General features: G+C 45.2%; 1 protein-coding gene across 2 annotated transcripts; it reads left to right on the forward strand.

The window, feature by feature from the left end:
- The first annotated feature begins 10387 nt into the window (after nt 1–10387).
- Nucleotides 10388–49184, forward strand: SH3BP4 (SH3 domain binding protein 4). 2 transcript variants are annotated; one of them, XM_079977162.1, is made up of 5 exons: nt 10388–10510; nt 33498–33763; nt 38763–41116; nt 44734–44922; nt 45898–49184. In XM_079977162.1, exons 2-5 carry the CDS (start codon nt 33646–33648, stop codon nt 46120–46122), a joined length of 2886 nt encoding a protein of 961 aa, XP_079833288.1. In that variant the 5' UTR covers nt 10388–10510; nt 33498–33645; the 3' UTR covers nt 46123–49184. The 2 variants fall into 2 exon arrangements, with proteins under 2 accessions (XP_079833288.1, XP_079833289.1); XM_079977163.1 differs by lacking the exon at nt 10388–10510 and adding an exon at nt 14535–14775.
- Nucleotides 49185–67329: the final 18145 nt, after the last annotated feature.

Genomic DNA, 67329 nt, shown 5'->3' on the forward strand with positions numbered 1-67329 from the left:
CCTTTCATGATACCCCAAATAAGCTACCTGGAGCCCCACTCTGCCTCATGGGAGGGGGCTGGACCTGACACCTAACAGGTACCTAGTAGGAGATCCACCTATTCTTGGTTAAGCTGCAGGCAGGCAGGCAGGCAGGTTGTTGGTAAGCAAACCTGAGCAAAATCCCGTATCACTAACTAGAGTACCACCTTGGTCAGGGAGGTTAGGATAGGAGTTGGGAGCAACGGTAGGCAGGGGTAAGAGAGCCCAAAATCTATTGACAATCAACTGCAAACTATCAGTGGACACAACGGAGAAGTCCTGTGGAGGCCATTTGTATCCAGAATATAAATGTTCACCTTGTCTGTGTCCTGTAATTATTCTTGAGTCCTGTGTATGCCTACTCTACTCAGAAGCAACCCCCACTGAGTTCATTGGGACTGATTTCTGGGTAAGTGTGTCTAGAATCACAGCCAAAGTGTGCAGATGCCAAGTTCTGAATCAAGTTTATTGTTCAGACAGCTGTAATATCCTGTCTCCTACTTAGAGTTCTACAAAAGAGATGGGCAGGGTATAAACAATACAATTGTTGTTAATATTTCTGGGCAAATTTGTGGGGGCAGATCAATTGGTACTTGGTAACAATCACTATTGACTACGGAATAAATGTTACCACCCATTTGTGCTTCATATCCTTTTTGCTGACTCCATACAACAGGCGGGCCCTGAGTTTATTCTATTGAACCGACACAGGGATGCAACTCACAAAAGAGTGGGTGAGCAAGATAAAACTAATCTGTTCTGTTTCCCATGCCGGCAATCAGTACTGTGCTGAAAATAAGGCATGAGAGCAGGCACTGAGTATCTCCACATTTAGGAAGCACCAGCAAAGAACAAGGCAATGCAAAGAGCACTGTAGTGATTTACTAGCTGTCATAATACTTGTACCACCAGAGGCTACAAGTACATTGCATTTTAAAATGCAGCCTCATGTTAAATCTATTACAACAGCAAGCAACAGACACAGTACGATGGCAGCTACATTTATAGGCTCTGCTCTTCCCTACTTGACGCCTGCTAGTTCAGTCAGATACTGGCAAATGACTCAGTCCTGATCTGAAACTCTCATTTGCACCATTTCTGGTCAACTCTGAGGTCTGAGGAAAGACCACAGAGCAGTTGCTTTGATTACAGAATGTCCAGGCTCAGTCTCTGGAAGTTCCCCTTGAAAACCTTTTGATTGATTAAAAGGGCACAAGTAGACAATATTTTTAAACAAAATTTAAAGATTTTTAATACAACAGACCCTCCAAGTGTGCATGACACAAGCACACCCCATGGCATGCGTGAGTGATGCGAGCACTCCCTGTGGCATGCGCGCATGGCCACCACAGAATTAGGGGGCCCAGCCCCCTCCTTGAAAATGTTGGGGGTCCCTTGGCCCCACAACCCAAGATGGCGTCCCTGGTAGGACGTCTCTATTTTCGTCGGGAAAATGTTGAAATGTGTGGAGTTATGCGACCCCTGAGCCAAGGAGATAGGTAACTACACAACCTTTAGAAGACCTCTGAAGGCAGCCCTCTATAGGGAAGTTTTTTAATGTTTTATTATGTTTTTATATATGTTGGAAGCCACCCAGAGTGTCTGGAGGAACCCAGTCAGATGGGTGTGGGTTATTATTATTATTGTTATTATTATTATTTTCATTATTGAATAGGACATCCCTATTTTCATTGGAGAAATGTTGGTGATCATGATACAAATGCTAACAAAAATGCAGATGGTAAGCACTATTTTAAAATAAGCGCTCTAAACAACAATAACCTGTGGCTGAGGGAGAATGACTGGCCCAGGCTCACCCAGGTTGCTTCTTGGTTCAGTGTAGAACCTCAGCCTGCCTGGAAAAACTCTCTCTTTTACACTACAATGACTCACTAGCTCTCATTCTGCCTTTCTGTCTAGACAATATACCTGAGGGACAATCCTATTAAAATTTCATCCTAAATTAACCCCTGCTTAATTTAGGATGAAAAGAAAAACACCAACTTTTGCATATTAATTAGCAGTTTTAGGCACATGTTCAGGCTCTGCCCAATAATTCCACGCCCTGTTGCTCTCAGATGCACCTAAGCTGGCTATCTTTAGATGCACTAAAGATTGAGATCCTGCTATCTCCCAAACTAGTTAGGGAAGAGAGTCTGCATAACAGCACTTCCTGATGCTTAGTGCTAATTAGATAATCTATTGTTGACTCAATACTCAGACTTGATTGTAAATGTTATTTTTACAGGTGTGACTTTCTAAAAACTTCTTCAGGCCAATGAATCGAACCACATTGGATGGATGAGTGGCACAATGGTTCTTGCTAGGACTCAGGAACAGTAACTGGTGCAGGAGCCTCAACGTAGCCCTGGTGTAAGGACTTGGGCCAGGACAACACGCCAGTACAGTTGTTCCATTGTGCTGGGCCTAGGACTCTTATCCAGGATACCCTAAAGAGAGGTTAAATGGGCTGAACCAGTGCTTATGTTACCTAAAAAATGAGGTGCTGATGTTCATATACTGATAAAAGTGCCATGAGTACGGACACAAAATGACTGCCATGGGTAGCAACAAAAGAAGCACCAGTACTTCATACTGGTCAGTACTGCCATAAAAAAACCAAACACCCTGGGCAGAACTAGGTATGTTATGGCAACCCCAAGTGTTGGACCAGCAAGTTGCCGGGGAAAACTGGTGAGGGGATTTTTGAACCCACATTTGTAAATGTAATGTATCTTCACCCAGTTTTAACAGATGGATTACCTTGCATACTTTCTCTGGCTTGAGATGCCTGAACATGCATGTACCCGGTTTATGGCCACTGGTGCTGTCTGACAACAAAAGCATCCTTCTCTTACCACATCTAATTGCAGCTATAAATCAAGAATTGTTACAGATCTGGTGTAACAGACTTTGTGGGTGCCAAGGCACCCATATCTGCTAAAGACAGGGAACAATAACATTTTGAGTTTTGAAGGGAAGATGACACGAGGTAGATTTAAAATGCAGGCTAAACCAGGAAATCACAGTCTCAGTGCCTGGTACCCCCAGGAATCTTGCTTGGCAGAGAAAGGCGGAGGCACCCAACTTTTGCAACAATATCCCTTTCTTAGCTGGGCCAAATTTGCTACTAGTAGCCCCATCCTAGGGATTATTGGGCAAATATAGGGAGGAAGAAATAAGCCTTCCAGGAGTGTGAAAAAGCAGGGAGGGGAGAGGAAGAGAGATAATGAAGTGGGGTGCAATCCATTGCTAGAGAAAGCAGATGCATCTTCTCCCATGAAAGATAGAATGGGCAAAAAGGTACACAGAATACCAGAGAATTGCTTTGGGAACTGTGTCATTGTGTACTTTTATTTTTAAAGAGTGACAAGAGTGCTTGTCTGCTCAAAATAGTGGTCAGCTTTTATGATTTATTTATTTTTAATGATGATGAGCTTAATTGCAATCCATGGGTAATGCCCTAGGGTGGGTTGGGGATCCTGTCACGGAGAGTATAGGGGAGATTCTAACTGGGCCAGGAAAATTGCCTGCTGGATTTCTCTAGACAATGTCAAACTGTCCCCTTGATTTTTCTGGTCAATTTCACAAATAAAATTACCTTATATTGTTGTGGTCTTACCATTTTAAAAAAAAAAGTCAGAGGCAGCCTAGAGATTGAGGGCATTTTGTTTCAGGAGAGGAAGTAATTAATTAAGAGTTTGTGAGAGCTGAAGTGCTACAGGCAAAGTATTGCAAAACAGGCAAAAGTCTTTAAAGAAAGGACTTGTGGTGCAGGAAACAAAAGGAAATGCACAATGAGAAATCAAGAACGAAGACGCATCTCAGTACACCATCCAGCTTTCCCAGGGATCACCCCCCCACTCCCCCAACCTGGCCTCAGCTGTATACTTTTTGTTCACACCTGCAAACAGATTGTGTTGTTATTATGCTCTTTCTCTCCGTAACACATTTTTTTCAATAATCAAAAAGATGGGTGTAGCACTGGGGGGCGGTGTGTGTGTGTGTGTTGATGATCTAGTGCCTCATGGACCTCCTGCAAAATTAAACAAACCGTTACACAAAAAGCATCTCATCTGGAAACAGCTTGTTGAACTGGCCGCATGTGGCTCACAGGAGGAAGACGGCATTTCAGGAAATATTCCTTTGCTGGGCCACCTTAGGTGATACTGCAGCAGCAATGGGATGGTTAGATGTTTTAGCGGGGTAAGCTCCACTCACCACGCATATCAAACAAAGCCATGCTGAGAAAACTGAGCCTGTGCTGTGCAGTGAGAATCCAGCAGAGTGGCCAAGTGCTTTCTCAGATTCTGATTGTGTATTTTACTACATGTAACATCAGTGGCTGCTTGTAGCATCCTGTTCCGGATATACATGAGAAAAGTCTAGACAAGTTTGGAATCGAGACTTCAGGGCAGGGATAGGCGAAGGCAGCCTTACAAGGAAGCAACTCCTCAGGCAGAAGATTTTGGATGTCATTAAGCAAGACAGAGTAAGAACCAGCTTGACCTGACTTGTGGAACAAAATACTCCGAAATGAGCGGGAACACAGTATGCATTTTATGCAGCTTCTGCTCATTCAATAAAAATTATGCAGGGAAATCTCCTGGTGAGTTATGCTCTGTGTTAGGAGGATAAGTACCATGAAGATCCAGTATGAACATGTCTTGGGCTGGCCTTAGAGGTGGGGCGCCTGCAACCCTTGTTGACACTAAACAGACAAGACTGGCATCAATCACAACTTAGGGTGCTTCCAGCTGGGTGTTTATTGTGGGATGGGGTGGGTGATGATGATGATGATGATGATGATGATGACTGCAGCATACAGCACAAGATATTATGGGCTGTCCCGTGAATCCACTGGATGAAATAGCGGAAGAATGTTGCCTCAGGAGAGTGAGGAAAATTCTCAGGGATGATTCACACCCTGGCTGGCACTTTCTTGATCTCCTGCCCTCAGGCAGAAGATATAGAAGCAGGATTAGTTGCACCAACAGGGTAAAGAACAGCTACTATCTGTGGGCTGTTAGGCTGCTGAATGAAATGATAACAACAGGGCGACTTTCGGGTTTGGTGTGCGTGCGTCAGTAAATGAGGGGAATTAAGACTAAGAGAGCTGAGAGGAGGGTGCTCGTGTAATCTCACTGTATACAAGTTCTACAAGTGACAATAAAGTATTTCAATTTCAAGCATCCACACAACATTGTTAAACTCAAAATGCCAGTGTGTATTTCTCCCCACAGAAAATCAGATAAATTGTTTTTGTGATGTGGGGACTTGTATGCAGTACTAATATCCTGTCTGTTGCCATGCCTACTCATCAGAGTCTGGCTTGCATGCATGGTATTGCCTGAAAAGGAAAGAAATGCACTGTATGTTTGGGAGGATAGAAAGGAGAGCAACCGATTTAGGAAGCTGCCCAGAGTTGGATGAGGCAGCCCAGTCAGATGGACAGTTGTTGTTGTTGTTACTGTATAATAATAATAATAATAATAATAATAATAATATTATTATTATTATTATTATTATTACTACACCCACCTGTAAGTGACAGTGGGACTTCTGTGTGTAGAAAGAAAGGAGAGAGTTCTAATTTTAACAGGAAGGAGAACGACACTGAACTCATCCCCTACCTTAGGCTCATTTCCCTCCATCCTCCCTATTCTGCTTGGAAAGTGAAGGTGTGAGGAGACTCTGCACCCCTCCCCTTTTGGTTCTGTGACTCTTCTCTTTCACACTCCCTCAGCTCTGCTTTTTCAGTGGGACTTGGGCAGTTCTTTGTTTGAACACAGATCTACCAATCTCCTATCCGGTCTGCCTCTCAGCCTAAAATAAGAATGAGGGGTGGAGGAACCATTACTTGAGAGCTTTCTGCACCACTGAGTTTAACCAGTCTCATGTTGCTTCCTAATATCCTGTCAATGGGTACATTTCCAAATCATTCCAGCTGTTTAGGTTCACAGTGAACATACTTCCTACATATAAATATAATATATAAAAAAGAAAAAGTGAAGTGTAGCAAGCTTTCTACCAACAGCAGCAAAATGTGCCCTTCAGTGATTATTCTGAAAACAATAATTCTCTACACAAAGCAGTACAATAGCACACTATTAATGGAACATGCCTGCAATAAAGAATAGCCTATTTAAGGCCTTCAACAATAAAAGGGATCTTGTGTCATGGTTTTGTGTATCATCTAACGGGATACACTGTGTTCTCGATTATTTTGCAGGAAAGAAAACATCCTTTCAGTGTTATACACTGTATCTTTGAATCTCTCTTTAAGGTTTTGGTATCATTTCTGATTTTCAGCCGCAGATTCCTGCTTCATTTGACTCTAGACATTATTCTGCCAGAAAGAAGCACTATTATATGCTCACTGGGAAAGAGACAGAAGTGGGACTTACAAGGACTTCACTGGGCTAGATCATACATGCAGCGGGTCTTTTCTTTGGCATTCTTCCCTTCCTATTTTTAGCCTTTTAAGAGCTGCTTCTACTTCCTTCTTTTTAAGCAATCTGTTGAGAATGGGCTCAGGTGAACATCCATGTGGTGATGACTTCATCTCTGACTGCTCGCAGCTGCCTGCCTGCTTGGGAAAGGCCAGCGTAAACAAAATGAGCACATGCTGAAAACTCCCAGTGATGGAGCTATTATGTGAAAGAGGCAACAACAACATTGTTAATCATTAGCTGCATTGCATGAACTGATGGAGTGGATTACTGATACTTGCATTGTCAGGAGCATTTCATTCCACAAAACAGTTTTTCAGGGAAAGTTGAATGGAAAAAATAAAACCGATTCACTTGAAAATATTCTAGAACTGATGCTGAAAACCCACAAGGGCATTTGCCTGAAAGTGAGGTCCTGCCCCAGGGACCCAGCTAAGCTCCCTGCTTGCCTGCTTACTTGGAGCTGCACAGGGGCAAGTGGCTTCCCCTGGAGCTGTTTCTGTCCAGCTGATGGAGCCCAACTCTCCTCCAGCTTCCCAGTCCACTTTACAGACCAACCCAGTGTGGTTCAGTAGTCTCTCCCCACCCCTCAAGTGGGCAGCTCTATTCTCTTTTTAATTTTTCCCCCAAGTGGTGCCTGTACAAACACACTGTGAAACCCCCTCCCCACAGAAGGGCACCTGAGACACACATTTCAGCATCCTCCAAATTTTCTTGATTGTAATTTTTTAAGTGTTGTAAATACTGCCTTTAAATTTTTTTTGCAACCCACCTGGGACCTCATGCAGAAGGGCAGGCAATAAATCAGATCAATGGCTAGAGTTTAAAAACAGATCAATTTTAAAAATAGAATCATTTTTACAACAGAGGAGGAAGGGGAGAAATGCTTAGTGACCAGTTCCCAGCTCTGCAGTGGGAACTTTAGCTTCTCCTAAAAACATGAAGCATGTTTCTCCTGACCTAGACTCAAGAGAGAATACTATGTCTGACAAAAACATAGTGAATATACTTCCACACTGGAAACACTGATAAAATAGGGCTGCTCAGAAAAATGGCATCTGGGTGGATATTTGCTGAATTGGCCAAAAGCATGGACGTATGGCAAGTTAGGCTATTTTTATTATTAAAATCTGAAAAAAATAAAAGAAAAGCCCCAAAATGTGTTTTTTTTTGGGGGGGGGGGTGTTCTCAAGAAAGGCTCAGCAACTCTGTCTGGATTTTCACTTTTGGGAAAATGGCAATCCTAGCTAAAATTATGTTCACCCTCCCTACAACACTGGTATGTGGTAGCCTGGGGTGTGTGTGTGAAATTTCTCCATTTGTCCGTTTGCTGTACAAGAGCCTGTGCAGAAGTGTAATGTCTCCTCTGACCAGTTCTAGCAGGCCAGTTTGCCCCCTGCATGCCACCCCTGCTAAGAGCCATTCACTGATCACTGCATTCTTGGAATAGATGGTGATGTAAAGGCAAATGAGGAAACTGAAGCTCTTCCAAATACACGCAGAAGCTGATCAAAAGAAGAAGACAAATCATTTCCCCCCTCTCCTCCACTGTTTGATGGGGCAAGTAGCAGATTGCAGGAGATGGGACAAAAGCGCATCATGGCTCTTACGCTGTTTTGGGTTGGCAGATCCTGCTTGCATCACTCTGCAGTAGGTGATTGTTCTGGAGTTATCAAACCTGCAGTGCTGCAAAGGATGGATTCTATCAAGCATATAAAGATGAATTCATCACGCCTGCTTCTCTAAAATGTAGGGGGAAATTCACCAATAGCTCAGCTTCCTATTACCTGCACTCTCTGCTACTGTCACAAACTTGATTCCTGGCTAGCTAGTTACGGAAACATATATGAAGCTGCAATCCTATTCCCATACATGCGGAAGCACCGGTATATTGAACTCAATGAGTAACTTCTGAGGCTCCTTTGGGAAGATGGGCAGGATATAAACAGCCCTGAGATATTTGGGCAGTCTGCTTTGCTTCTCTGAAAGATGCCTGCTGCTTCTCAGTAGCTGCAGCAGAGGAGAATATATTAGCTGCCTGGACTGAATTCACAAAAGCCCCTGTGCAGATGGGACCGTGACAAGAGTCAGGAATAGAGGAGGGAGGGAAATGAGGCATTTAAGTAATTTCAAGACTCTGAACTTAAGGGATTTGGGGTTACCCTCTTGAGATAGTAATGTGTATTACTTAAAAACAGTAGTGTGCCAAAATCCCTCCTTCAATTTACTGAAAGTTTTCTTCATCTACAAAATAAACTTCCATTTTTCTGCCTCACTTGGAAGGTGTTCTGGAATTTTTCTATAATTTTGTTGCTGTGGCATTGTGCTTAGTCGCTTTATCAGCATGCTCCTACAGAAAAACGGACACGCTCTGACAACCCGGAAGGTATGGTAAGGGCCACGAATACATGGTTGCCACCTTTGTTCTAGCAAAATACAAGAGAGGATGGTGGCATGCAGGTAGGAGTGGTGGTGGAGGAGGGGGGCGGCAATTTTCTTTTCCACCTGGTGCTGAAATTACTTCAAAGCACTCCATTATGATCTACTGCAGCCCAGCCCTATGGCCCCTCTGGAATTTGTCACATGCAGAAACACACACAATTATTATTATTTTTGTAGATCTGTCTGTGCTTTGCAACCCAGAGCTGAAATTTACATGACTTTTCACAAACCCTTTCACACACTTGCAGGCCACAGCAAAATAAATAAATAACGGCGGGCATATTCTGATGAGGGGGAGAGCTTTGTTCCACATGTTAAATTTCTGAAAAAGAGAGAAAATATGACAGAGTGACAGGTTGGGGGGGGTGGGAGAGCCTTGTGGGGAGCTACGTCACTCCCACCCTCCTCTCTCAAATATAATGCAGATAAATAACTACTATGTGTTCAGAACTGGGGCTTCTGGGCTACACCAACACAAACTGCTTGTTTCTAGAGCCTCAGAACCTGTTTGCCTCTGAGGGGCCCAGTGATCCCAGGCTGCAACTCTGCAGGTGCCACCTTGACCCAGCCAAAGCTGCAGGGAACTGGAAGGGACAACATGAATGAAGCCTTGCCCTGGTTTGCTCCTCCTTGGGGTGGAATGAGGAGAGGGAGCAAGGAGAAAAAAAGGAAAGGAAAGATGGGAGAGAGTTTCTCCAGCCAAGCCGGCAAAGCCTTCCCTGCAAGAGCAGAGACAGGCAGTTGGAGAGGATCCTTAACTTGGCACACACGAGAAAGAGAGAGTACAGGAGCAGAGAAAAAATAGGAGAAATAAAGGGCAAACTGTCCTGTATTGAATCAATATAGGACACAACGTTTTACTTTGAAATAAGGGACAATCCTGTATTGAAGAGGACAGGTGGCAATCCTATACCCCACCTCTGAAAATTCCACCAACATTTCCTCTCCCCTCCCAGAATTCTCAGAAGGAATTTGTAAAATGTATATATTTAAGCAACTCTCCAGCTCCGTGGTGACCCTCTTCTTTATTCCCGAGTGGGGGTGACCTGACCTTCTGCCTCCAAGTCCTACCCGGGGGGGGGGATCAGACCCTCCTTCCACCATCGTTTCCGTGATCGCTCTTCTGAGCCCGGAGAAAGAGGCCGTGGCGCTTGGCCCTCCTTCCCCCCCCCCCGAAAGGCGGAGGGCGCCCCTTGCACAGCCCTCCGAAATCCAGGGGGGAAACGGCAACCAGGCTCCCGCTCGCTTGCTGCTTGTTTTTTTCAGTTCCCCTTAAATGCGAGGGAGCCCGGCGGAGGGGCGGGGGGGAGGGTTTCGGCGAGGCCGAGGGGGCGGGCGAGGGGCGCCGGGCGGCTCCCCGCCGGGTGCCTTCCTCCTCCTCCTCCTCCTCCTCCCCCTTCCACGCCCGGCCCCTCCAGTGACATCAGCGAGGAGGTCCCTGCGCGGACGTCCAGGGGACGCCCAGGCGCTCGCCCGCCCGCCCGCCTCGCCTCCTCTTGGGCTCCATTCCCGGCCGGACGAGGCGAGGGTCTGGGCGCCGGAGCGCTGCCCTCCTTGCTGGCCCTGGCGCGGCGGCTCGACGGCCAGCCGAGGAGGTAAGGGAGCCCCGCGCGGGCTGAGCCATCTCCCTCCAAGTCCGGGGGAGGGAGGGAGGGGGGTGTTTGTCGGCGGGCGAAGGGCAGCTTCTCGGCTGGAGGGACCCCGAGGGAGGCGGACAGCGAGGTGGGGCGGGGCGCGGACCCGGGGGCGGAAGGCTTGCTGGGGGGGGGGGCTTCTCCCTTGGACCATGCAATACCCGGCCGGGATGCTGGGAGCGGGGAGCGGGGGCAGAGAAGCCCCGTCGCCGGGCCCAAGCGCCGCGCCCCTGGAGGGAGCTCCCTTGCGCGCCGCTGCTCGCCTTTCTCTGGCCGAGGGGGCCTGGCCGCTCCCCGGCCCCCCGGGCTCTGGCGCCGCGCCCTCGGCCGCACCCGCTCCTGGCTCCGGCGTGCTGGTGGCTTCATCCGGCGGGGGGGGGGGGTGGTCTCCTTTCCTCGGAGAACGGGAAGAGCAGCTGTGGGGCGAGCGACCTGGATGGAGGCCGGGCAGGGGGGGGGGCTGCCCCGGCTTTGCTCGCAGCTGGATGCCAAGAAGGGAAATTCTGGCCCCGTGGGGTCGGCGGGTTCCCTTTGGGCCCCCGGACCGGCGCCTCCTCCCGGCGCCCCGTGTGGCTTTGCGGATCCAGAAGAAGAACCCGCCGCAGTTCCCCAAGGCTGTGATCGCGGGAGTGAGCCCTTCTGAAGTCGATCGAGTACACGTGGAGAAGGCTGATCTGATGTGTTGAAAACAATGGCTGTTCTTTTGCACCCCACGCTTAAGTCGAATTTTTACACCAAAAGTTTAACCAGGCTTTGTTCTGAGGATCTCCTGCATAGCACCGCAAAGGGGGAATGTTAGTAAAACCAGGAGGGGAGATGTGATCCAGATGATCCTGTTCCTTTGGGGAGGGGTAATTCTGTGTTGGCTGGTGGTCTGGCTTGTTTCTGTCCACGGCTGTATTTTGTATGGTTGATTATAGCTTATAGATGGGTGTGTGCTGTGGTTTTCATTGTGTTTGCTAAATAATTTAAATTACTAGGTTTTGTTGCTGTATTGAGTGAACTGCTCTCAATTATCTCTGAAGAGTGGGATATAAATAAAATTATCATTGTTTATTATCCTTATCCAAGCAGCCTATTATAAGTTGCACCCAAATCTTCTAATATAAACCAGCAGAAAAAATTGGCCATTCCTCCATGATATTTACAGGACATTATATTCTGCTGATGCTTTTGTTTATTTTTTTAAACTTTACTATAGCTAGTAGTAGCAAAAAAAGTGCTTACGGGCAAAAGGTTGTTCTTCAGTTGTGTAAATCATTGCAGCAACCTGAATAGCAGCGCAAACAGTTCCTGTGTTATGTGTTCTCCCTAACCCCCTTTACATCTACTGAGATGATACAAACGTTTAAGTATTTATAATGTACTATAAAACTAGAAACTCAGTCCAGATTAGAAAAACAATCTTTTTATGACATTTTAGTATTTGCATGGGGATAGCTAAACTTTCAAAGCTGTTGGCTAAGGCCTCTGGTGAGGAGTCAGAAAGTAGATATGACCTCTCTTATTGTACTGGGCAAATCAGTTCTTAGTGCTTTAGTTTGTTCTCCACACACCCTACTTATTCCCACAAAGCAGTGGGCAGCAGAACATTTACTTGGCATCACTCTGATCGGGCTATTTGCCTTCAAGTTCTGAGAGAACTTTGGTAGTATCCAATTCTAGACAGGTCCCATTCAAGACATTTTGCCTGTCCAAGAGGCTGCAGCAGACACAAATCCAGGACTCTTGGTACATCGGAAGATTTGGCTGTACAGTGACCAGTAATGCACTCTGATGTGTTACAGTGAGATGGGGAACCCTGCAGATGTTGCTGCACCACAGCTCCATCAGCCCTGACCTTTGTCCATGCTGACCGGGGGGGGGGGGGGGCGGGGGGGCGGGACTTTGAGTCACAACCTCTGGATGGCGGAAGATTCCCCACCCCTCTCTTAGACCCTAACCTCACTACATTTAAGGCAGCACCATAGCACTTTAGGGACGCAGGTGGCGCTGTGGGTTAAAGCCTCAGCGCCTAGGGCTTGCCGATCGAAAGGTCGGCGGTTCGAATCCCTGCGGCGGGGTGCGCTCCCGCTGCTCGGTCCCAGCGCCTGCCAACCTAGCAGTTCGAAAGCACCTCCGGGTGCAAGTAGATAAATAGGGACCGCTTACCAGCGGGAAGGTAAACGGCGTTTCCGTGTGCGGCTCTGGCTCGCCAGAGCAGCGATGTCACGCTGGCCACGTGACCCGGAAGTGTCTCCGGACAGCGCTGGCCCCTGGCCTCTTAAGTGAGATGGGCGCACAACCCCAGAGTCTGTCAAGACTGGCCCGTACGGGCAGGGCTACCTTTACCTTTACCTTTATAGCACTTTAAACAGTCCCTGAAAGAACCCTGTGAACTATAGTTTGTTAAGGGTGCTCAGCGTTGTTGGGAGACCCCGTTCCCCATCAAAGGGCTGCAATCTGCAGAGTTCCCTGGGAAGAGGGATTGGTTGTCAAGCCACTGTGTAGAAATTGTAGCTCTGGGGGGAATAGGGGTCTCATAACAACAATTCTCCTTGATTGTTTGGCGGAGCCCATGACTGCTTGAAGTGACGATGCTTTAAAAGTACAGGGCAGGCGAGGGGGTTCTGAGGGACAGCACTTGAGCTGCATGCCAACATGAGTGGCTGCCTGGCTCAGTCCTGATCCTGCAAACATAGGAGCCAACTCCAAGGGGCCAATGTCCCTTCGGCCCACCCAATAAAATATTTGAGGGGCTGTGCCCCCCCCCAAGTTGATGGGTGTTGCCTTTCAAATGGTGTGTATGTGTTAATTATGTGGGGTGGGGCTTACCTGCCCCCTCCCATATTTTACTCAAGTTGGCACCCTTGCTTGCAAATGATGGTCTTGGAAGAGAAGGTCCCTTAATATTTATGTGTGGTGACAGCATGGAAGAAACAAACCCTCGGCTCACTTGTTTTATTCCCTCTAACTGTGAGGCTTAGTCATGGCTCTGTTTGTGACAAGATAAGCAAACTGCCTGAAGTGATTTTGAGAATTCTGCCTTTCATGGACTGTGTGGATCAGACACAGCTGAGCCTGCAAACTCTGCCTAAGTAAACCTTGGATGACACTGCAGCTGCTTCTAGATGCAGTTTGAGTCTGCTTTGCTGCTTGAGAATCTCTGAGGTCTTTTTTAACTATATGGTGGGGCTCAGATATTTATTTATTTTCATTCATTAAACTTATATCCTGCCCTTCCAGCCAAAGGAGGCCAGGGCAGCAGGGGACACCAATACACCAAAACCAGCCCCTTAACCTTAGCCCAGTAGCTGATTGGCAGCCAGTGCAATTCTTTCAACAGTGGCGTGACCTGTTGGCAATATCCTGCCAGCTGCAGCTTCTGGTCCCACCTCAAGGGCAGCCCCACAAAGAGCGCATTGCAGTAATCCAGCCTGGATGTTACCAGCGCATGGATGACAGCTGTCAGGCTATACCAATCCAGAAACGCCCACATCTGTCCTGCTAGCTGAAGCTGGTAGTTGAAGCGCACCTAGCCACCAAGGTCACTTGGAACTCTAGCAACAAAGATGAGTCCATGAGCCACTACGAACTTGCTCTTTGGGGAAAGTACAGCCCCGTCCAAAGCAGGCAATTGACCAATTATCCAGGGTTGTGAACCACCCACTCACAGTGCCGCTGTCTCGCCAGGATTCAGTTTTTTGGCTCACCACAGAGTCTAGGCATCAGGACTTGCAAGGCCTCTCCTTTTTTGGATGTTACAGAGAGAGGTGTCCTCAGCATACAGGCATGCTTAAATATAAAAATCTGTCCTCAGTTCCAGCAGTTTTGAAAGCTAATGTTTATTGAGCTAATGTTTGTAATTAGGTCTTCTTCTTATTTTATTTATTTTTTATTTATTTATTAGATTTATATACTGCCCTTCATCGAAGGATCTCGGGGCAGTTCACAAGATAAATGCACAAATAAATAGTTAAAATAAAAACAACAAAATGATGACCATCACCCTACAAACACATTGAAAAGGCTGTAGAAAATTAATCCTCCAAAGGCCTGGTTGAAGAGGAACGCTTCCCCCTGGCATCTAAAGATACACCGTGAAGGTGCCAGATGAGCCTCCCTGGGGAGAGCATTCTACAGATGGGGAGCCACTGCAGAAAAGGCCCCGTTGTCTTATTGCCACTGTCTGGACCTCACATGGAGGGGGCACACAAATGAGGGCCTCCCTGGGTCCACCATCTATGGTGAGAGAATGACTTTAGGAGAAATCCTTTTGATTTGTTACCTATTTGATTTATTAATTATTATGTTTTGTCATTCATAAGTTATAATTACCTGGCAAGAAAAACCTATGTATCTTTGAGCCGGGGAGAAGACTGGTTATCTGTGGTTATCTGCTAGTGCAATATTTGTGGAGAAAGAAACCTGCAAGGGGCCGTAATTTGAAGAAGAGGAAAAGCAGGTGGTGGGAGGAATAGACAGGTATGTGTCACAGATACACACCCCTGTGGCATCTCAGCTCAGGGCCCCCTTTTTAAGATAAAAGGTGTTGGGGTTTTCTTACATACTACACATACTTTTGTAATGTGTAGTCTTCCTCTCCAAACCATGCTGGCTAGAACAACATCACTGCACACAAATATTGATTTTTATTTGTGCAGGGGTCTTAAATGTCTAGTCTTTTTATTTGTGGAGCCTGTTTTCCAGGATTTCCAGAAGCCTGTGGAGCATTTTTTGCACCCTGCCCCTTTCTAGCACATTAAAAAACCCAGTATTGCAAATTTGATTTTTTTCAGGCACCAGGGAGGTGTTTTTTTGGTTTTGTTTTGGTCAATAGGACAATGATGCTGTTTTCTTCCTGCGTGCAAGAATGTTATGGCCCAAATGTGGTGGCTTTCAAGAATATTTCTCAAGAGCATGCATCTGTGACCTGGAATGTTTGAGCTATGCAGACGCCATGTGGCTCCACCAGCTCTTGAGCGATGCCTATTCTACAGTGGTGCTCTTAGCCCCCAGGCTAACAATTTATTGGAATACATTTACTTATTAACATTTAACTTGGATTCCAGCAAGTAGTAGCCAGTGATTTAGCTGCAGTTTAGTGCTTTCTAATTTTAATATGCTTTCATTTCATCACATTCATGCTAATGCCTACCAGTCCTACCTCTCTGTGAAGTCCCTAGTGTGTTCAGCTTCCTAGCTGAGACAGAAGTTGTTCCTGGGCTTAGCACTCTTTCTCTCCTTCTCTGTTTCCTTTCTTTTTAGCATCCAGCCAGCATGTCTGATTTCTCGACTCTGGCTTGCACTGTGTCAATATGCCTGCTTCCCCACTGCTTTCAAGAGGAGGAGACTCCCAACTATAACTAGGGTGCATTTATATTTCCTTACTTTTTCCTTAGTCTGAGCTGAGGTCTGCCCTAGTTTTGCACCCATGAAGGAACCTATGTAATTGCTTCAGTTTCCATTTGTAGATGGGAACTAAAACACAGAGTTTTAGTTGCCGTCACAGGTAGTGAGTCCATCTGGAAAGATGGACTGCTGTTTACATAATTATTCTGAAGCTGAAAGTACAATGGGCAAAATGCATCCGTATTGTGAGGCCGGGAGTGGGGTTGGTATTAGTCTTAAATTTTGCTCCTGGTCATTATGCTGCTTGAAAAGTAAGTGCTATTTCACTGTTGCGGGACAAATGGGGGAGTTGCAAGGACAATGCACTCATGGTTTGGCATATGACCTGTGAACATGGCCCTGTAGGATAAAGGGTAATTGATTGTCAATCATATTGCATGTAACTAGTTTTCCTGCCCTCATACAGCAGTGTGACTGTTTGGACATCTTGGTCCTTTACAGCCATCACTGCTGTGAAGAGGAAACACAAGTGGCAAGAGGCCTGCAAGTCCCTCAGTCCTGGCGCTGTCCTTGCACAGCTCTTTCTTATTGCTCTGACATTCAGCTGCTACATCTGAAACAGGAAGCCGCCTGTACTTGTGGATGCTCCTCATCTTCCAGGCAGTGTTAGCCAGGTGCATTTTGCGACTGACGCTGGTTCAGTTGTGACCATGTGAAGATCCCTGGATGCTCGGTTGGCGACTGACATTTCCACCCAGAGCCCCCTCTAGCTTTCTTAAGCAGGTGAACAGAAGAGCTCGTTTATTGCATTCATGTCACACCTTTTTCTCCAGGGAATACATGGATCACCCACCTTCTCAGTTAATCCCTACAGCAACCCGGCAAGGTAGGCGAAGAGGCCATGACTGGCCCAAGGTCATTCAGTGAGATTCCTGGCTGAGTGGGGATTTGAACCCTGATTCCCCAGGGCCTAGTCTGACACTCTAATAATCACAACACCACACTGGCTCCCTGGAGTCCTGGTAAGGGGCAGCTCTATAAATTAAGTAGGTAAATAAATAAATACGGGAAAAGCAAAACGTCACTTAGAGAAAAATCTGAAATATTTTCCTTGAAGCTTGCCTTTGTTTTATTCCAGATTGTTTTATTTGATGTTTTAATGTGTCATAAACTGCTTTGAGATTATTCTTTAAAATATAAAGCTGTGTAGAAATGAAATGAAAAATATTTTTTGCAATAAATTTCCTTGCAAAAAATGACAACCGTAATCCAGGTTTAAGGTGCCATTTGGCAATTAGTTTATATATCTCATTTGCTAACACTGGTAGAAGTTAAAACTGCATATTTATCCCACGTCTGACTTTCAAATACAGGAAAGGCTGGTAGTAATGTCAACAGTGTTGCAAAATGGTGTCCCTATGCTATCTTTAAAATCCCTTCAGCATTTTGTGAAGCAGGAATTATGTATAATCCAGACATGAGATCTGCAATCACAAATGGTGACCTGAAGTTAATAGATTCCATTTGGTTTTTGTGTTGTACCCTAAATCCGAAAGCAACTAGAACGAAGTTTCAGAATAGCTCTTGGATCTTGGCTTGGCTTTCCGAGACTGGTCAATTGGGAGGCTGGAGGGGGTGGGAAGGGGGGAGGGGGAAGGGAGGCTTAGAGCCACAAGTTCCCCCATCCTCTGGACTCAGATCCTCATTTTTAAGTGGCTTTCCATAGCCTTAAGTGATCATCTATGTCAAGTCCTATAAGATAAAGTCAAGTATGCAACTACAACAGCAAATAGTATTAAGCCATCATGCTGAAAGGAAGTAGTAAGGAAAAGATAGCTGTCCATTCTGCTGGCAATCACAGTGTAAGTGTAGCTCATTTTGTTGGGCATAAAGTTTCAATCCCTGAATAAAAATATATTGCTTGATTCCATTCTTTCTCCAAACACAGGAGTCTTTTGCAGGATCTTAATTTTCTGCAGCACAAAATTATTATGCATAATTTAATCAGATTTCACCAATAGACAAGTTCTGCATTTTGGTCTTTTTGTCATATTAGAATCAATTTTTCCCTTCCCCTTTTCTCTCTCTTGGCTGCCATATGTCCTCTTTTTTTCCAGGACGTGTCCTCTTTCTCAGGGGTAAAATTTCTGTCTGGTTGGATTTTTTGAATTTTCTAAAATGTCCGGGAGTGGGCTACTTTATATGTTGCCTACGCGGTACTAAACAACCAAGTGCAAAACATATGCATGCTGTGTGAGTTTTGCATGATGCAGGAAAGGACCAGGTCCTTGTTTTTGTATATTTTGAGGGGGAATTGTAGAATGTGCCCACTCCCGCCCCCCCCCCCCCCAGCGCTGACAAATGTGTCCTCTTTTTCTCTCTTCAAAATATGGCAACCCTGCTCTTGGGGTGACACTAGTATTTGAGTGTGTGGCTGCGGCTGCTACACTGTAAAACTTTAGTCTGACTACCTATCTATAGCAGTGTTGGGAGATTAAAGGTGGTGGAGTTGGAACCAATCTGTCTCTGAGATCAGCCCTCCGTAATAATGCCACAGAAATCTAGAAACCGCTAATTCATATACGGATTGATTTCCCCCCCTAGATTAAATCCGTGCAGCTGAATTGAAACTAAATGTGTTCAAATACTCCAGTAATGTGTTTTGCACAGGATTAGAACATTGATTGGAAGTTAGTTTATATTTAAGAGGTTACCAACCATGTTTGGAATAGTAACTGCAGCACCTGAGCCTCCGAGAGCACACCTCTTTGCCACATAAAATGAGCAGGGAAGTGCCAGAAGCAGAACATTTTAAAGTAGCTTCTTCAGGCTTCTAGAATGGTGGCAGTTTTGGGGGGTGAATCCAGCGTTGCAGGCTGCCTTATCTGCTTCAGCTACCTTAACAGAAATGTAGGGAAACACAATATGTATACTACTGAGGTGATGAAAGAATCCATTTATTGCTTCTAACTTATTTTATTTGTTATAGTTCTTAAAAATGTCACACCATTAGAGTTGTATTTTCTGCCCTGGGCCACTTCCTGCACTTTGTGAAGTACATTGCCATCTGTGGAAATCATCAAAGTGTTCTACTGTGTGCTAGACACCTAAGCCATTTTGCAGGTGAAATACTCTAGGATAGGGATTTGTAACTAAATCCTGTGTAATCTAGTTAGCAGAGCTGCCCTCTAGTGCAGTGTAATCTCTTATTCTGCAAGTAGGAGGGGAAACATGATTTCTTCACTGCTTTCCAAATCTTCCCTGAGGAGAGAGAAGCATTTCCAAAAAGATAAGGACATAAATCAGTCAAAGTTAGCCATGACCAAGATCCACTGGTAGCAGTGAGAGTTACGTGGTCACAAGTCAATCAAATAATGCTGTTTCCAGTGAGGTTTAATCATGGGTAAAATTTGATGGGTGAGGGCCTGATATTTTGAGCATTTGTTCAAAAAAAAGTTCAAGGCTGTCGTCCTCTGTTCTTTCTTTTTTAAAATGGCTATTGCTGCTCTTCCTCCTCCACTCTTTGTGGTAGCAGGACATGCTCTCGATTCTCCCTTGTTGACCAAGTTCTGCTTGCACTTGATTTTTATTTTCACAAATTTGGGGCTGCTAGCAGATTTCATTAGATGCCTGAGGGGCTGCCCAGGTAGGCAATGTCTTGAGAGGAAGGGTTCAGGCAGGGTTTCCCAAACTTGGATCTTCAGCTGTTCTTGGACTACAACTCCTATTATCCCTAGCTAGCAGGACCAGTGGTCAGGGATGATGGGAACTGTAGTGTAAAAACAGCTAGAGACCCAAGGCTGGGAAACTCTGGGTTGAGGAACAGTGACAGCAAGCCTCTCTGTTTCATGTTTAGGAAGGCAGGGAGCCTTGAGGACTGTGGTTGGCCTGGGGGTATGCTGAGAGCGGTCAGCCTGTTTCTGTAGCCTGCTATGGGTAGGGAAAATGGTGACGCAGTGAGACTGTAGCAAGCCTCCGCCCTTGCAAAGACAACCAGGATAACAATTCATCCCTGCGGGATCAGAGCAAAGGTCTATCTCATCCAGGGTCTTCTTTCTTACAGTGACTGACTGCAGTCAGCCAGGTGTTCACAGAGGAGACGGTGGGGCAGCCAACCAACACTGGGCGAAGCAAACCATGGTTTCTTTGCTAATCTGCAAGACAGATTGTGTCCTGTTCAACAGTGTATAGGACAAGCTATAGCTGTGCCATCATGTCTGAGTGTGGCTCTGGTGTCCTTGCATAGCACGTTAAGGCTGGTACAGTGGAACCTCGGTTGTTGAACATAATCCATTCCAGAAGACCATTCAACTTCCGAAGCGTTCGACAACCGAGTTTCCACTGTATTGCTCCTTTGGTAGATGGTGCTGGAGACAGCTAAAATAAATGGATAAGCATTAGAGGACATTTCTATGTTTCATTCAGTGTGTGTTTCTTGGACAGTGTTAGGAAAACAGCAGTAGCTCTAGGCTTGAGAGTGTGTGAGGACAGCCTAAGTTTGCAGGGGGGACCTTTGTGTGCAAGCCGTAGCAAGATTCAAGAAGCAGCTGTGTTCCCTGCTGCCCCATGAGTGTGGTTGGCCCTCAGTGACCGCCGACCAAGCAAGCTGCTCATTTTCAGAAGTGCTTTTTCCATAGCAGCATAAAGGAAAGCTGGCTTGGCAAAGAACCAGATCATTCTTCTCATGTTTTGTCACTATCCCCTTGGGGACTATTCTTAGTTTTCTGTTACGTAACGCTCTTCGCTGTGCCATTCTTTAGCGATGAAAGAGAAAAGAATTTATATACAGTGGTATCCTGAAGAATTAAATATCTCTGCAGGATACTGTAAGCCAAACAACCTATTTTTGGTTGTTGTTTTTTATTTCAAAGGTATATTGTCAAGCATCTGGGTGAGGAGGGAAAGCCTGTGGATATCTCAATAAATATATATGGTCGAGATCTTTCCCCTCAGCAACAGTTTTCAAAGAATAAACATTTCTACAAATTTCCCCTTTTGATCCTCTTTTCATCTCTATTTGCTTTTTGTAGCTTCCAAACTCTTTGCACTGTTGTGAACTACAACTGTCAATCATCAACTGAGGGTGGGAGTTGGGAAGAAAGGGTGAGCTGCTCTTACTAACAGTTTGTCTTAACTCTGTCCGTACGATAGGCTTCTCTTAAGCCCTCCTTTAATTCAAAGTGTGTTTGACATACGGTGCCTATTATTTATTTATTTCATAAAATTCATAACCACTTGATTGGGGGAAAAAAACCTTTCAAAGTGGTTTTCAAAAGATGAAACAGTCAAATCAAGAAAAAAAATTATAACCTCACTTTAAAACATACAAAAGTGAAAATGCTAAAACAGATTTAAATTACATTCAGTTCCTAAGCATCTGAGTAGGCCTGTCTAAATAGGAATATTTTTAGTAGGTACCAAAAGGAGTGCAGTGAAGGCACCTGCTTAGTTTCAGTAGGCAGGGCGTTCCAAAGTGCAGGTGCTGCCACGCTAAACAGCCGAGCAGAACGGGTATTTTGTGGCACTTGCAGTAGTGCCAATTCTGTTGAAGTGGTCAAGAGGGCATGTGTAGGTGTCAGGGAACTGCCATCAGGGCCAGAGGGAGAGAGCGGGCTCCAGAGGGATTCCAGAGAGCGTCCCGGGATGGGGAGAGGCAGCCCATCTTCTGGGGAAGGGAATCAGCGTAGCACCAGTGGAGAAGGGGGGCAGATGGGGGAATCGGTGAGGCGGTCCCATGACTCCTCGCCGGGGACCAGTGGGGAGAGTAAGGGTCCTCCGCTGCCCACACCCTCCTTGCGCAGAAGGCTTCCGCGCAGGGAAGGTAGGCGGAGACTAGGCGTCAAAGAGCTTCTTTGCTGGAAGAAGTTCAAGAAACGCCCACTGACAGATTCTGCCAGTGATTGAGACATCCACGGGCGAGTGGCTGTCCGGACAGAAAAGGTTCACTCAGGCAACCCAGCCAGGTGTGGCGCCGGTTTACACATGAGCAACCCCTAGAACCATTACAGTAGCGTAAGGTGACCTTGTTAGGGGCTCTATATACTAAGAGTAACACTTTGAACCCAGTAGCAAATAAGCAACCAGTTCAGACCTCTGAGCCTCACTCCTGTCAGCAATTGTGCCGCAGCATTCTGCACTAACTGCAGCTTCCAGATCAAGCACAAGGGAAGCCCAACATAGAGCACATTGCAGTAATCCAACTGCAATGAACTACTGTGGTCCAGGAATGGCTGCAGCTGTCAAACCAGCCACAGCTTAGTTGGTTAGAGCATGGTGCAGATAACGCCAAGGTCATGGGTTTCATCTGCATATGGGTGCATATTCCTTCATCACAGGGCGTTGGACTAGATGGTCCAGGGACCCTTCCAACTTTATGATTCTATGATTAGGCCCACCTTTTAAATATATAGTTTATGGCTCTTCCTGTTCATTGTGCTGTTTTGGGATTGCTTGACTTCACAATAGTACAAATCTTGCCCAACATTCTGTTTTGTTCTGTTAAAGCCAGTCTTGGAAGAGGATAAGCAGCCCAGCTGCATCTGAGCAGCAATGCTTTTTAAAATATTCGTCATAATTTCCAAAATTCTAAGAAGTAAAACATAAATGCAAACGATTGTACACAGAGTATGCAAGAAAATGAGTGTTTCATTTGGCGGCATGATACAGACAAAGGTGGAACCATTTTTAGCTCCCACAGATTGAAATCAGGGGTTGAAGTTAGCTTGTTATGAAACTTGCCAGGGTTTGTTTTAAACCAGGACCTTGAGTTCGTATATTAACATTCTCTCTCTCCCTCTCTCTCTCTCTCTCTCTCTCTTTCTCTTTCTCTTTCTCTCTCTCTCTCTCTCTCTCTCATATACACACACACACTTTATTGCTTTCAAACAAAAACAAAAACAAAAAAAACATTACAGGCACTTGGCAGTGTAAAAACATTGCTGGGAATGAGCCCATTACATCATAAATTCATCTAGGATGTAAATCAGTGTCCAAGCTTGTCTCTCCATGTGTGGCCAGTGGTTGTTGCCTCTGTTTCAATGAATGGAATAAAAGGATACCAAATGATGGAAATAGTCTCTTTTGTGCTTTTCTAAGCTGACAAGTTTATTTTTCAGGTAAGCAAGAGCCCAGACTCGACCATGTGTTCAGGAAAAGTCCCTTCAATACGTCCCACTTCTAGGCGCAACACTTTTCCAATGTTAACATTAAGTAGCCAGGGGGATCCTTGAAAAGTGAAGCTAACTGCAAAAGTTGTTCTTTTAGCCACTGGTGGAGGAGGAAGGTGGAGTAAGATAGTCCAATGGCGCTTTGTTCAGGCACAGTTTAGCTTTGTGTGCAATCCTCTTTGCAATATTATCACCCATGTTATAAATAAGGTCTGGGTCTGATAGAGAGAGAGGTATGTCACCTAGTAGATGTATGGTTATAGTGAGGTTTGAACTAGTGGCGTTCTATTTCTTGGTTCACATTCTTAGCTGCTATAAAACATCTTTTATGTCTGTTGGTCTGAGACAGAACAAAGAACTTGAGCTTGCCAGTAATGCAACCCAAAACTGAGCAAAACATCACAAGGGCATCCAGTAGGATTTAAACAACAGCTTGCTCATGTGGTGAGATTAAATGTTAACAATTGTGAGTGGGAAAGCAGAACTAGGAAGAGGTGATGGGAGCACTGAAAGTTGTGCTCATCTCATGGCAGGCTGGCTGCAGACTTTGCTTCTGGTGGAACAGTGGCTTGGTAGGAAGAAAGTCTTCAAGGCTATGCAGTGTGTCACTTCTCTCCTTAGACAGAAATACCCATCTACTAGTTGGAGGAGCCAAAGCAGCAATTTCCAGGTCCAGCCTCTCTACGCTGTTGGCCTTCTCTTCCAATTTTGTGGTCACTTGGGAAAGGGGGGGAGTATATCTTTGAGGACTGGAAGAGCTTGTCATGTAGCCAGCACATTAATTCTGCAGGAAATAGCATGGTTAAATCAACACAAACCAGGCAGATTTCATGCTGTGTGTGTGTTTTATAATTATGGTCATGCAAACATGCATCCTCATAATTGCACAAAGGGACTTGGTGGATCCAGGCCTTTTATTGACTGTATGATTCTGCTAGATGAGTGAATAAGCAAATACTACCAACAATTAAACTTTCAACATTGATAAATGGATTTTGTTGCTCTGCTTCAATGGCTCTATCAGAAACAAGAGCTACGAGTATGATTGGCTTGCACAGATTGTGGATATGCAGCATTTATTCCATGAACTGCTAGGTTGTAAACAATACTCTCATCCCCCACCCGCCCTTCTTTTCTTCATTGACGTTCTCTGACCTGTATCAACTAGCAGAATACAGTGAATCAGGAATGGCAAAAGAGCTTTGATGAAGCTATGCTATCCTTGGGCCAGAGGTTTCTCTTGAAGAATCTGAAGGCATAAAACAAGCTTCTACGGTCCTAGCTTTACACCCTGCATGGCTTTCAGTCCCTGAGATATACCGTATTTTTCACCCTATAGGACGCACTTTTTCCCCTCCAAAAATGAAGGGGAAATGTGTGTGCGTCCTATGAGGCGAATGCAGGCTTTCGCTGAAGCCTGGAGAGCGAGAGGCGTCGGTGCGCACCAACCCCTTTCGCTCTCCAGGCTTCAGGAAGCTATCCGCAAGCCAGTGGGAGTTGCCGCCGGGCTCCCCAGGCTTGCGGATAGCAGCCTGTTCTGGGGGCTGGGGGGAGGGAAATAAATTTTTTTATTCATTCCCCCCTCCCCCCAAATGAGGTGCGTCCTATGGGCCGGTGCGCCCTATAGGGTATAGGGTAGCTAACTCCTTCTTCCTCATTCTGACTGCCTTGAGAAGTTCTGTAAGTGAAGAGGAGAGTTATCTTTCCCACAGGATCCTATCTATGGTAAATGCAGATCACTAATGAGCTATCTTGTCTAGATGTGTCTTGTGTCAAATCCAGTACAGTATGTTACAGCTAGATTTGTAGCCTGTTAAAGAAAGGTTGTAGTTGAGCAAAGACATTCTGGGAGGTTAAAGATTTTTCAGCAGAGCAAGTTTTTGTGTGTTTACCACTTCATTGCTTGATATCTGACAGGCTGCTGTTTTTTCTGCCGATTGAGACATTGGCATTGCAGCTCTGCATTGCCCATGGCTCTCCTTCACCAAGCAATGCTCCCTAGCAATCTTACAATGGCACTTTGTGCATGGAGCCAGCTGCACAGTTGAGCAGAGTACAGTTGCATAAGCCGTGTTGAGAAGCTTGTGAAAGAGCTCCCAGATGATATTGGGTCCAATGAGAAGGCTTCTCCACTTACTCCCATCTATCTGTGGAAGAAATGAATGACAGACTAAGAAATCCAGGGCAGTACATGAGAATAGAAAAAGTATTTTACTCAACAGAAAACTGCTTGGTCTGGAATTTTGTTCTCCACGGAGAGTGAAATGGGGTTAGCCAAAGATGTAACGTCTCTTATTTCTGGGAGCCTTGTGAACCTTCCCTAAATTTGCGGCAAAAAGTGAATGTAATTCTTCAGAGTAATTTGGCAACGAACAAATTAGCACAGAATCTCTATATATTGTGCGCTTAAAAGTCAGTTTCTAACGTGGCAGCATCAGCGGCATTGGTGGTTGGTTGCTAGTAGGCCTGAGTACTTGACTAATCCCGCCACAGAACTTGAAGTACGCCTGTAGCATCATTTCAACAGTTTCCGTGTGGCAACTGCACATGGAGTTATACAGAACTGTTAACTCTTGAGTCAAAGTGACAATAAAACATTTGGTAGCTGCAGTAGCTTGTCTCGCCATGTTGCAGGGATGATCAAAGTAGCAGCTGTGAAGGCAGAGGAACACCATTAATGACAAGACACTGACGACCCCTTTACTGTATTGCATAGTCCTGTTTACTGTTGCACTCCCCATGTGTAATTCTTAAAAGCCTGTGTGGTGTGTACTGTAGCTCATTCTCCTACTTGTCACTGGGATGAATGAGCAATATGCTATCTATTCTATGGTCTTCCTTGGTAGCAATTTTTGTGTATGTGTGCCTGTTCCACCAGGAACGGATCTGAACAAGCAGGATTTCAAACCAGTTCAACTCAGTTAAATTTCAGAGGAAAAGCAGTTTTACAGGGTTAGAACAGGGTGCTGATACAGGCCACCTTCATATTCCTGCATCGCAGGGGTCCAGCTAGATGACCCTCATGGTCCCTTCCAACTCTGATACTATGAAATGCAGTTTTAAAGGGACTAGATTGAAGCAGAAGGGGGGGGGATGAGTTAGATTTCTTGTTGGAGTATACTCCTCATGAAGAAAACGATAACACAATCATCACCATTCTATTATTTATTCAATTTGTATCCTGCTCCTGCTCCTGCTCCTAAAGGAGTCTGGGGTGTGGAGGACACACGGATCTGCATCTTCTCTGAAATACTGCATCATACCAAAGAGACCCAATTCACATTGCACAAGCTGCAGTCAGAATTGACTCAGCTTTTTCCAGGCAATGGTTAATGTTTTGCTAGTTAAAGGAAAACCATTTGTTACTGCAAGAATTTGAGATAATATGTAATGGCCTTTTCAACCATTGCTTAAAAGTATTGAAATCTGTATCCAAAGTTCCCAGTCTTGTGACCTGGCTTGCTGCCTCAGCTTGTCTGGAACACTGGAAACTTCCCAAAGACTCACAAATTTCCTTGGGAAACTTTACTGTTGCTCTGATTAACTGCACCTGAGAGACCTGCAGGACTGTAATGCATTCCTACATTGATGGAGTCCTAGACCTTCAACTAATTAAACGATCTATGGCCTTTAAAACTGTGGAGGTATTGTTTTTGTTTGTTATTATGACATGCATTTTGTGTTTTTATATTGAAAATCACCCTGTGATCTTCAGATGTATAGAAGTTTAATAAATAATAATGGTAATGTTCAAGGTTTCAGGTTCAATACTTGTCACCCCTAGTTAGAAAGTTCTCAAACACTGCCTGAGACTTTGGTGGGCCCAGTCCAGTCGGAGGGATGTCCTTGTTTAGATGGGCCAGTCCTAAGTCTGCTTCCTAAACAGAACCCTCTGCTTTTGCACTGAATGAAGGCCTTGTGCATTTCTGGAAGGGAAAAGGAGTCTCCTCTTCTTTATAGGACCAGGTTGTCACCTGACAATTGATAACTGCAAGCTCTACACAAGAGTAATGGCCACTTTATGACACCATGATGAACCATTTCTCTTTTTTCTTTTAATTCTGTGGTGTTCCTTTTCAGAGTAAGGGCTGCTTCTGAGTGCTTCCTTGCAAGAGTTTTATCTTTGTCTTGTGATGACATACATTTTATGTCAGCAGTGCTGGAAAGTAAATATTTTCTTCTCAAGCTCATTACCTCCAACATTTATTTAAAAAGATTGACTCCTTTTGATATTTATTTGATGTAAATGTTCTTCTAAATAAACTTTTCTTTTAGCCAATTAGCAGAAACAGTGATTTTTTAAAAAAGTGTCCATATGATGCTAAGAGATTTATTTCTGTTCCGAAAATGCACAATGTCCCATTTAACCAGGCTGCCCATATACTGTTTCCTACCCTAGTAGATTTGGTTTGGACAAGGGAGCTATCATTCTTTTATTTTATTTTATTGCATCCTGAGTGCAACTTGTTAGAGTAAGTCTGCAGTCTCTGCCATCTTAAGATGGTAATTAAATGCAGGCTTTGTGGTCTCAACATCAAGCCAGTTTTCACCCATCTTCTCCTTTCCCATTTTGCTTAACATCCAGCCTGATGAAGACTTGTGGAGAACTCAAAGGCTTACCGGTACTCATTTGTTTTGTGATATTTTGGCTGATCCTAATAGTGGAATTTCCAAATGATGGGCTTTTGGATTTTTCTGCACCCAGCTCTCTCTGTTTCTTCTATGCCACATCAATATGACTTGTTAGGCTTCAGACCACACTAGCCTGTTTGATGCTGTTGTCTGACCAGTTTGCTTGATGTTCTGCCGAAATGTAAGGAAAGGATTCTAATATGACTGGCAACTATCTCAATAAAAGGCATTGGTCTGGGATGCATGGGCCCAGGAGAGTTTGTTGCATTATGTTGTCCTGTCCTAAAAGACACAGAGTCATAGAATCGTAGAGTGGAAGGGACCACAGGGTCATCTAGTCCAACCCCTGCAATGCATGTTAACCCATCTATCTTTCTCAACAGAATGTTGTTTCTGAGGACAGTCACCCAATTTAAGATGAGAACTCTAACCCCTGCACCTCAGAGTATTCTAGTTATTGACATTCACCATTAATCTGTTGTAGTATAATGGATTATTAACTATGGCTCAGATCTCCCCTCTAGCCACAAACTCAGCAGGTGCCAAGTGGCCTTCAATCTGACACCTTACATGTCTGAATCTTATTTGCACATTTAATAATATCCCAGGCAAGATTTAATAACTGTAATTTAATTAACGCAGCTGATTAAGAACAGTACCTGACTAAAACGTTGATCTATTTTTCTTCACCCTGTGCTCTGTCATCCCTGTATTAGTTCATATCAGGCCATGGCCAAGAGCAAAATGTGTACAAGTGGTGCAAATTCTGTGTTGTTTCAATATATATCAACTGCTGTGGGGGGAGTTAGCTATGCAATTCGAGCGGTAAGAATGCCGTTTCCCTTCCTGCTGCAGCAGTACCTATTTATTGACTTGCACTGACATGCTTTCGAACTGCTAGGTTGGCAGAAGCTGGGACACAGCAACGGGAGCTCAGCCCGTCACACAGATTCGAACCTTACCTTTTACCTTTAGTAAATAGCTCTTTACAAAGACTAATCCATTCCCATTTCATATCCACCACAGTCAGCTGTGTCATTAATTGGAGTAATCCGTGTTTCGGTTTGTTCTGGCTTGGCTTTCTCTGTAGATGAGGCTTGGACTGCTCTTCGCAGCGAAACTGTTGAGCCTTCTTGTGCCAGTGCAGAGGCGAATAGCTGGCTCTGGCTCCCTGCTACCCACAGTTAAGAGATGGGGGGCCAAGGGCCACACTCTTGTTTCTCTGGTGCTGCCACAGTAACAGGCATCTCTGCCATGTGAATGAATTGGTGAAACGTGTAGAGTCAGCTTCCATTTGGGTGTTTGGGAAGCACCATTCAATCAACTTTGACAGGTGTCAGTCACCCGACATAATTGACACCAGATGATTGACAAATGTCTTGTCCCACCCACCTGTCAGAACTGATCTACAGGGTGCAATGAGATAAGGATATGTTTTTCCAAACCAACCAACCCCCCCCCCCCGCCGCACATGGGTTTTACTTCCTCCCCCTTCTTAGGTATTTGCTGAATAGGACTGGGGGGAGAGGAAACAGTTCAAAATGATAGTTTTAAACCGTCCTTGAGGAATCATGAAACAGTTTCTAGGCAACTATGGGGTTTAGGGGGTCTCTGCTTCCAGATCAAAGTCCCAACCCATCTCAGGCTATAAATGAAGTCTTGCTCACTTTTACAAATGGTCTTCGGGTTGATATGTTGTAGCTTAGCGCTACTGTTTAGCTCTGAAATCTTGTTTCTGTTCTACTGTTTTGGTAACAACCAGGTTCCTTTGAAGGCCTCTTGGTGGAGGGTTATTGGTGATGTGCTTCTTCTGCCCTGGACTTCTTGTCTGTCTCTCAAGCAGAGTACAGTGGTACCTCGGGTTAAGTACTTAATTCGTTCCAGAGGTCCGTTCTTAACCTGATACTGTTCTTAACCTGAAGCACCAATTTAGCTAATGGGGCCACCTGCTTTCACCACACGATTTCTGTTCTCATCCTGAAGCAAAGTTCTTAACCTGAGGTACTATTTCTGGGTTAGTGGAGTCTGTAACCTGAAGCGTCTGTAACCTGAGGTACCACTGTAACTCTGAAAGGAATGGAGAAGTCCCTGACATTTAGCAGACATAAATCTCTCTTAATTTTTTAACATAAAAATTGAATGATTATCAGTACGTTGAATATTAATGTGGAAGTCAAAGCTACTGGCTCTGCTGCATTAAAAGATCTAAATTGTTGCACATAAGATTGTGGTTCTGCAGCCTGAAACTTGTGGGGTGGGCTGCCAAATCTTAAATTTTTTTAATACACACTTGTACTGAGAGGAGAACACCGAGGAAAACTGGAAAATTTTGGGTGGGGAAAGTTTTTTCTAAATAGAAAAACTGGAAATTTGGGGGAAATACAAAACCAGAACCTCTTTATGTGGTACATGGTCTTTTAGAATGAGTGATTTATGTATTTTATTAAAGTAGTGGCTTAAAATAATCCTGCTACAAAACTTGAAAACATGGTTTCAGGTTTGCTTCTTTTGAACGCAGCTTGTCAATTCGGATGAAATAAACAGGCGGAAAACTCACATCTGAAATGGCAATGTCCAGAAACCAGCAGGAAAACATTTGAGCCTGCCAGGTCACTCTGAAAAAAGGAGTTTTGAAGGGAGACGCCAGCATGAAACTGCTGAATTGCCTTTTGAACAGAAACTCAATTCTAGCACCTGCAACTTGAAATGACAAGATTTTTTATTATCCTTCATGTGTTAATTAGCTTACCAATGCCAGGCTGTGTGTCTTAACACCAACGCAGCCTTGTTAATCATTGCTGTAACTTGCTTTTACATAATTATTATTTTCTGTCCTTTTTGTTTTCTTCTGACGTCAACTCCATTTCTTCCTTCCCCCATATTCATGCAAGCACTGTGTTTGCATCTATGCCTGCCAATTTATTGCAGTCTGCAGATGAGGACTAGGCCATGTGAAAAATAAATGTGAGATTTATTTGTATTATTTGCTTTGTATTTTTGCAGGGGTGAAACTGGGCTTTCTTTCACCCTGACACACACCTGTGCGGGCACACCCACCCCTCAACACATTTGTTCTTAAAGGTGCATATTGCATAAAAAGTAGGCAATATATTTTTTGACATCGTGTCTGTAATGGCATGGGCAGCTTCCAGAGGCTTCAGCTGAACTCAAGATATGCACTCTAAGGTTTAGAAATATTAAGAAAAACTTTTGCCATAAATTTTTGAAGCTTAAAAGTTCCCCCATGTTTAACTTGTCTTTAAAAGTAACATCCTGACCTCTGCAGCCTAAAACACGGCCAATTCTGAGAAAGGAGGAAAAAAAGGGTGTGCTAATGTTTGTTGTTTGAAAGAAGCTGGGGAAAAGTTAGTCTCTCCAAATAATAAAAAGTAAGTGTGTGTGTGTGTGCGCGCGCGCTCGCGCGCACGTAGATCTCCTCAGAGAGTAATAGCTCATTTGAGGAATCCTAAGAACTATTATGACTGTATGACCAAAGAGAAAATGACCATCCCTTCCAATAAAAGTAAATGGTTTGTCAAAAGTAGAGCTTCCTTGTACAGCAATTGTCTATCTGAGGTTGGGTTTTGACTTGGATTTATTTAGTCAAAGGATCATTAAAAGGCTGTATTTCCATCAGATCAACCAAGACCTTTTGGTTCCCATTTAAAATGTTTTGGTGTGTTTTTTTTTATATCTTTGAGGATTCCTTTTAATTTTATTTTTGTTTGATTAGTCATTTCAGGAGATGATGCTTTCCTACGTATTAAAAAATAAAGTTTTTTTTTTAAAAAAAATTTAAAGGAAGCCATCTCTCCCATTCTTATTTCAGACATCGTGATATATTGGTATATCACGATGTTTAGCTGGTGATATATTGCGGTGTTGAAAACCAGATATCGCCCAGCCCTAGTTGGCACTTTGCAAAATAAACTGGAAACATCAGCAAACTATTAATAAAACAAAGCCCTGGTCTTGGAACCGAGGGAGACCCCTTGCATGTGGGAGGCACCTTCACTCTCATGATAGTGTAAGGAGCTCCAACCTGAACCCAAAGATGTGCCCCAGTTACACAGAAGCTTCTGCAGGCAAAGGCAAGAGGACGACTGCTGTGGAATTTCCCTGCCCAATAGCAATAGTTTAACCATGCCAGCATGCCTTTAATAACGCTGACCAGTGCCTCTTCGCTTCTGCTTGCAATTCTTTGGATCCAACTCGTTACCTTTAGTCATTAATACGCATCTAATATCATTGTGGGGGACGCGGGTGGTGCTGTGGGTTAAACCACAGAGCCTAGGGCTTGCCGATCAGAAGGTCTGTGGTTAAAATCCCCGTGATGGGGTGAGCTCCCGTTGCTCAGTCCCTGCTCCTGCCAACCTAGCAGTTCGAAAGCATGTCAGAGTACAAGTAGATAAATAGGTACCGCTCCGGCGGGAAGGTAAACGGCGTTTCCGTGCGCTGCTCTGTTTCACCAGAAGTGGCTTAGTCATGCTGGCCACATGACCCAGAAGCTGCACGCCGGCTCCCTCGGCCAATAAAGCGAGATGAGCGCTGCAGCCCCAGAGTCGGTCATGACTGGACCTAATGGTCAGGGGTCCCTTTACCTTTACCTTTAATGTCATTGTTACTTAACTGAAACAGGAAATGAATGTTCCCATTCATAAACAAGGACTTAAGTGGAATAATTTTTGTTAAGATATTACATTGCTGATAGTGGTTAAAGGCTTTGACCAGGGGCATCATCACAGCAGTCACTAGGCATAAAAGTAATTGCTGCTACATTTTATGCACCTGTTGGTGCTAGGATACTAAATGTGGGAAACATTTATGGAGAGCAGTCAAGCACTCTGGCTGAGAAGCACTGGTAGAATAACTACTTTGGGAGTGGCTGTCCACTTGGCTACATAGCTGGTTAACTGTTCACATCCTGGACAAGTTGCTGGAAAATGTGACCATCTATATTTCCTTGTGTTTTCACCTGATGAATTGCATTTCTCTTTTGGACTTTATCTATGCTAAATCTGAGCAGTTGTCTAAATCAAATTGCTGGAAAGACTGATTCAGTAGTGTGAAAAGTATGTGTATTCGTGCGAATCTTGCGGAACACCCAAAAGAAATATATCCCATTGGTGGGCTGCTTATTTTGAACTAGGTCGAGTACAGAGAAGGTCCTCTCTAAGGAGGAGAACTCTGTGTCAACATAACTTAGATTCTTGTAGCCCAAACTTACTCTGCTTAGACGGTAGTTCAGTACAGTCTTGGCCATGTTGAGCACCAGCCAGCAGGATCAGTGGTCAAGGATGAGAGGTGTGGAAGGCCAGCAAGTTCTGGAGGGCTACAGGTTTATTGATTGTTCTACCCTGGCCAAAAGAAAACAGATTGAATAGGAACCATTATGTTGCTTTTGAAAGGTATACTGGTCAAAACCGAAGTCTGCCTCTGGTCGTACTGGATATATATGGGACAGAAAACCTTCTGTACTAGAGTGACTTGAGCAGGTGTTGTAAAGAAAGTTACCCCTCCTTCAACATATTTTAAAGTAAGCAATATGGTACTTTGCAGTGGGGAAACAGGATCCTATAGCCCCCCCCAGCTTTTGCCTGATGGCTACATGAATAGCCAAAAGTAGATTATTTGAGTTTCCCCCACCCTTTCTTTGATTATTTGTTGTAGTAAAATAATACACTCAGATGTGTTTTTCAGACTATAAACTTTAGAGTGAAATTGGAGAAGGAGAAGTTTTCTACAACAGACTCTCATGTCAAAGTTGGAAATGCTTAAGAGAAACCATGTTGTAACTCTTCCACTCTTTTTCTTTTCAGATTTGTCTCAAGTTGTAAAAAAAACAACCCCCAAAAAACAAATAGCGCCCTAAACGCACTGGTAGCTTAAAGCTTCTAAAGAAAAATGGCACAACTCTTGTAGAGAAGATGGCCCACTAGATTCTCAGGGAAGGGCACAAATCTCAAGATGGCAGCCCAGAGGATTCGTGCTGCCAATGCCAGCGGGCTCCCACGGTGCAGATCTGAGGGGACACTGATTGACCTGAGTGAAGAATTTTCTGAAACCAGCTTCAGTTCCGTCAAAGGTGAGAGGGTTTTTTGTATGTAAGTTGGAGCACCAAAACTGAAGTGCCTACAAGAGAAGGGAGTCTGTATGCACCATCACATCACTAACTCAGTAGTTACCAGTCTTTTCAGAGCAGTGGGCATATTTCAAATTGTGAGAGAGCACTGGCAGCACCAGTCACAAGCTAGCAGCTATGGGGCAGGGAGCATGTTATAATACAAAATGGCTACCATGGGGAGCCATTTGGCATAACACCAAATGAGAAAGACATCTAGCCTGGACAACCTTCTGCTTACCATGGGAAGTCAGCTACATCCTGCTGGTCCTGATTGTGGAGATCAGACAGTGTGGGTTTTGCGAACGCACACCCACCGATGCTGCTGCTGTGTAACGGCAACAGGGAGCATTCCACAGTACCTGGAAAAACATGCAAGGCAGCCACACCACATTGACTCTCATTTCATAGAAATTGCTTAGTAGGTTTCTGTGCATTTTGCCCCATAACTTTGTGGAAGGAGCAGACACTTCTTTTTTCTTCTTAAAAAACGAAAGCTTAAGAGTTTGGGACCCTTCCCAAGGAGCAGCAGTGGAAATCTCCAGCGGGGTTGGTGACCCCTCCCTTAGCTCATGCTTTTTGCTCTTGTAGCTTTGTCTTCCAGATGTGCAGCAGGCAAAGCATGGTGGGTGGGATAAGTGAAAAAGCCCTGTTCTGGTCACTACAAACCATTTAGCATAAGCTATGGTTGCAAACTCATAGTTTCTGACTCTGATTTCCCAGACTATTGGAAGCAATAGTTTGTCAATCACACACCACACCAAACCATAGTTACACTTCCTTGACTGTGATTTGATGCATTGCCTTAAAGTGTCACATGATCCTATTTCTTGATCATGCTACTTACATAATACTTCAAAATATTGTTTTGGAATGAAAAGACTTCTGCATAAATGCTCTTCTAAAATGTTTTCCAAGTTATTCTATGTTTAGAATAACTAAGTGTGGCATGGCTTGAAGGAGAAATTTCAGGAGCTGAATTTTTTAATTCCTCATAGGAAATGCTATGGCGGGCAGATTACGATGAAAGGATTGGATTGGATTGATCTTTATTACGGCCATTGGCCCGTTACACGACAGTTTCCCATACCAACATAATATACTTAAACCTCCAAATTTAAAATCGCCAAAACTTACAAAAGACAAACAGGAACCAAAGCAAAATAAAAACAAAGACCACCATCATACATTACAATAAATTTGTAACCTATACATCGCCCTCTGCTCATAAATTAATCAAGGATATCAATGGTGATATCACCTAAAACATAGATCATGGTTTAAAACAATGGTGATATCACCTAAAACATAGATCATGGTTTAAAGGGATTATCCGAGCCACACAGGAGTCCGTTTCTCTTCTTTAGGGATAGGACGCTGATCAAGAATCTGGCAACCATGAGTGATCTTAGGGGGTCATCATCAATTAGTAGATATCTCAGTTTGGCTTCAATTGTATCATCGGCAATTCCCTTAAGATATTGAGCAAGAAACTTGCTCCTGGCCGGTAAGTGAAAAGGACAGTCAAAAATTATGTGATGCAACGATTCCGGTGCCCCACAATTACAATCACATAAGAGCGATATCTGTCCATTGGAGAATCTATTTCTCAGCACGTTCGATGGGAAGGTGTTGAATCTTGCCTTTACAAAGGCATATCTATGAGCTGAGGAAGTTAAAGAATTCAAATAGTTTGGGAGCCTTAAGAGGGGTAATAAACCAAGATTTAGAGGTGAGCAGGTACCATTGCCCAAGACCATTTTCTGCTGCAAGTCCATCTCCTCTAGTTTACAGGTTACTGTTCTTTTAGCTGGGACTATGTCCTGCTCTAGTAATTTGGATGGGGAGATTCCCATTGCCGTAATTTTCAGCTGTAAATTTTTTACCCATGGGCTCTGGAAATCATCTCTCCACATACATTGTATCAAGTACGATGAAAGTATTGTGTATTGTTTCAGCAGCTATATTTGCTGCATGATTCTGCTTTGGAATTCAGTCAGTGGATACAAGATTGAGATTGACTTAATGGTTACTGAAACTAACCTTGATCCAGAGATGGAAAACTTTGGTTTAGTGAAGCGGCTTTCCTTAGCCACCTGTCCCTGGGGTGGGCTCTGCTACTGTGTTCGCTTTGTCTTCCCCTCTATCCACAAGAGTGGAAAGAGGATGAATAACTTCACATTACCAGGAGAAGAGATCGTCCTGGCCTCCTCCACTCAGCATGAAACACACCCGTTTGTATCCTGCTGTGTGCTTTAAATGTCTCCAACACAAAACACACTTTTTTAGCCCCTCCTGCATTTGCCCCATTAGTGATAAGGCTCCATCTGCAAAACCTGCTGCTTTGTGTATGTGCAGTCACCAAGACCTAATTCTCGCTGAGGCTGCGCCATTTTAGAGTACAGGGCAGGGCTTTCGTGATGACTGAATATTCTGCTGTACAAAAAACAAGCAGCAGACAGGCATCTCTTTGAGAGACCAGTTTCAGAGCCTGCATTAAAAGTCTTTGGTTAGTTGCTATCTGCCTGACTTCAGGGGCAGGGTGGCTGGAGAAGACAGCCTGGTGTCATAATATGGGAGAAAGGTGATCCTTCACTCATCCAGGTCACAAACCATTAGTGATTTATGAACACAATCTTTTGCATTATGCCTGAGAAAATACTGGCAATCAGTGTAGTTGTTCGCCTTTTTCACCAGCCAGGTTTTACTGATGGGGATTGGGTGGTAAACAGCTGTTTTGTCTATACTGTCAGTGATTATTAACCTACAGGAAGTAGTAATATGCTAAGATTTTTGCCTTAGAAAGAGGCATTTCCTTTTCATCTACCAATGCCTGAAGCACATTTGGTAGGAATGCGGAAGAGGGTCTTCTCAGTGGCTGCTCCAAACTCTGGAACCCCTTGCCCAGAGAAGCCTGGCTAGCTCCTTCTCTGATAATGTTCTGCTGACAACAGATGGGCATTTTTATTTAAACAGAGTGCAGGCCTCTTAACTGGTTTCGATTTTTACTGGTGCCCTGCAAGCTTTGTTTATTATTATTATTATTATTATTATTATTATTATTATTATTATTATTATTATTATTACCTTCTATACCACCCTTCACTCGAGGATTGCCAGGCAGTTTACAATATAAAAATACAAAAATGCATAACATAGTAATGAACAGAAAAAACAGTGCCCCCCCCCAATATATGCCCTCCCAATGTCTGAGTGGGTATCCAAATGAAGTTGGTGTTTATATGAAGTATGTTCAATTCCAGCAAGGGCATTAAGGTCTTCATAATAGATGTTGAACATTTATCCTTCCATGCCTGGAGCGGAGGGTGTGTGTGATCCTACACATGTGCATAAATGATCATTAGGATGCTATTTATGTGGCTTCCCAAAGCCTGCACACTGCATGGGCATGCAAGGATTGACATATGTACAGGGTCATCACACACAATGCTCTTTAAGCCAGCAATGCTTCTAATTCCAGTTTCTACCATGAGGAGCCTTCTGTATAGGATGTGATGTGTGAATTGGCCTTAAGGTCTGGTTTTCTTTTAAACATTCAGCCACCTATGAGAGTGTTTCCTTACTGATTTATTGTATTGTGTCTGTATTGTGGTTGGCCACCTTGAATGTTATCTGGTGGAAAGTTGGGATAGAGATTTAATATATACACAAATGTGGACATTTGGACTGGGTGACTTTAGGGTTCCTTTAGGCCCTAAGATTAATGCGCTGTCTCCTTTAATATGCTCAGACGGTGATTATCTAGTAACCCAGATTTGTGTGCATTAAGACCTCTAAGCTTCTCAGCCGCAGATTAGTATCTTCATTTCTCCCTACTCATTTACATCAGCTCTGCTTTGGTTTGCCCTGCTCAGCAGTTATCTTCCTTAAGAATCATGGATGCAAAGCATTCCTAAAGTGTGGCTTTCCCCCTTGTCTAAGTTACCTTGAAGCATTATCATGCAGCAGCTTCCTCCATTGTACATGGTGTTCTGAGCCTTCTTCGGCAATGATATAACACTTTGCCTCTTTGCTCTAAGATTTAATTCCACTTAAGATTCAGCAACGTGGAATCTCATATTTTGTTTTTCCTTTGAATTTATTACTGTGAGCCTTTGAGATCAGGCCCTCTCACTACTGAATGTGTAAGCCTTCCTGCATGGACAAATTATCTTCCATGACTTGGATAAAATTTGCACTACCATTAAGTCTCTGTTAACTCTTTCCAACCTGGAGCTACCTGCATTTCAGTACTGGAGAATGTGGAAGAATGTGAAAGTGGATGGGTCCCTCAGGTTTCTGCCAGACCTTCTCACCTATGCAGCTGTTTGTTTAGATTTGGCTCTTGCTAGCCTGGAATTGGATTTGCAAGTTAATGAGGCAGTTGTTTAAAAAGATAACTATCTGATACAGGAGTAACCTGATGCTTGCCAATGCTTGTACAACAAATACTAGTTAAAGCCTTGTATAACAAAGCTGAATCAGTTCATGGCCAATGTCATTCTCAATCAACTTCTTTTCCCATTGTTGTGTGCCACAGCCTACATTTAGCACAGCGTCTCCTTGTGGATCTAGTGTCGAATTTGCCCACACATTAATCTCCAAATCTGCAAGTAGTTAACTCACCCATATCACACCCTTTCCCCAATAGAGATTTACAGTGCAATGTATGCACATCTATTCATGTCTACTCAGAAATGAGCCCTATTGAGATCAACAAGGCTTACTCCTAGTTAAACTTGGTATAAGATTGCAGCCTTAGTCTCTAATGATGCAGAATCCATTAATCTCTTGAAAAATAATGTGTGTGTGTGTGTGTGCGCGCGCACGCATGTGTGTGTTTATGCATGCAAATATCCTGATTCAGAGTACAAGTAAAAGAGCTACGGTATAATTGTGCAATGTTGGTAGATGGTTGTTATCACCTGCAGTTGCTCACTACGTTCTGCTTTTTGATTTGCAGTGCCTTCTCCTAGTGCCTTGATGATAGACAATCCTACGTCATTTGGAAATGCAAAGGAAGTTGTAGCAATTAAAGACTACTGCCCCAACAATTTCACCACCTTGAAGTTCTCCAAGGGTGACCACCTTTATGTCTTAGATACCTCAGGAGGTGAGTGGTGGTATGCTCACAACACCACAGAGATGGGCTACATCCCCTCCTCCTACGTTCAGCCTGTAAACTACCGGAACTCTTCATTGACGGACAGTGGAATGATAGACCATCTGCTAGAAAGCTCCGATGAGGGAGCCAAGGAGCTTGACCTGCTTGGAGACTGGACAGATTTAAACCTGAGCTTAGCCAAAAACAACCCTTTTATGAATAACATGCAGACTAACCCTTTTCTGAATGGGAATTTGCAGATAATGCCTGATAGGAACAAGGATTGCTCCCACCAAACCACTGTGGATTTGTTGCTGTTTGACACAGGGGTGCCCACCTTTACAGGGTCAAGTTCTGCAACTGACAGCAGCCTAGGTAACCATCTTGATGAGGGTCCATCAATGAATGGATTTGAGTTTGAGCAGCCAAGCAGGCGGGACAATCCTTTTTTCAGAAGCAAGCGCTCCTACAGTTTATCAGAGCTCTCCGTACTCCAGGCAAAGTCAGAAAACCCAGAATCCTCGGGCTTCTTCACAGGGTTGAAATCTCCTACCCCGGAGGAATTCCAGAGCAGAGAAGACTTCAGAGCTGCATGGCTGAACCATCGAAAATTAGCAAGGTCTTGCCACGACCTGGATTTGCTGGGCCAGAACCCTGGTTGGGGTCAGACGCAACCTGTGGAGACCAACATCGTTTGCAAGCTGGATAGTTCTGGGGGAGCAGTTCAGCTTCCAGATACAAATATTAACATGCGTCTTCCTGAAGGGCATGTGGGTGCTGGCGACACACAACAAATCTCCATGAAGGCTCTTTTGGATCCTCCTCTTGAGCTCAACAGTGACAAATGCAGCACCATCAGCCCTGTACTAGAGATTAAGCTGAGCAACATGGAAACCAGAACCCCCATCCTGCTGGAGATGAAAATTTCAGCGGAAGTGAAGAATGACCCAGTGAGCAAGAGTTTGGTGGGAGTGCAGTGCCTGCGCAGCGACATGAAGGACGGTCCATACACACCGGTGCGACTTGGCTGTTGCTATGGAGACACCATCCAGGTTCAGCTGGAAAACCTGGAGCCATGCATGTACATAGCCATTGTGGCCCAGGGACAGAACATTCTATATCCTTACACTGTCTGGGATTACATTAGTAAAAAAATCACAGTTGGAGTCTATGGGCCAAAGCACATACACCCTTCTTTTAAAACTGTGGTGGCCATCTTTGGACATGATTGTGCCCCCAAGACTCTGTTGGTGAATGAAGTCACACGTCATGCACATTGTACATCGGCAGTGGCGCTGCAGTTGTGGGGGAAGCACCAGTTCACCTTAGCGAGGCCGCAAGACCTAAAGCTGTGCATGTTTTCAAACATGACTAACTATGAGGTAAGAGCCAGCGAGCAGGCAAAAATCGTGAGGGGCTTCCAGATGAAACTGGGCAAAGTCAGCCGCCTCATATTCCCCATCATGTCACACGATCCCAATGAACTGTATGACTTCACTCTGAGAATACAAGTCAAGGATGCTAAGGATGCCATATTGACTCAGTTCTGTGTCCAAACACCACAGCCTCCTCCCAAAAGTGCTATCAGGTCAACTGGGCAGCGAAGGTTCCTGAAAAAAAATGAAGTGGGGAAAATAATCCTGTCTCCTCTTGCAACCACCAGCAAATACCCTGTCTTCCAGGATCGGATAGTGGCAAGCTTAAAATATGGGAAACTACTGAAAACTGTAGTGCGGCAAAACAAAAACCATTATCTCTTGGAATATAAGAAAGGGGATGCCATAGCCTTGCTAAGTGAGGAGAAAATCAAGTTGAAAGGTCAACTTTGGACAAAGGAATGGTACATTGGTTATTATCAGGGTAAAATTGGCCTTGTCCATACCAAAAATGTTTTAGTTGTTGGGAAAGCCAAGCCGAATTATTTCTCTGGGCCCGAGCTCACCACGAGTATGTTGCTGGAGCAAATCCTGCGGCCTTGTAAGTTTCTCACCTATATCTATGCTTCAGTAAGGACTTTGCTCATGGAAAACATTAGCAGCTGGCGTGCGTTTGCAGATGCTCTGGGATACAGCAACTTGCCACTTGTTTTCTTCTGTCGAGCAGAGCTGGACAGTGAGCCAGAATGTGTGGCTTCTGTGCTGGAGAAACTGAAAGAAGACTGTAATAATTCCGACAGTAAGGATAGGAAATCTTTCCAGAAGGAACTGATGTCAGTAAGTATTCTGGTTATTGGAAGTATTAAATCAGGAATGGTCACCTGGTTTCCAGCATTCTGTTGTGTTAAGAGCTCCCCTGAACAGGCTGCGGGAAAAATAACTAAGGCTGTGAAAGCTGCTGCTTGTTTCTAGCCCAATTGAGCACCAAAACCAGCTCCTCTTCACTGCTGCCATATATTTAAGTACCACCCAGGTGCTTCTCAAGAAACCAGGGTGCCTGAGGTAATGGCTGAGCATCCCCTTGTACATTACACCTATTGATAGCACAATCCAAACAATGTTATTATGATGAATTCAACAGAACTTACTTCCAGGTAAATAAGTTTAGGATTGCAGCCTTGACTGTGTTAGGCTGCAGACCTAAACTTGGAAGTAGCTACCATTAAGATAAAGGGGGCTTACTTAGGAGTAATCATGATTAGGCTTGGGCTGCTATCCATTCTGTTTTCAATGACTGAAGTGCAAATACATGGCATTGTACAATGTGCATTTCCTTGCCATTTTTATAAACGTATCTCAGGTGATTAAATCAAGAGACAATCACAGAAAAATCTTTGACTGGATCCCTTTCCCAGCTCAGAGGTGCATTTTTAGATTAAGTAACCACAGGTAAATTTCATCTTTGGGTTGTATCCCCCTCCGAAATTGCTCATTAAAACTTTGATTCAGTGAGCAAGGAAGTGCACTGCAACTGACAAATTGAAAGCCAGGTCTCTCGGGATTTGGGCCTTCTTAATAAAAGTGCTACTTTTTTCATTAAGTAAAAATGACCTTCCAGAAATCCATCTTGTGGAACCAGCTATATAATTATTGTACTTCTCAAGAGTATAGAAAACTTTGTGTGCTCAGGGAAGTGTTACACAGTAGTTACCCTCATTTAAAGCTGCAATCAAGCTGCCCCCTTTTTAAAAAAGAATGTTTAAAGGAAACTGAATTGAACACCCAGCGTCTAAAACCATGATGCACAACACATGTCATATACACAATACATGTTGATTGGTTTAATTCCTACAAGAATTCTACCTTAATGATGAAAGCTCTTTTAGAAGATGCTATAAAGTGATGGTTGCCTGAAGGGGAATCCTTCGGTTAAGCTGCTGTGATACAGAATGATGAGGAAGGAAGGAAGTGGGCGTTCAGTAAGGAGTGTGAGCAAGGGACAGGACAGGAGGGAGCCGGCTCTGCTTTGCCAGTGGGAGTAGCGCAAAAGTTTGCAAAGGCATGATGGTTGTGTAGCACCATCAACGCAAATGAATTATCAGATTACCTGGATATTCTCCTTGATTTGGCAGGATGTTAAGAAGTGTACAAATAGGGGTTGTAAACTGGAAGATACAGTGGTACCTCAGGTTAAGTACTTAATTCATTCCGGAGGTCTGTTCTTAACCTGAAACTGTTCTTAACCTGAAGCACCACTTTAGCTAATGGGGCCTCCTGCTGCCACTGCACTGCTGCCACACGATTTCTGTTCTCATCCTGAAGCAAAGTTCTTAACCCAAGGTACTATTTCTGGGTTAGTGGAGTCTGTAACCTGAAGCGTATGTAACCCGAGGTACCACTGTACTACTTATGCCTGCTGGGAAATCAACTGTTGGAGTTCATGGGGGAGGAAATGCTCTAGAAAGTCAGAGGATGAGTCGGTTGCCCATGGGCTATAGGCCTGTGAAGCAGAGCAAGAGCAGGGCAAACTCTTTCAATGGAGTTAGGGGACCCCCCCCGAAATAGGGCTCATTTCAGGCTTGGTTTTGGAGTTTGGGGGAACATGTAGGAGGCAGCAGGTCTGCCTTAATAAGATTAACTTCCAGCTCCCATCATTTCATACTGAGACATAAGTGTGTGGTGCCCTGACTCAGCTTTTAATGGCTTGGGGGAAAATACTTAGCGGGGAGAGAATCCACTTTGTTTAAGAATTGAGGGCCCTTGCAATGGTCCTACCATGCCTAATATGTCCATACCAAAAAAAAAGTTCCTTGGTGCAGAAACTTGCTATCACTCCACTACCTATAAGCTACTTAATATCCAATCAGCTATTTGGAAATGAAAGTTTGCCCACTTTTGAGGCATTATCAAAATATTGAAGAGTACATACATTTGAATTACATTCTTCCGGCACTTCTTTTGAAGTGTGACGTTTGAATTTAAAGTATTCTTCTATGGTATGCTGCCTGCTGCTTTGGTATAAAGCAGGAACTTCAGTAAATGCTAAGGAAGAGCATTGTTACTACTGTGAAGTAATAGCCAAGTGCCAGGTAAGTGGTCACTTTAGAGCACAGCCTCTTTCCCCCCAGAAATTGAAATAGTACAATTAGGAGGAATTAAAACTCCTGTTGTCAAATTTGCTAATCCCAGCAGGAGTGTAGTAATCACTTTTAAGAGCATGTGGGCTATAATGTAATTAATGCACATTATTGAAGGCCAGACCACGGGGATTCTCCTGTCTATGCTGCATATCCTAATGCACACGCTAGTTTTGCAGTGCCTTTGCACACACGTAATTAAAATAGGATATTTACATTTAATTTAATGGAATAGCAAGGTCCTAGAATAGAATATCAGAATTGTAGAGTTGAAAGTGACTCCGAGGGTCGTCTAGTCCAACCCCCGGAATGCAGGTGTCAGAGCTGCCCAAGGTCCCAGCTCACAGAGGACCAACGCCAGGTCGTCGTTATATACAAAAGTCTTTATTGAAGTTCAGTTTCCATTCCAAAGCCGTAGCGCGCAGCTCTACGTCTTAAACCCTAGACCGCCGAAGTTCCGTCTGAATCTCCTCCCCCCTGACACCAGTTTAAGATTCTAGCCCTGCTCCACCTCTTCCTCTGCTCTCTTCTCCTCTGGGTCCTCCTGTCCGCTGGGGCATTCCCCTTTCTGGACTCTTCTGACGCTGAGTCCCCTGACTCCTCCCCCTGCCTCCGGCGGGCTTTAGGACCCGGTTCCCAATCCTCGTTCTCTGCTGCCCTGCGCGCCTGTACTTTTGAACTTGGCTCTCGCGCCAACCCAGTGACCTTCCTCCTGACCGTTACACTGCTTCTGTCACTGCTTCCCTCTTCCGGGATGCTAGCTGGACCTGACCTCCCCTCCATTGCCTGACCATCTGGAGCAGAAGAAAACAAGCTTGCTCCGTCTTCCATGTGACAGCCATTTGAAGATGGCTATCATATCTGTTTGACAGTGGAACAGACTCCCTCAAGTGTTATGAGGTTTTTGAGCAGAGGTTGGATACCATCTGTCATGGATGTTTAGTTGAGATTCTTGCATTGCAGGAGATGGACTAGACGATGCTTGGGGCTTTCCAACTCTACGATTCTATGATTCTATCTTCTCTCAGTCTCCTGTTTTCCAGGCTAAACACACTCAACTCCCTCAGCTGTTCCTCATAAGGCTAACATCTTGGACAAATTAGTTACACACTTCTATTTTGCTTGGCTTAAGAACTAAACATTACCTGAACGTACTCCTGTTTGGAGTATCTATATACGGTAACCAGACAGAGAGGGGAATATAAATATAAAATGGTAGTGGTTTTTCTCTATCTTCTGATCTCCTACAGAAATGGCCTGATGCTCCAGTGAGGTTGGGTGTCCATGGCTAACTTGACTTGTTCTGCATTCCTTCAGGCCTTGCTGAAAATGGACTGCCAGGGCTTGGTTGTGAGGCTAATTCAGGATTTTGTGCTTCTGACTACGGCTGTGGAAGTGGCCCAGCGCTGGAGAGAGCTTGCTGAGAAACTTGCCAAGGTCTCCAAGCAACAGATGGATGCTTATGAAGCCCCCCATCGAGACAAGAACGGAGCTGTAGATAGTGAGGTAAGAAAGCTTTCATGTAATACATTCTGAGTTTTGCTGGATGGTTCACTCGGCACTATAGGTTGGAAAAACAGTTTGCTATTATGTCCAGCTTCCTTTTTGATCTTGAATGATGACAAAAGAGCACAGCAATTTGTTGCATGTTTGCTGTGGTAAAAAAAGTGGCCACACAGGAAGAAATGCATTCTGCCTTGAGTGTTATTCCTCTTCCATGGTCTTGCAATTGTTGTATTTATCGCAAAAAGGTATCAAAGTGAAATGGCTCGCCCTTCCTGATACTTGCAATCTGAATGCTGGCCACCCTCTGATTTAATCTGTTTTCCATGTTCACATTTAGCTGGAGTGGTTCAACAGAGCAGGGAAATTTGGCGCAGACAGCACGGGTGTTTCTTTCCGTCCAGCTAACTATTGCCTCTATTTGTAATGTTGAAAGAGTTATTGAAAACCCTTCAGTACTTACAATAATACCAAGCCATTTGTCAGCTGAAAATTTGAGTTAGACCCAAATTTGCAGCACACTAAGCATCTAATTTGACAGCAGTATTTCTGGACTTAGTGTGCTGTGACTGAGACCTTTTCCTTATTCTGTCCTCTAGCGTTTGGTTTTGCGGGAAACCCTTTAATAAAAAGAAATGTAGCTTAGCCTGCTCAGTATTTCTCATAAATTTGTTCTGATATGGTTTATTCTAGGACTGAAATTCCTGCCTTTCTTTTGGTCTAGTTCTCATTGAAGTCGCAGCTGGTGTCAAGGCTGTGACACTTCGGCCTGTATGTGTTGATTCACATGGATGAATATCTTAGGTATATATTTCAGGATTTTTATCCCACGTGTGGTCCAGTTATAAGAATGAGACAGCCCTTGCTCTTGAGACTGCAGAGACGGTGTACCCAAGATGGTTTGGTTTGGCTGACATAAATCCTAACGGCAGATCGGTCTTGTATACTTTGTTAATGCTGGTTTCTTGTCTTTGGCAGGCAATGTGGAAACCAGCATATGACTTTATGCTCACATGGAGCAATCAGATGGGAGACAGTTACCGCGATGTGACACAAGAGCTGCACATTGGCCTTGACAAGATGAAAAATCCCATCACAAAACGCTGGAAGCATCTCACTGGAACACTAATTTTAGTCAACTCCCTGGAGATTTTGAGGGCATCTGCCTTCAGCCCACAAGACCATGATGATTATGCTATATGAAGGGGAGCCCTAACTTCTCGATGCTTCTTATTTCTATGTTTTTAACTAAAACACAGTGGGAAGACACTTCTGCAAAGCCAAAGTTTTGAGCAATAGTTTCTGTGCTCAGACTGCAAACTTCTTACTGTTGCCTCTCCCTGGTGCAGAAGACACTCAAGACTCGTGTTTTCTATGCTCTGTGGTTGACAGCTTTTCTTAATTTGTAACGTTTAAAATGGAACTTTTTTAGGCATTTGCAGATATCAGCCTTGAAAGTTGAAATTACTTTGGAGAGCTACCATTTCTGTGTAACATGAAACACATTTTTGCCCCCTTTAAAACTATCATCCCTCAATGAGTCGTTGATATGCATTAAAGTGAAGCACAGTCAGGCATCTTTTAAGCATTTGCAATTTCTAATGTGCCGCTCTGAAAACAGTTTATACATTAGTGTGCTAACACGCCCCCCCATCCAATGATCCTCTCGGTCTTATAACGACTCTCCATGGTTCACTTTTATGTACACCTTTTTGTAAGGAAGAAAAAGCACACTTCCTCCCCCACTCCCACTGAAGTGATTTTGTTACCTAAAATTTAGGACTATGTGCTAGTGCCCAAGCTGCTTCAGATCCATGATTAGAAATAACTAGAAACAATTTCAGATTATAGGACTGATGCATCCCCTTTCACATTTTAGAAAATTGTAATGGATACCATTTATGGTCAAATAGCATTTCACAGGTTCATGCACTAATACTAGTGTAATGACCATCTCTGCTGGCAGGTGACTGTCACCAGAAGTTTACATTGTATTATTTTAAATGCAGAAACAAGTATTCGATAGTGGTTCTTAAGTGTGCCATTGATTAAGCTGAAGTTTTAGGATTAGTTCTTTCGAGGGTCATTGCCCTGTGTTGAGGCTGCACCACTTGAAATTCACATGACTGAATGTGTCCACACATTCTCTGGATGCAGAAAACTGGCTCCTCAAAGGGAAGCCTATAGTCCGTTCCCCCTCCCCATAACACATAGCGCAGCCGTCTGCAACCTCCAAAGGTTCTTGAGCTCCATCCGCCTTAGTGCGCATAGGGATGATGGCAGTATAGCCTCAAACATCTGGAGGACCACAAGTTGTGAAGAGCATACTTACCATGTGAGGCCCTGCATGCAGTCTGAAGTATTTTCAGCCTAGACACATATTCCACCTTAAGTAAGAACTAGACCTACCTCTGATCAGGTGCCTAGTTGGTCACTCAGAAATGCTTGACTTGACAGCACTCTCTCATTGTGTTCCCAAGGGTATTCTGTTCATTTATTAGCCCTTAGGTCCCTCGGATTCACCTTATGTGCTGTATGAGCATTCAAGAGCTGAAATGACACCACCTCTGTGATGTCATGTACCATATAAAGCTATAGAAAGAAGTCTAGTTGTACAACTTTCAAATGAAGGTTTTGTGAAGCCCTTTAAGTCTACCTCTTGATTCCGAAATACTTCATGTGGGAAGTGTTTTCATTTTTTCTAGTGTGTGAATTGGTTTTTTGCACAAGAGATTTTCATAACACATTTACTAAATTTCCCAAGGCACTGTTCAAATGTTGAATATTAAAGGGAACGTGATTACTATTAGTAATGTTTTAAACCTGTTTTCCCATTTTAGAAACATGTCACAGCTTTGTTCTTTGGAACAAGCTGACCTTTTAAGCAACTTGGGTTATACAACACAACTTTCCTATCAACAGTTCCAGAATTTGAAGAAAGCATGATCCAAGCTTGTTGGAAAGGTGTTCCTATTGTTTGCGTACATGTTTAATTAGTGAGGAAAGTGCTTGTCATTTATTTGCTTTCTTAGCCGGCTCCTTTTAAATGGCCTCCCTACGTACTTTCCTACTCTGTCTAATGAAAAGCACCTTAAACTTGGGGTTTTGTTGCAAGAGATTGAAGCAGATTCCTATGCAAGTGTTCACATCACATGTTTGAAGTTGGTTAGGCTAGTGGTTTTATCCCGTGCTCATGGAAGTCATTTTTCCAAAGCATGCCTGTTTTTCTCTCTTGACAAAACCAAAATCTGCACATGATCCTGAGTAGCATGTTTGAGTGTAGGGAAGGAAAAACAGCCCCCCCTTGTATTGTAGCCCATACAAAAATATGATGCAAGATGGCAAGCCAGAGCATTAAGAGTAAAATATTTTTAATTGGGCTGGGGGTGGGGCTTCTCTTTCATTGTGATATTTTTCAGAAATAAAACAAGTCCGTGGAATGGTTAGTCTCTCTCTAGATACACGGAAACCTGAGGGGAATATATTGCACATGATAGTCTAGGCTCCCCACAGATGGATGGGGATGTGAGAATGCAGGCCCCCTCCTGTGTATAAATGTTCTCACTGTATGTGCGCAATCACTGAGCGAATGATAATGTGTTCAAGGTAGCCTTATTCTGCACCTGTTTCACCCGTGAAACTTGGTTACTGTGATTGTGGACTCTACAGATTCAGTCACAGAGTTAGTTTGTACTTCTGTGTCTTGTAAGAGCAGAATCGAGCCACAGCAATGAGATTTTAATCAATTTTAACAGTGGGAGTTTAAAGCTGGCTATTGGGGGAGATTTCATTTCCATAAATTGGATGAAATATTCCATGAGATTTTTTTTTTTTGGGGGGGGGGAGGCAGGGAAATGGTCTGGTTTGCCTTTTTCTGCCATTTTTATCAAACTACCTCAGGTCTTACACACTTTTTCATGTTTTGACTTAAAGTCTAAAAGCTCCCCTGGATGATTACTACACACCACCAACACCTACACTATGGAGAACTATCAAATCACAACAGCAGCTTTTCTAGATTAGTTTGATGCAATTGCTGCATGACTGATTTTCTGTTTTGACTAAAAAAAAAAAGGTCAGGTCCTAGCACATAGTTGGAGTGGTTTGTATGTTCAGCCAAATGCCTTTCACTCAAAGTATGTCCTTACATTGTAAGCTTGCTTTGGATTTTACATTAATACACTGTACAAGTAGTTTGTTGTACATTTTTTTAAATAAAAAAAAAACTTGTCAAAACTACAATTAAAGCAGATATTTGAACACTGCTTTGTTTCAGTGTGATTCATTTTGGGAGAGCTTGACTCAGACTTTTGTGTGTTTGTGCTTTGAAGCAATGACCACTCTGCATATTCTCATTGAACTTTCACATCAGATGTAGATTTTAGTCATTATGAAGGCTGGAATAAAAACTATTGCAGAGACCCTTTCTGGGGTGGTGTCAGGTTCTCACCAGAACTGAATGGGCTCAGATGTTCCAATTCCCACCTGAAAGCTTTCTTCCCATAGCATCAAGAAATATACACAAGAAGTATGACTTAAATCAATAGGAACAAACATTCATTGAACAGGTAACTTCCTCTGTGTCAGGCTCAGCAGTTCAGCGCCACTGCTTACAACCTTGAGCTCATTTCCAAAAAAAAACCATGCCAGACGAATCTCATTTCCTTTTTTGATAAGAGTTACAAGCTTGGTGGGTGTGGGGGAATGCTGTGGGCGTGGTTATCTTGATTTCAGTAAGGCTTTTGACAAAATCCTGTATGATATTCTTGCAGAGAAGCTGGTAAGATGTGGACTGGATGAGATAACGGTTAGGTGGATTGTAGCTGGTTGACTGACCACCCAAAGAGTGACAACCCTCATCCTGGGAAAGTGACAAGTGGGGTGTTGCAGGTTCTGTCCTGGGCCCCTTTTTGTTCAACGGCTTTATAAATGACTCGGATGAAGGTCTTGAGAGGAGGCTCATTCCATCTGCAGATGACACCAAACTGGGAGGGGTAGCCAATGCCGCTGAAGACAGAATCTGAATTTAAGATGGCCATGAGAGATTAGAGAACTGGGTCAAATTTAACAAAATGAATTTCAATATGGATAAATGTAAGGCAGGAAAAACCAGCTACACAAATATAAGATGGGGGACACCTGTCTTACTAGTACTACATATGAAAAGGATCTATGGGTCTTAGTGGACCAGAAACTGAACATGAGTCAACAGTGTGATGCAGCAGCAAAAAAAGCTAATGCTATTCTAGGCTGCATCAACAGAAGTCTAGCATCCAGATCAAGGGAAGTAATAGTCCCACTCTCTTCTGCCTTTGTCAGATCACACTTGGAGTACTGTATCCAGTTCTGGGTGCCTCAGTTTAAGGAGGATATTGACAAGCTGGAGCATGTGCAGAGGAAGGTGATCAAGATGATCAAGGATCTGGAAACCAAGTCTTATGAGGAATGAGGGAAGTGGGTAAATTTAGCCTGGAAAAGAGGGGACTGAGAGGAGATATGATAGCCATCTTCAAATATCTTAAGGGCTGTCACATGCTTGTTTTCTCCTGCTCTGGACTGTAGGGCTTGAACCCATGGCTTCAAGTTACAAGAAAGGAGAGTCAGACTAAATATCAGGAAGAACTTTCTGACAGAGAGAGCTGATGGACAGTGATGGGGGGGGGTGATTGGAGGCTTTTAAGCAGAGGTTGAATAACTATCTGTCATAGATGCTTTAGTTGAGATCCCTGAATTTCAGGAGGCTGCACTAGACGGCTGTTGGTGGCCTGGGTGCCCTTGGTGCCTTGTGGTTCACTCTAGGAGCAAAGACACCTGGATTCAAATACCCACTCAGCCATGAAGGTTGTTGGTGATCTTGGATGAGTCACTACATCTCCTCCCACAGGTTTGTTTTGAGGATAAAGTGGGCAAAGGGCACACTGGTCTGAATCTGCAGAAGTAGAAAATGAATTGAAAGCAGTTGTCATCTGCAGTGCACCAGGTGGCTCTCTGCTACAACCTACCTGCCACTTACAATGAGGATGGGCAACCTGTGGCCCTTCAGCTGTGGTGGGGCTCCCAAATCCCTTTAGTGCAGCCCGCATGACCAGCAGTCAGCAATGATAAAAACTGTAGAGCCAACAACATAGTGAGGCACAAAGCTTCCCATTCCCTAGCGGACTCGCACAGTTCAATAAAACTGGTGTGTCTGTTCTATAGATGGTCTTGAATGCTGGCATCCATAGCCCAGCCACAGAGCACACCTTTGACATGTTCATAATGCATTTCCACAGGTGGGTATCTGTGTTGTGATGTGACCAAGGGAACAGGGGCAATTGGCAGGCCCACCTGGTTCCAGCCCACCGGCCGGTTGCCAGTCAAAATCCAGTCCTTGGTTCTGCATCAAAACTGCGACTCAGAGCTTCACAAGCCTTTCAGAAGCTGAGCACACAAGTCAGCAGAGATAACAATCTCTTTGTGATGGATGGGCAGACAGAGGCATATGTAAAGCATATTTACAAGCAGTTTATTCAGCATAGATCAAGACAAAGAAAAATGGCCGCTCTCCTTCATGTCGAAGAGCAAGAAGCATAAGGCAAAAGCTATACACAAACGGAAGTTCCCAGCAAGCTGTGCTGGAATGTAAACAGACATGTGACATACAACAGCTCCACACATCTGTTTAGGTGAAACGGAACATCAATATCCTAGCAACCTGTACCTGTCTTTGTCTTGGGTTCAGCATTTCACTTACAACTAACACCACCTCTGCTTCTGTTTCCCAACAAGGGAGCAGTCCTGACAGCAAGATAGCAGGTACATGCAACTTCTGTAAGCAGAAAATAACATTCTACAGTCATGATCTTTTTTTTAACCTCTGCCTTTTCTTGTTAGAATATAAGACCTGGACAATGCTTCAGGGGGCAGTATTAAACTACTGTGTCCGGTCATTATAAGGAGGTTCTCTGTGCCCCATGTGTGCCCTGTGCTCCCTCCAAATCCACTCCAGAGTTTAGAGGGGTGGGTGGGAACCCCAAACAGACTTTGGGGAAACTGTGGGATGAGAGGAAGTCCTGTTGCGCAAATCAAAATCCTTGCAATGAAGGGTGCTACATTGTGCTACACTGGGTAAAGGTAAAGGTAAAGGTAAAGGTACCCCTGCCCGTACAGGCCAGTCTTGCCAGACTCTAGGGTTGTGTGCTCATCTCACTCTATAGGCCGGGAGCCAGCGCTGTCCGCAGACACTTCCGGGTCACGTGGCCAGCGTGACAAGCTGCATCTGGCGAGCCAGCGCAGCACACGGAACGCCGTTTACCTTCCCGCTGGTAAAGGTAAAGGTAAAGGTACCCCTGCCCGTACGGGCCAGTCTTGACAGACTCTGGGGTTGTGCGCCCATCTCACTTAAGAGGCCAGGGGCCAGCGCTGTCCGGAGACACTTCCGGGTCACGTGGCCAGCGTGACATCGCTGCTCTGGCCAGAGCCAGAGCCAGAGCCAGAGCCGCACATGGAAATGCCGTTTACCTTCCCGCTGGTAAGCGGTCCCTATTTATCTACTTGCACCCGGAGGTGCTTTCGAACTGCTAGGTTGGCAGGCGCTGGGACCGAGCAGCGGGAGCGCACCCCGCCGCAGGGATTCGAACCGCCTACCTTTCGATTGGCAAGCCCTAGGCGCTGAGGCTTTAACCCACAGCGCCACCTGCGTCCCACGCTACATTGGGTACCACCCACTATATTTTAGTTCCTAGGAAATCTCAAGGATTTCCAGTCCACATTATCATATGTGTAGACCTTTGTATTCTGAGCTGTTTGTTAGTGTACGTGCTGGAGATGTGTGTGAAAGCTGTCAGGGCTTTGTGGCTTATTTTCTGTATGTGGATAGCTTACTTATGAAAAATGATTAATTAGGGTTAGGAACTGAATCCTGGATTACAACAAGAATCCATAAGCTTCTTTTGTAATGCATTGTATTGCATTGCAATCCTTTAATCCATAATTATAATTAACAATTGGATATGTTGGACATAAACCACGAATCAAAATTAAGCCACATTATCCGTATTGCTCTAAAGATTTGCTCTTGGGGCTTTTATGCTGAAAGAATTATATTATTACCCTTTTTTGCTGGTATAGTCACTATGGCTTTTTCTCTTGCTCCACATGGACTTGAGCTGCTGCTTTCTGGGGGCAGCAGGAGGGGGAGGAGTTGTGAATGTGATCTTGTCACAGTGACAAGTACCCAATCTGACTTGACATGGCAACACCCCCTGAAGGGGCAAGGGTAGCCAGTTCCTGCATTGCACTGCCCTCACTCTGGGTGGGGAGGAACGGAAATGCAGCTACTCTTGTGCTGCTGTCACCTTCTAACTAAAACGGGTAAAACTTCACAGCTCTGTTTTAAGCCTTCCCTCAATGCTTCTTTCTTTAGTTGCCTGATAAGAGACTGTAGCTCTGAGGGCCTGGCCCTGCTGATTGCAAATAATGGATTCATCACATTTTCTTTAACCAAAATAACTGACTCCTTACAGTATTTGTTTCTAGGGACCCGGGTGGCGCTGTGGGTTAAACCACAGAGCCTAGGACTTGCCGATCGGAAGGTCGGCAGTTCGAATCCCCTCGACGGGGTGAGCTCCCGTTGCTCTGTCCCAGCTCCTGCCAACCTAGCAGTTTGAAAGCACGTCAAAGTGCAAGTAGATACGGTAAATAGGTACCACTCCGGCGGGAAGGTAAATGGTGTTTCCGTGTGCTGCTCTGGTTCGCCAGAAGCAGCTTAGTCATGCTGGCCACATGACCCGGAAGCTGTACACTGGCTCCCTCGGCCAATAAAGCAAGATGAGCGCCGCAACCCCAGAGTCAGTCACGACTGGACCTAATGGTCAGGGGTCCCTTTACCTATTTGCTTTTAAGTCCAGGCAGTCCAGGTAGTTGTAGCATAAATGAAATGAGCATGCAAGAGTGTTCCTTGGTTTGATGGGGGCTGGGCGTTTGTCCTTGGCATGAAACCATGTGGTGTTCCACGGGAGCACCCACATTTTTAACCTGACATGCCAGAAGACTTAAGAGAGGCTGAGTTTGCATATAATGGAGCATTCCACTTGCCCCTGCTGTCTACAGGGAGGGTGGCAAATGTACTGGAAGGATGCAGCAAGGGGGTGTAAACAGTTATGCATGTACACACTGGGAAACACACTGAAAAGGATGGTGGAATAGAAGTTTCTATAGTCATGGATTTTGTTAACAAAGAGAAATCAAATGAGCATGAGAAACTGAAAAACATGCTTTTTATGCTCTTGAGTTTTAATGTGCTCTCGCTGTGTAGCCAATGGGACTGTAAACCTTTTCTCTGCACCTTCATGCCTGGCTGATTATTATGTTTTGCCCTTTTCTGGCATACAGTGTACCTTCCGTGGTCTTTAAAAATGCTATTCTTTCCAATGAATCATCATGCATATTTCAGCCAAACTTCAAGGACCATTTAAAGCCATTTGATTTTATTGTATATTCAGAGCAGTAACTGAAGGGAAAATGCTGCAGTTAAGTTCACCTTGGAAGTACTGTACATATCCTCACTTTCCTCCTGCATTTTGAAACTAAAGTGTTCTTGTACTGTAATACTTCTGATTACCTTTTTTACTGAAAAAATCTGCATCTCATTAAATGTTTCTTCCCCCACCAGAAAAGCAGATGATGAGCACTGAACTCAGGATGCAGATTCACACTTACACTTCCATCCTATATCGCGCTGAAATCACCCGTATTAATTAATTAATTTTGTATACTGCCCTGTACCTGCCGGTCTCAGGGCAGCTCACAGGATAAAATCACAACATGAAAACACAAAATACACAATCAAAACAAAAACAACTCAATAACACCCCTCAACACATTTTAAAAGGGCATTGGATTTACCAGTCTGATATTAGAAATGACAATATAGAAAAGCCAGTAAGGGAACATTTCACCTCCCAGGACAATCTCTAATGAACCTTAAGGTTGCTTTCACTGAACAAAGAATCAACTGAATTACAATGCATTACATTCAAGAGGTTCAATGCTATCACTTGTGGACTGAATTCATATACAGTGGTACCTCAGGTTAAGTACTTAATTCGTTCCGGAGGTCCGTTCTTAACCTGAAACTGTTCTTAACCTGAAGCACCACTTTAGCTAATGGGGCCTCCTGCTGCTGCCGCTGCACTGCTGCCACACGATTTCTGTTCTCATCCTGAAGCAAAGTTTTTAACCTGAAGCACTATTTCTGGGTTAGTGGAGTCTGTAACCTGAAGCGTATGTAACCTGGTAAAGGTAAAGGTAAAGGTACCCCTGCCCATCAGGGCCAGTCGTGACCGACTCTAGGGTTGCGCGCTCATCTCGCTCAAGAGGCCAGGAGCCGGCACTGTCCGAAGACACTTCCGGGTCATGTGGCCAGTGTGACGAAGCTGCATCTGGAGAGCCAGCACCAGCGCCGCACACGGAAATGCCGTTTACCTTCCCGCTAGAAAGCGGTCCCTATTTATCTACTTGCACTTAGGGGTGCTTTCAAACTGCTAGGTAGGCAGCAGCTGGGACCTAACAACGGGAGCTCACCCCGCTGCGGGGATTCGAACCGCCGACCTTTCAATCGGCAGGTCCTAGGCTCTGTGGTTTAACCCACAGCGCCACCCGCGTCCCCTGTATTTTACCTGAAGCATATGTAACCCGAGGTACCACTGTAACTGATTTCTATTGTGCTGCACTCAATTATTTACTTTGTTGTCACAATCCAAAAGGCCTTCTTTGAGGGCATTTTGGGAACAATTCCTGCTTCAGAACTCTTGCAATGCATTTCCATGATTCACAGGAATCAGCTGATGCTAGAATTGGAATATTAGGAGCAAGCTTTTAAAATCCATTGGATGTTATAGGTGCTGACAGAGCAAATTAATTTTGGATGTTTTCACAAAGGAAGCATTTGACCTGGATTTCTGAGGCCAGATAAAGTCAATGAACCAAGGCAAGCAAGGAAATTGAAGCAAATTCTTTTTGCATACCAGATGTCAGGACCTTATCAAGGTTGCTTAAAAGCCTGATAAGGGGTTTGAGAAGGATTTGGAAGGTAGAGAAACAGGCTTAATGATTCCTCTTTACCTTCTGTCTGCAGTTTCATCTGTGTTTCTTGCTTTCTTGATAAGATCATGGAGCTTACGAGAACCACTGTGGTGTGCAGGTGGTTAGAGTCTGAGGACTTTCATCTGGGATAGTAAAATTTATTTATCTACCCAATGAGGTGATTTCAGGCAAATACTGCTTTTGTAGATTCTGTTGTCTGTGGCAATAGGACTTGTTTCCAGCACAATGGTATTGTTTTGCTGCTGCAGATCCATTGTGTTGGTGTATTGCTTTGTTCCTCCACTGGAACATGCGAAGTTGGCAGAGGTGACCCTATTTTGCCCATCCAGCATAAACATGAAGATAGACTTGCTCTTTAAGAACATCGAGGGAATCTGTGGTTGAGTGCCATTTGAACCCCACTTTTCAAACTCCAACATGATATTTTCAGTAACTTGGAGGGGCAATACCCAGCCTGATAGCTGCTCCAGTCATCAGTCATAAGCCCTTCTCCTTAGCAGTGGTGGAGCTTCATGCTTCAGCACCAGGGGTGGGGGTGGTGGAGAGCAGGTGTGGGCGGGGATGGCATGCCGCTTGCAGGGACGTGGTGTGTGTTCTGGGGCGTGGTGTGCGTCCTGGGGATGTGGCATGCCACCTGCAGGGTTGTGGCGTGCGTCCTGGTGTGGGGCACACCACCTGCAGTGGCGTGGCGCCCAGCATGGGGGGGGGCAGCCACGATGGCATCCCACCGGGATCGCGCTGCTGGGGGAGGTGTGCTACTCCCACACTCCTCTTCCTCCGCCAGCGCTCCTTAGTTCATAAGAACATCTAGTATCTTGGTTCTCAAACTCAATCTGTTCTGGAAGTCCGTTTGACTTCCAAAACCAAGGCGCGGCTTCTGATTGGCTCATTGGCCCTGGAAACAATGCCAACAGTCGAAACAGACATTCGGCTTCCAAAAATCGTTCACAAACCGGAACACTTACTTCCAGGTTTGTGGCATTCAGGAGCCAATTTGTTCGGGAGCCAAATTGTTCGGGAACCAAGGTACTACTGTATTGTCAACTCACACCTCAGCCTACTTGCATAACCTGGTAATAATGTGGTTATTATTACCCCACCAAGTGGAAATATTAAGTAGGTCCCTTAGAATGGAAGGAGGAGCACAAGTGATTTGCTCAGCTAAAACAGTTTTTGATGCCTAGGGTGGGCAAGGTTAAGAAAGAATGAAAAGAGAGGAGAAATAGGGAAGGGCATAAACAAGGCACATAAACACACAAAACATTGCATCATGTTCTGTCACTTTCCAAGAAGAAGAGTCACCTTTTAGAAGCAGGAACCAGGACAGAAGTCTAGAGCAGGAGCCACGGGCACCTGTGGAACAGAGCAGAGCAGCTGCCCAATCCCTGTGGATGAACCATAATCTCCTGATCCCCAGATTTCATTTTAATTATTTTTAGGAGTATTTTTTAGCATTTCTAGAACCTGAGATATGAGGTGTCATTCTTCTCATTCCTTTGTGAGAAACTAGTCTGCTCCCACCTTCTTTTGTCACCCCCATGGGACAGCGGAGGGTAGAGGGGGAGGGCTTCCCTTCCTGGGACCTCCTGAGCAGGGATGGAGGAGCTGAGGAGCCCCAATTGCTTTCCTCCCCAATTGCGCCAAGGTGCGCCAAAGACCCGCCTCACGGGCAGCTGCTGTAACCAGGGATCAGTTGCAAGACAGGCAGGTTTGCTCAAGCAACAGCAGAAAGCAGCTTCATAATCTTCCACAGTCTTTAGCATTTAATTGGCCTAGGAATCGTACCCCATATTCAGTATCTCTTTGCTGATAGTTAATTATGCATTTCCTGTAATTTTGTCCTGACCGTCCCTGCATACCAGCTGAGTCTCTGGGCAAAATAAATGAACCACAGACGGTTGCTAGGCAACAGAACCTCAGGCTTAACCAGTGGATGTCAGTAGGTTTCTGCTTGCTCAGTCTCTGGCACTGAGGGAAATGTGAGGAAAACCACCATGCAGGCCACAGGCTTGGTCTAGTCCATCCCAGACCTTTTGCATGACCACCCTGGCGTTCCTTTCTTTCCCCCACCCTTCATGAAGCATAAGTTGTCATTTGCAGGACCTTATTTCACAGCCACCCACTTCAATCCCAGAGCCATTAAGCTAGAAGGCAACAAAAGACCATCTCCCTGCAAATGACAAATTTTCCTGCCCTAAGCAGCCCATGCAAATTTACGCTCCAGTGTCCTGGAAGACATACTTTGCTATAGACTTGTATGCTTACCAGATTTTTTTCAAGGAATCTGGGGACACTCCTCCCCCATTTTAATTCCATGCTTTATTTTTTTAGGAAAGGGTTGCCCTGAGTTCTTGACCTTTTTTAGGGGTGGACCCCCAAAGTTGTTGGGCACGCACCTCAACACAAGGCCATCTTTGTTGTTGTTGTTGTTGTTTAGTCGTTTAGTCGTGTCCGACTCTTCGTGACCCCATGGACCAGAGAACGCCAGGCACTCCTGTCCTCCACTGCCCCCCGCAGCTTGGTCAGACTCATGCTGGTAACCTCGAAAACACTATCCAACCATCTCGTCCTCTGTCGCCCCCTTCTCCTTGTGCCCTCCATCTTTCCCAACATCAGGGTCTTTTCCAGGGAGTCTTCTCTTCTCATGAGGTGGTCAAAGTACTGGAGCCTCAGCTTCAGGATCTGTCCTTCCAGTGAGCACTCAGGGCTGATTTCCTTCAGAATGGAGAGGTTTGATCTTCTTGCAGTCCATGGGACTCTCAAGAGTCTCCTCCAGCACCATAATTCAAAAGCATCAATTCTTCGGCTATCAGCCTTCTTTATGGTCCAGCTCTCACTTCCATACATCACTACTGGGAAAACCATAGCTTTAACTATACGGACACACAAACACAAAAAAGAGGTTGGTGGGGAGAGAGGTTGAGTAAAGGCCCTCGCTGGTGTTGGGAAATCACGCATGAAAATACACACACAAGGCACCGGCTTCCCGTAACCGGGAGACTGCTGGAGGGCGAGTGCAGTCTCTATGGAGATTTAACTGGTGGTGGTGGTATCTCGTTACCAGAGGTGGACAAACAGCGGACTCGCACACAGCGAGAAATATACTCGGAGTCGAGAGTGGATTTCATGCTCTTTATTCAGCTCATAGTGGTGAGGAGGAATGGAAGTTCCCCCAGAACATCTACTCTATATACATTATTTACACAATGGGCCCCACATGATTGGCTAATTCTGGGATTCACCTGTAGGCCAATCAGGTTGCGGATTCACTTCCACCTGGAGCTGGATTGGGTGGCTCCTGTCGACCAATCAGACTGCTGCATTCTGGATCCTATTGTTCTAGGGCTAATCAGACTGCTGCATTTGGATCCTATTCAACTCAGTACATAACACCTCCCCACAAGAGAGGCTGCTGGTGCTGGAGGAGGCGCCCCACTCCCAGCAGGAAGGCAGCGCAGCACCACCGGGGACAAGGGGCGCTGCAGCTCATTTCTATGCTTCTCCTCCTCTTCTTCACCGCCTCAGAGCCTCGCTCACCCCTCCCCCAACTCAGGCACGTAGAGCCCGCAGCAGAAGTTTGGGGCAAGCGTTGTTCGAGGAAATGAGCCAGAAGGATGCTCTCTGGCTCGCGCCTCGGTTTAAATAGCCCCCCCACCAGTGGATTGGTTGGCTGGAACTTTGACATGGCCGGGACCTCCAGTGCTGCTCGCTGCCATGGCGCCCACCATGTTGCCTCACCAGAAGTCCCCAGACATAAATCCGGGGACATTAATTAAAATCCGGGGACAGATTTTTTCCGGGGACAGATTGGTGAATCCGGGGACATATGGGGAAGGGTCTGCCACCCTGTGGTGACACCTCTGCTTTACATGCAAAAGGTTTAAGTTTCAACCCTTGACCTCTCTGGCTAGGGCTGAGAAAAATTCCTTTACTCCTCTCTTCTTTAGTGATGGGTGGGGAGACTTGAGTGCTGAAAAAGCAGGTCAAGGGGGCAGATTTTCTGAGCAAAATTCTCTCCCTGCTTTGTAATCGTATCACAGGTGGAGGGAGGGGGGCTTCCTCTGCCACTGAGGGGGTTGGTAGAAGATAAGCAAGAGATTCTAGGAAGGGTAGCAAAATAATCTGAAAAATCTCAGCATGCAGAATCCTTTCACAAACTTTCTGTTTATTCTGAATTACCAACACTTTCTTCATTTTTTTTACAGGCTGCTGTCTACATGATGAAATAAGTTACCTGTGGCTATGTATTTATTTTTGTACACATACACTATTACATTTTTTTGTTTGTGCCATTTTAGCAGCATGGTTTTTTATAATCAGTCTTTAATTTGCACTAAAGTGTGTGTGTGTGTTTCTGCAATTGAAAAGGGGTTTCAGTGCAAGTCTGTTGCTTTTTAAGTCATCTTTCCAGTCAACCTTTTAAAGGTAAAGGTACCCCTGCCCGTACGGGCCAGCTGTGTCCGACTCTAGGGTTGTGCGCTCATCTCACTTAAGAGGCCGGGAGCCAGCGCTGTCCGCAGACACTTCCGGTCACGTGGCCAGTGTGACGAAGCTGCAGCTGGCGAGCCGGCACCAGCGCAGCACACGGAAACGCCGTTTACCTTCCCGCTATAAAGCTGTACCTATTTATTTACTTGCACTTAAGGGTGCTTTCGAACTGCTAGGTGGGCAGGAGCAGGGACCGAAAGACGGGAGCTCACCCCGCCAACGGGGATTCGAACCGCCGACCATGCGATCGGCAAGTCCTAGGCGCTGAGGTTTTACCCACAGCGCCACCCGCGTCCCTAGTCAATCTTTTGGTTAGTAACAAAAACAAAACAGTTTTAAGCATAACTTTATTTTTTAAAGTATTAATTACACAAGGGTGCCTAAAAAATGCTTTAGCACAAATTAAATTAGTGAGCTTTTAAAAAGTTGATCAAAAATGGATTTTTAAATTGGCATGTTCAGAAGTGGGTATTTCCTTCCAACTCAGCAAGAGTGATATGCCACACTCACCACTGTGGACAGAATATGGAATGTGTGGAAGGTCAACTGCAGTGCCAAATGCAGTTTAGAGCAACAGAGCTGATTTGGGATAACAAGAGCCACCAGTCTGCACCTTCAGATAGTGAAAGCCTCCTCAGTGACATCGTACCTGGCAGCTCCTGAAGTTTCCACTTAGCCAGCTCAGTTCTGCTGCCCCTCCCTGCTGCCTGCTGGGTCCAGGAATAGCGACTATGGGCCTCCCAATGCAGGCAGAGCTATGCCGACACACATCATTCTCACCCTGCTGAGGTTATTCTAGCATGTGCTAGAATAGAGAAAATTAGGTTTGCAGGTAGACACAGAAGGAAACCATTGGAAGAGACCCTCTTGTAGCCTTCTGCTCCCCAATTCAAACATCTCACTTAAGAAAGTTGGGGCTCTCTGTGTTGCATTTCAGATCTGTAAGCATAAAATATGGTGTGGGAATCTGGAGAAAATTGGCATTCTTGAATATTCCAACCACTCTTTCAACCTAGGGCATTTCCAGACAACCCGTTTATTGAGTATCCATCCTGATTTGTTTGCAGGGAGGCTAGATTATTTTTTTGTGGCTGGGATAGCCCAGTTAAATGGGCAGCATATAAACAAATAATAATAATAATATTTATTATTATTATTATTTTGTGGGGAGGTTCGGTGGTGCTGGATCAAGTCATCCTAGGTGTTCTCTACGAGTACACCCTGATTACGCCATGGAGAAGGAGATGTCCTGAGTTCACACATGTCTAAAGGGGCACCTTATTATTTGCTATTACCACTCATGTTCCACTGCCAAATCTTGTCAGGTAAGTTTGGGGACTGAATGTCAGCCTTCAGGAGTATTAATAAAAAATTGATAAAGGAAGAATCCAGGATGTATGGTTCCAACACAGATAAAATGTATCTAAGGTTTTCACCATCATGATACGCAAGGGTGGCCCATTCTGGTTTGCCATCACAGGCACACACACACCTGCCCAAACCTTGCTTATTATGGTTGCACCACTGCCGTGGCTTCCACAGAGCTCACAAGATCTTGGCAGAAACCACCATGCAGCTCAGTGGTGGCCAGGCCAGCAGGCTGACGGTGGGATTCTGCCACTCCAGGAGGCTGCTTCAGTCTGCCTCCGGGGGGGGGGGGGGGGGGCAGCCCTGGTGATACCAACATGTAGAAAGGTGCTACTTTGCACACACAGAAAAACAGCCAATTTTTCTATCTTTATGAGAGGTTAAGGCTATGTGCAACTCTCTATTTTCTACCTCCATAAAGAGTAAATTCTGCTAAGGGGAGATGAAGAATGGCATACTCCTTGCCGGTTTCAAAAGAATGCCAGAAATGTTCCTATCTCCTGAGGAATGCTGGCACTGGATGGAAGTCAAGAGGTGCCCAAGGTTGTTTTGCTTTGATCTGAGTACAAAATATCTCCAGAGGTGCCCAAGGTTGTTTTGCCAGTTCCCAAATCCAAAACTTATAACTATTTCCAACTTGCTCTTAACCGGTTTTCTACCCCTTCCGTCACGAGCGCTGTGCTCTAGGGAAAGATGTAGCGTATCAATATTTTGACAAAGTCCACAGGCCCTGACCAGCACACGAGAACCAGAGAGCCTCTTGCCTTCACAAAGATAAAAGCTACCATGCAGAAACCGACTGACATCTGTGGCAGGTCTGGTTTAGATCTCAGAAGGAGCACTGTGACCTAGAAAAAGAGAAAAATGATCTTTAAATACCTCTGCTGACTCACCAACCAGCACTGCACAACACAGATGTCACTGAGACAGAGGCCGGGTGTGAAAAAGGCAAGCTATAATTCTTAGGGAAAGACTTCAAATGAAATGCCAAGATTAATTTATTTGGACCAATTATCTTTACTCGCCCCCCTCCAATTTATATAATGTGCATCTATGATATTGGCTGAATACAGTTGTAATGAATGTTTGGAGCTAATGTATCTTTCCCACTCACAATTTTTGTATTTTCAGTTGAGTATAACATTTGCAAATTCATTGCTAGGTTGCAGAGACCTTCCTGACAAATACTTCAAATCAAGCAGATAAGATCTATGATTTGCACCTGAGTTGAAGGCTGCTATTATATCACTTTTGGATGAAATCTGCGGGTGGGAAGACAGGAATATTTATCTTTTTTTCTCTTCATATTCTTCTCAAGACCGGATATCAGGGACTTCTGTTGTTGTGGAACTAGAAGCTGCTGCAATGCCAGCAATGTGTCAGATGTTTATCTGTGTCTCAGCTGTTACCAGGAAACAAAATGTTGACCTGAGAGTTTGGCAGGGATGAGAGAGAAAAGAAATCAAGTGACAACTGTTTGCTTTAAGGAAACTGGAATGTTCTCTGCAAAAAACCAAAACCAAACAAAAGCCCTGGCAAAGTGAGGCAGGATCTGTTTCAGGTAAGAAGAACGTAGTGGTGTGACTGGTGTTATTAACTCTTCTTATGCTGTAGATATACTTCTAGGATGACCAATTAGCCAGCAGTAGCAATTGGCAGGTTAAAAGTGAGAATTATAGGAGCTGGGTTAAAAGTTGGCAACCCTAGGCTATGTGCCACATAGCATTGTGTTTTTAATATTCTGTTGGGAGCCACTCAGAGTGGGCATGTTTAGCCTGGAGAAGAGGAGGTTAAGGGGTGATATGATAGCCATGTTCAAATATATAAAAGGATGTCACATAGAGGAGGGAGAAAGGTTGTTTTCTGCTGCTCCAGAGAAGCGGACACGGAGCAATGGATCCAAACTACAAGAAAGAAGATTCCACCTAAACATTAGGAAGAACTTCCTGACAGTAAGAGCTGTTCGACAGTGGAATTTGCTGCCAAGGAGTGTGGCGGAGTCTCCTTCTTTGGAGGTCTTTAAGCAGAGGCTTGACAACCATATGTCAGGAGTGCTCTGATGGTGTTTCCTGCTTGGCAGGGGGTTGGACTCGATGGCCCTTGTGGTCTCTTCCAACTCTGTGATTCTGTGATTCTATGATTCTATCCTCTGGCTCTCTTCTCTCCTCGTCTCTCATGGCCCTGCATCTCCACCCTTTGGATCCCTCCTCCTAGCTTGAGCCAGCTGGCTGCTCAACAGCCCCACAGCAATTTACACTGCAGGTCAGCTGTGCCCCCTCTCTGCAGCTGCTGCCCCGGCTCACATTGCTCACCACACCCACTCTCCACCCCCTTGACAAACACTCTCCTCCCCCAACTCCTTCCAACCACAGCCATCCCAGCCTATCTGCCACTTCCATCCCATCCCCGATTCCCATCCTCACATAGTTTGTCCCAAACTCCCCTCTCCCCATCCCCCCTCAGCTTGCTCTAATCCAGGGGTCAGCAACTGAAATATACTCAGAGTCGCAAAGTGATTTCATGCTCTTTATTCAGCTCATAGTGGTGAGGAGGAATGAATGTCCCCTCAAAGTATCTGCTTTATATACATTATTTACACAATGGGCTGCACATGATTGGCTCATTCCGGAATTCTACTGTAAGCCAATCAGGTTGTGGATTCACTTCAATCTGGAGCATGACTGGGTGGTTCCTGCCAACCAATCATACTGCTGCATTGTTCTAGGACCAATCAGACTGCTGCATTCTGAATCCTATTGTTCTAGGACCAATCAGACTGCTGCCTTTTGGATCCTATTGTTCTAGGACCAATCAGACTGCTGCAGTTTGGATCCTATTTGACTCAGTACATAACACCCCTCCCCTCTAAGTTCCAGTCCTGCCCGGGAGGTCGCATTCATAGTCCTCAAGGTACGCTGGCGGCCTACGTGTGCGTTGCGGCCTGGGGTGTTCCCTGGTCCGGGGTTCAGGTTCTGGCTCGTGTTCCAAGGATGCTGGCTGTGATGGGGCTGTTTGGTCTGGCGCAACCGGCTCGCTCAGTCGTGGTTCTGGTTCCGGTGTCCTTTCAGCCTCACGGGTCCTCTCTGTATTTACTGATTCTGCCTCTCCTGCTGGCCCCTGCTGCTCTATGGGCCTCACTGCCCCACTGTTCCCTTGGGACTCCTCTGACCTGTCCTCCTCCTCCTGGTTTTCTCCCGGGAATCGTCGGCGTATCTGGTCGCAGTGGCGGCGCCAGCATTGCCCCCCATCTGTTAGCACCTCGTACGACACGGGGCCAGTGACCCTGGTGACTGTGGCGGGTACCCATGCAGGGCCTGCCCCAAAATTCTTTGCGTACACTGGGTCCTGGGCCTCGAAGGTCCGGGGGTTCCTGCCTTCCCCCACCACTACCTCATCCTGAGCTCTATCGGGGTGAAGGCGGTCCAATCTGATTGCAAGGCGCCGACCCATTAGTAGTTCAGCGGGGCTCCTGCCAGTTGTTGAGCTGGGGGTGCTGTGCTGTGCTAGAAGGAATGTGGCAAGGCGGTACTCCCAATCCCCTTGCGTCATGCGGCGAAGGGTTTCCTTGGTGGTCCGCACCATGCGTTCTGCTTGGCCATTGGTGGCAGGGTGGAATGGCGCCGAACGGATGTGGCGGATGGCGTTCTGCGCTGTGAAGGTTTGGAATTCTCCTGACGTAAATGCAGTCCCGTTGTCTGAGACGAGAGTGTCAGGGAGCCTGTGGGTAGCAAACAGCCTGCGTAGTACCCGGATGGCTGCGGACGTAGAAGTGGACGGTACCAGTGCGACTTCCAGCCATTTGGTGTAGGAGTCCACCACTATGAAGAATGTTTTCCCCTGAAAGGGGCCAGCGAAGTCCACATGCAGTCGTGACCATGGTGCTCGGGCGGACTCCCAGGACTGGACTGGGGCCCTTGGGGGATCTGGGCGGGATTCTTGGCAGGCCTGGCAGTGTTTGACCCAGGCCTCTATCTCTCCGTCAATCCCCGGCCACCACACATAACTCCTGGCAAGGGCCTTCATTCTTACTACCCCAGGGTGTGTCTCGTGTAGGGCTGTGAGGACCCTTTTTCGGAGGGGCTGGGGAACAACGACCCTGCTTCCCCATAACAGGCACCCCTTGTGGGCCGACAGTTCATGTTTGCGGGTTGTGTAGCCGGCGAATTCTGGCCCGGGGCTGCTGCTGGGCCATCCCCTCCACACCCAGTCCAGGACCCGGGAGATGACCCTATCTTTCTTGGAATGGTGTGCAACTTCTTGTGCCTGAATGGGGCGGTCAGGAAGCAGCTCCAGGCTCATAACCTCTTGTGCAGGTGCTGGGTCAGGGCCTGTTTCCGGTAGTGGCAGCCTGCTGAGGGCGTCCGCATGGCCCATCGCCTTCCCAGGGCGGTGAATCAGTGCATACTGGTAGCTGGTAAGGAAAATTGACCACCTGAGGACGCGAGGAGACAGCACTTGGGGGGTCTGCTTTTCGGGGGCAAACAAGCCAAGCAACGGTTTGTGGTCAGTCACCACGGTGAAGGGCCGCCCGTACAAGAAATCATGGAATTTTTTAACTCCCTTCACGATTGCCAGACCCTCCTTGTCAATTTGTGAGTAGTTCCGCTCAGTTGCGTTGAGTGTCTGGGAAAAGTATGCCACCGGTACCTCTCTTCCATCTGGGAGTTGGTGTCCCAGGACAGCGCCAATGCCATAGGGTGAGGCGTCGCATGCTAGCACCACCGGCAGCCTCTCGTCGAAGTGTGCCAAGACCGAGTTTGAGACAAGCAAGTCCTTGACTGCCTGGAATGCGGCCTCCTGGCGCTGGCCCCACACCCAAGGGGCCCGCTTGTCCAGGAGTCTGTGTAGGGGCTCCGCTACCGCCGCCTTGTGGGGAAGGAAGGAATGGTAAAAGTTCAATAGTCCCAAGAAGGCCTGAAGTTCAGTCTTGTTCTTGGGCGCTGGGGCATCACAAATGGCCCGTACCTTGTCCCCAGTCGGGTGGACCCCTTCTGCGTCCACCATAAATCCCAGAAAGTCCACCTGGGGCACTCCTAGTAGACATTTTTCCCGCTTCACCTTGAGACCTGCTGTCTGGAAACGGTGCAGAACGGTGCGGAGGCGGTCCTCAAACTCCTCTGGTGTGGGCCCGGCAATCAACACATCATCGAAGAAGGGGGTGACGCCAGGAATCCCTTTAAGGAGAGAGTCCATTAGATTCTGGAATATGCCTGGTGCCACGCTGACACCGAATTGCAGCCGCTTTACCCTGAATGCTCCTCTGTGCGTCACAATCGTCTGTGCCTCTGCTGTGGCCTCATCTACTGGCAGCTGTTGATATGCTTGGGCCAAGTCCAGCTTGCCAAAAATTTTCGACCCAGCCAGGGTGGCAAGGACATGGCTGACCACTGGCACTGGGTATGCATGGGCCGTGAGGGCCTTGTTTATAGTACATTTGTAGTCTGCGCAGATGCGGACTGAACCATTAGG

The sequence above is a fragment of the Podarcis cretensis genome (genome assembly GCF_951804945.1).
Source record: "Podarcis cretensis genome assembly, chromosome: 1".
Taxonomy (NCBI): domain Eukaryota; kingdom Metazoa; phylum Chordata; class Lepidosauria; order Squamata; family Lacertidae; genus Podarcis; species Podarcis cretensis.

What these genes read in the sequence shown, in the direction of transcription:
- SH3BP4 (XM_079977162.1), top strand. Translation starts at nt 33,646, where the DNA reads ATGGCAGCCCAGAGGATTCGTGCTGCCAATGCCAGCGGGCTCCCACGG. An exon ending in TCCAGAAGGAACTGATGTCA is followed by an intron (nt 41,117 to 44,733) that starts GTAAGTATTCTG and finishes GCATTCCTTCAG; the next exon opens with GCCTTGCTGAAAATGGACTG. An exon ending in ACGGAGCTGTAGATAGTGAG is followed by an intron (nt 44,923 to 45,897) that starts GTAAGAAAGCTT and finishes TGTCTTTGGCAG; the next exon opens with GCAATGTGGAAACCAGCATA.